At 46.4% G+C, this 72,089-nt stretch overlaps 1 protein-coding gene, 1 long non-coding RNA gene and 1 pseudogene across 3 annotated transcripts; all 3 read left to right on the plus strand.

Annotated features, from left to right (window-relative positions):
* Nucleotides 1-10,892: 10,892 nt before the first annotated feature.
* On the plus strand, nucleotides 10,893-14,842 carry LOC136545426 (pentatricopeptide repeat-containing protein At3g24000, mitochondrial-like). Of its 2 annotated transcripts, none has more exons than XM_066537444.1 (2): nucleotides 10,893-13,563; nucleotides 14,643-14,842. In XM_066537444.1, the coding sequence occupies exon 1, from the start codon at nucleotides 10,893-10,895 to the stop codon at nucleotides 13,290-13,292; it is 2,400 nt and encodes a 799-aa protein (XP_066393541.1). In that variant the 3' UTR covers nucleotides 13,293-13,563; nucleotides 14,643-14,842. The 2 variants fall into 2 exon arrangements, with proteins under 2 accessions (XP_066393541.1, XP_066393542.1); XM_066537445.1 differs by lacking the exon at nucleotides 14,643-14,842 and adding an exon at nucleotides 13,640-14,201.
* An 11,147-nt stretch (nucleotides 14,843-25,989) lies between these two features.
* Nucleotides 25,990-31,680, plus strand: LOC136541562 (ras-related protein RABE1c-like; annotated as a pseudogene).
* A 1,427-nt stretch (nucleotides 31,681-33,107) lies between these two features.
* On the plus strand, nucleotides 33,108-33,862 carry LOC136545427 (uncharacterized). Its single transcript, XR_010781023.1, has 3 exons — nucleotides 33,108-33,250; nucleotides 33,389-33,481; nucleotides 33,586-33,862. It is a non-coding gene; the product is annotated as an uncharacterized lncRNA (long non-coding RNA).
* The last annotated feature ends 38,227 nt before the right edge of the window (nucleotides 33,863-72,089 follow it).

A 72,089-nucleotide genomic window follows, 5' to 3' on the forward strand; every position in this document is an offset into this window, starting at 1 on the left:
TAATGTTGGCATTTAATTTAACAGTATTATTATCTTATCGTGCGATCCGTGTGTTTTTAGTATAAATTGTTAGTTATCCCGTAGCAATGCACGGGCACGTTACCTAAAACAGCAAGCGAGGGGCGATGGAACACATGAGCGTGAAACCAAATAAAAGGAGAAAAAAATTGTCCCTTTTGCAAATGCAAAGAGGGAAAGTAATTAAATGTAGGCAGATTTGGCAAGATTCTCAGAAATGCAAAGAGGTTCCTTTTGTCTTAATTCTCTTTCCTACCGTGTTAATTCTCTTTCTTTTTACTCGTTGTCATGTATGCTGGTGCATGTAAACATGCAATGTGTATATGGATAGCACAATAATTTTCTACTTTCTATTTTATCATGATTCCTCTATCACATGACAGGCAATATTCAATCAAGGAGAATTATGCATGTGAGAGATGTCGTGGGATCGCAGGCGTGGACAATATTTACACTTTGTTCTTTTTAATTGTAGAAGAAAAAGGGATTTTAGTGTTTCTACCCCTACTCCAAAGCTCAATGATGATTTTACCTCTTTTTTTTAACTTTATGATTTTACCCTCGTTATTTACAAACGAAGCAGCCATTTACCCCTGCTTTTAACACTGTTTGGACCCGTGGGATTAAATGACAAAAAAAAGAACCTAGATAAAATGACAGCTATGCACCTCCTCCTGAATCGCTCGAATGGACGTTGGAAGGAAAAGCGTCGGGCTCGAGCACTTCCCCATCCGTCGGACTCCGGAATCGGTTTCGGCCGCTCTCGGCGGCGAGGTGTGCCCCCCCCCCCCCCCCCCCCCCGCCCTTCCCCTCCCCCCGGTTCGCGCCCCAGCTCGCGGCGGGGTGCCCCAGGGGCGCGCTCTCGGTCCGAGCGGGCAAGCGGCCAGCGGCGGCTCGTCCCCGCCGTGGCTCCTCCGGCTGGCGGTGCCGGCCACCCTCCCCGGCGGCGGCACCCCCACCCTGCCCCTGCCTCCCCACCTCCCGTAGCAGCAGGACAAGGCGGCGCGGGTACTGCTCTTGACAGGTTTCTATTTTGAATTAATTGGTCTGTTCGTTGTTGATTTCTGGACTGATAAGCCCGACTGCTGCTGGTTTGATACGAGAGAAAAACACCGTTGGCTGGCTGATAGGCTGAAACCAACAAGCGAACATGCTGAATTTGTGTAGAGAAGAGGCTGTTTGAATGAATTAGGACTAACAACTAGTCCTATTAGCTTCTATGAGTAAAATCGTGAACTAACAACTAGTCCATGATTAGTGGACTAAGGACTAAGAATTAGGGGGTGTTTGGTTCCATGGACTAAATTTTAGTCCATGTCACATCGGACGTTTGGATGCTATTTAGGAGAACTAAATATGAGTTAATTATAAAACTAATTACATAGATGGAGACTAATTTACGAGACGAATTTATTAAGCCTAATTAATCCGCCATTAGCACATATTTACTGTAGCACCACATTGCCAAATCATGGACTAATTAGGCTTAAAAATTCGTCTCGCAAATTAGCCACAATCTGTGCAATTAGTTATTTTTTCGTCTATATTTAATACTTCATGCATGTGTCCAAACATCCGATGGGACAGGGACTAAAATTTTCCTGTAGAACCAAACACCCCCTTAGTCTTTGTCTGTTTAGGTACTTTAGGACTAAAAATTAGTCAACTGCTAATTATATGCATTCAAACAGGGCCGAAGTGCCGCCGCAGCTGGCACCGGCTCCTGCTCCAGTCCGCGCTCCAACTCCCCCAGGCCTGCTGAGCCTCTCATCGTCGGGACCCATGTCGTTGCTGGATTTGTGGTTCAGGTACAGGATGAGCGGAGGAGATGGCGTGTTTTGGAGCAGACCCTTTAACAGCTAAATCTGCTTTGGAGTTTCACTTTCAGTTCAATGTTCTCATGTCATGTATTACTGTGTCTTCATTGTTGCAGGATAGGAAACACCTTTGCCATCTAACTGAAAACACCTACTACTCAGTTTTCATTTTTACGGGCAAGGAGGAGTTTCAGATGTGGAAATAGGAGTTTTAGAATAGGCTCAGGGTGATCATTGGACAGTAAACGGGGGAGGACCTGGCCTCATTCGACGTGCAAGATATGAGCCTTGGACAGCAGATCGAGTTCGTGATGTACAAAGTTCGCCTCAGGAAGGTAACTAGGCAGTACCAGCCATGCTGACAGATAGATTGATGGTGTAGCCTTGCAGGTTCTTAGTTCTTGCTTACCTAATGTAGCCTTGCAGGTTCTTAGTTCTTGCTTAGCTAATATTCTTTCTTTTTTTCAAGCTGTGATCCGATACTTCCCAGTTTATATTGACACAGACAATTGTTGATTCGTTTCCCTGTAAACATTGGCTGCTATCTGCCATATTTAGTTGACAGCTCCTACCTAAAGTTCAGGTATACTAATAAAGTCGTGCATGTATTGCATTACCTACAATGGTCTATTGCTGCTAAAAAACTTACCAGTGTCACATTCTATGATGTATGTTTATGAACTGCTATTAGTCATTACACAAATTAAATCTATTTGATGGCATATTATGCACTGCAAGGTAAATTTTTTGTTGTCGGTTAATCGGATGGAGCTTCTTGCATGCAAGTTTTAGGCAGAGGTGTTTCAGGTGTCGGAAGGAAACGGTTGCAAGTCGGTTTGGGGAGTTAGAAGGCCAAGTTGTTATGGCCTCTAGTTGTACCCCTAGAATATGAGTAGTCCGTTTTAGTTCTTTTTGCTCAGCTTGACAGTCTGTCAAACCTGGGAAGTTGTTTGCGCTGCTTGCGCATGTAATTATCTCCTCTCCTTATTAATATATACCGGCTATGTTCTGGATCTTTCAAAAAAAATTGCTGTTGAAGAATTAAATCTACCTGTGCACAGAATGTCCAAACATTGTTGAAGACCTTTGGATCTCTTAAGCACATCACATGTGAAAGTAGGGGTGAAAACACAAATATCATAATAAACACGGGGTAAAAACGCATGGGCAAAGTTGTCCTTTTGTCCAAAAGTTAACACCGCTGGAGAGACTTCAAAGACCAGGGGTAAAGTCTTCTTTCGTTTTGAAATTGCAAGGATAAAATCACAAAGTTAAAAAAAGGGTAAAATCACCAATGCGCTTCAAAACAGGGGTAGAAATGCTTAAGCCCCCCCCCCCCCCCCAAAAAAATATAATGAAGAATGGTAGGTACATACATAAATGAATGAATAAATAAATAAATAGATAGATAGATAGATAGATAGATTACATATATATCCGAGAAAGAGAAGCAATGAAGAATGATAAATAAATAGATAGATAGATTACATATATATCTGAAAAATATTCTAATCGTGTATATGCAACCAGTTCATCACAAAATTGTTGCCATGCTTTCTGAAAACTAAGCTAGCTTTGATGGTGGCCAATAAACTATCAAACACTTTGAATTAAATTGCTTCTCACTTCCTCATTTTAACCATTCCATTCATTCATGTATGGAAGGAGGAAGGAGACATAAATCTCACGTGTCTTTGATGAGAGGGCATCACTGGACTTCTAATATTGGGATTAATTCCTATACCTAATTTTAAGGGGAACTTTTTTGGAATTAAATGTTGACATGTTGAAAGGACAACATTCCTGCTAAAGAATAAAGTGAAGGAGTGGATTTCTAGCGTATGCTTGACATACTTATTGGTCTTCCAACAATTTTCCTCCAATAGCCATAATCTAATGACTTATAATATTCATAGTCATAGCAATTATGATTTTTTGGTAGTTCTACCTTAAACTAAGAGATGCCCAAAAAATTAGGAAAATGTTATATGTTATATGTTCATGGGAAAATGTACATGGTAGCTTAAAACAATATGTTCAAACTTAAGAAGAAAAATATTCTTTCTTAAAATAAAAACATGTTCAAGTCTCGTGAAGAAAATATTCTAGCTTCACTAGGAAAATGTTGTAGCTTCATAACAATCTTCATGACCAAAATGTTCCATGTTTAGGAGAATTTATTAAAAATGTGATCCAACATCACGAGAAAAATGTTCCAACACCATAGGAAATGTTTCAAAGATCAGGGAGCATGAATATTTATGTGAAATGAAACATTATAAAATTAATTAGAGCACACCTTTAAAAAGACTGATAACAAATTTTACCCCTAGGCCAGTGATAAAAAAAGGCCTCACTAGTGGATCTGCGTAAGTATAGATGATTATTAATGACAAGTTATAGTAATGGAAGTAGTTAGAAGCAAAAGAAAAATAGAAAAAAAAAAGAGCATGAACCAAGCGTCATGGAAAAAGAAAAGGGAAACCGAGAAAGAATAAACCAGTTTCATGGGCCGGGGGCTCTCCCTACCGAACCACCCGCAGCTCGCAGGCAAAAGAAGAAGAGATAAATCCGGCCCAATAGGAACTGAAGAATTGCTCTCCTGCGTTTACACCTCTTCCCTGTGTTTCTTCTCCCGTTCACCTCGGCTGCCCCAGGCTCGATTCGGCCGACGGAACACGCCCTGGGCGACCGCCGCCGCCCTACTCCAGCTGCCCAGGTCTTCTTCGTACCCTTTGCCGGCGACGAGCACCCACCAGCCACCACATCAGGTATGGCCGCATCCCTCTCTCCCGTTCCTTCTGTGCAAATTTGAGCACCCGAACCCTAATTTAAGGTAGCTTATTCGGGTCTGATCTAATCACATGTGTAAGTGTATTCCATAAACACAGCATGAAATTTTCCTCTCTCCCGTTCCTTCTGTGCACATTTGAGCACCCGAACCCTAATTTAAAGGTAGCTTATTCGGGTCTGATCTAATCACATGTGTAAGTGTATTCCATAAACACAGCATGGAATTTTTTTTATCAGGATTACAAAATCACGGATACTGGTGGACTTGGTATGTTGGTGCTTGGTTAGGATTCCAACATTTGATATCCAACTCTCCCATGGTCGGCAGTTTCCATCTGATTTCCATTTGTCCATGGTGGCAGTAGATGAACTGCGAGCTAAGTAAAGAAGATTTATTTAGTCACAAATATGTGTTGCATCTCAATCTCTGTTCCCGGATGCCCCATTATCAAACCCTGCTTGGTAGTCCCCAATCACTTTGTCTTAACATGTGCTTCCGAAAAGCATCATGCGCCCTTTCAGCAAAGTTCAAGAAGGCGCTAGGCGCTGACCCATAGCCTAGCGCCTAGGCGTTTCAAGGCGTTTTGCCAATTTAGCACACAACATATATATATATATATATATATATATATATATATATATATATATATATATATATATAGGGAGAGGCATTCAGTAGCCGGCTACAAAATAAGTTATTCTGTAGCCACCTCCATTTACTATAATTTTATATACTAATTTACCATAATGTCAATACATATTTACGATAGTTGGGTTACTATAACACATGGGGATATTTACCATAACGTTATATTAAACCACTTAGTAAGGAGTTACTATAATCTCGTAAATTAACATAGTAATTATCATAACTCAAAGTGGCTACAGAATAAGTTATTCTGTAGCCAGCTATATATATATAGCAGAAAATGCTGAATAAATTAGTTAAATAGAAGCATAGAGTAGCTGAATACAGTATATAAAAGAGAGGGCAGTAGACATACCTTAGTGGCTTACTGGCTTAGGCTCAATAATCAATAGACAGCTTGTTCCTAGTTCCTACAGCAAGGATTGGTAGCTTGTAAATACTCAATAGACAGCAAGCAGTTCATAAAAAAAATAGAAAATAGCAAGTTGACACTTATCTAAATGATTTCAGCCATCTTCCATTCATGAACAGACCATATCAGCAGCTAGTAATTACAAATTTTAAAGCACAAACAAGTGGACAGGACAGCAGTACAAGTGCACAACACAATTCATAAATAAAGGTCTTGTTCAGAGACCACATAGTTGTCACAAAAGAAGAAAAACACGGTCACACAGCAGCGGTTCATAAGTTTCAGACATACAGGAATGCATCATAAAAGATAAACCATGACATGATATAAAGGCCCCACTACCATATCATCTTTCTTCTTCAATAGGGTTCCACATAATCATCCTCATCTTCATCAAACTGTTCTTCTTCGGAGTCAAATTCTTCTCCTTCATAAAGCTGTCTCACTCTTGCACTTCTACGCAGCTCAAGTTGTTCTTCTGCTCCCAATGCATCTCCAATAACAGACCAAGGTATCCCTGTACCTTCCATCTCATCTTCCTCATCTCTATAGACAACTAATGCACAATCATCTCCATTCTCATGCAAAAAACCTTGAGCTTCAGTTGTATCATTAGACAAGAGAACATCACTGATCTTCTTTGACTTGATCTTTTCTTTCTTATTAATCGGCTTGGAGTTGAATTGAATATAGACCAAGTTGTTCAGGCGGGCTGTAGTAAGCCTATTTCTCTTCTTAGTGTGTACCTATAAATTTAAAATAAGAGCATTTTCAGGTCTACAATTTAATTGTAATGCTGTTGCAATTTTCAGGTAGACAGGTACTAACCCCTTCAAACCCGCTCCAATTTCTTTCACAACCAGAAGAGCTTGATGTCAAAGATAGGATCCTTGTAGCCATCTTCTGTAAAGCTGGTGTTTCAGTTCCATACAACCGCCACCATGATGCTGAAATAAATGAAAAACACCTCTATTAGCTAGTAGCCATTTATTGTTAGATGAAAACAGCAAACAACCATGTTGTAATCAAATTTATTGTAAATCCCTCCTTGCATCACCTTGTCACAGAGTTTGCACTTCACCTTGTCCTTCTTGTTAGCATAAAAAAGAACCCCATATTCCCATCCCACATCATCTGAATTCCTTCTCAGGAGATTCGCTCCCTCAGTGTTCGCTAGGCATACATTCAGATTCAGAGCATAGATCAGGCTCTCTAACATTCAGGCATTCAGAGTAGTCATTCAGAGCATTCAGGCATCCAGAGTATTCTGCTTCAGAGCAGGGGAGAGGAGCAGCGAGCAGGGGAGGGGACTGACCTTGGGGCTGCCGCTTAGGGAGGACCGGAGGACACCATCGGGGAGGGATGCGCCTGCGGGAGGGGTGCGCCGACGGGAAGACGAGACCGGTGGGGAGAAGCTTCCAGGCGGGGAGCAGTGCGACCGGCGGGGAGGTGCTTCCAGGCGGGGAGGAGCTTAGGGACGGGCCACGGGGAGGAGCGCGGCCTGCGGATCCACCTGCCCGGCGCTGGCAGGGAGGAGCACGGCCGTTGGGAGCAGCTTCCCGGAGGGGTCGCAGGCGGAGGCGGGTGAGCGGCAGCGGCCGTCTGAGAGCGGGAGAAGCACGAAGCAGGCAGGCACGCGTCCTTCCCCCCCCCCCCCCCCCCCTTCTCCCTCTTATCCTTCCCATGCGAGGCTTCTTTTCCCGCGCCCGAAGCCAGCTGCGCGCGCGCTTCCGCGGGGGCGGAAAATTTCGCGCGCTCGCCTGAGGTGTCCGCCTCCATGCCGCCTAGAGCGCCTGCGCGCCGCCAAATCGCCGCCGAGGCGCTGCGCCCGCCTACCCCCGTAGGCCAGGCGAAGCCCGTCGCCTGCCGATTAGTCGCGCCTAGGCGCGCCTAAGGCGTCGCCTTTTTGAACTTTGCTTTTCAGGCTTCCACCATAGCACCACCTCAAACTCTCCTTCATCCATCGACTGGCTCAGCAAGGGCTGGAGATTCATCCGTAGTGCTTTCTTTTGCTAGCAACCAAGCCTTAACTAATTGGATTGGTGTAACTTTGGTTTAATTTCTCCTGGGTATTTACTGTGAGCAATGGAGTCCTTTTCATGATCTTCTGTCTAACTAGTGCAAAAAATGTGTCACTTATTGGAAGGAATATTCTTTTTAGTCATGGATTCATTTACAGTCAATCCACTAATGAAATTCATCCGTTTGATTTGGTCATCACCTCCGTGTTTTGTTTTTGTTTGATATCCCGATGGGGTTTATCACTGTTATTTTACTTATGTAATCCAAAATGTTTATGGGTCGGATGCCCTTGCAGAGCTAACATGATGCTGTCTGTCCATGATAAGTTTCAGTATCTGTAATCCAACTCCAGTGTTTCTTCATCATTCTGTAGTTGTAGAAAGTGATGAACCTCCTGGATATTCTCTCAACAAATAGTATAAGCAGACTTACAGCTGTAATTTGTCTGCACAGTTCTTTAAGAGATATTTCTTGCTATATTGACCTTATTACCTACAACTCACTTCACCTTGGTCATTTGTTGATTGGATTACTTACCCATTAGTCTGGTAGACCTGCTACCCGCCAATCCTCCATGCAGCTTGTTCTATCAGATAACTCCATAATATTTACTTAGATCGGCCACTTTGCTTAAATATCCAACTATGTATTTCTTTCCACGTGAGATGATATGCTTATTAATGATACGCAGCTCTCCTGCGTGTTTGAGAAAGAAAAAAAAGATGATATGATTATTAAGCTTTAGAAATTTTATCAGTGTTTAGATGTTAATATGTTAAACTAGGAAAGGATTAAGCTGCTAATTTATCACAGCATTGCCACATGCCAAGCAATATTAGTTGTCTTGATTTTTTCCCCTTGAATACGCAGGAGAGCTGTGTTAAGTTGTCTTTAAATAAACAGTTCAACTGGTGCCACAGGGTACAACATCTATTCCTAAAAAGTTAGTTCATAGTTGCATGAACTTTATCTGCTTGGCCATCAGATTTACTCAGCTTAGTTTCATGTACCACCTCACATTTTATTGGGCTTTGTCAAATTTGCATTGAATTGTCTATCAGATTAGCAACTATGGTTTAATTTGTTCTGCTCTAGTGCTTTTCCAGTTGACCCAGTCTGGCAGAAGATTCCTCGTCTTTGCATCTTGCAGTTGTATTAACCCATGAATAGAAAATGGCAGTCTGACGGCTTATGTTTTAATTGGGTCTCTAATGACATGAAGCCTTATTAGGAGATCTAGTGAAATTAGTGCTTGCAGATATAGTTTTGTGTTTCATTGAAGATAAACTTAGCTTAAAAGTTTGGATGGGCTAAGTTGCTAGTTTCCTTGGAGACACTATAACTGTCACCATGATAGCTTGAACAGCTTGCCATTTTGGACAGCAATATCATTTTAGTGACACTTTGGACAACCAATATGGTGTTCATTGCTTATGATCCCAACCATTTTCAGCTGTGTTCTGCTTTCTAGTAGTCATTTATGTTTTGCATTGGAATCATATTTCTGGGTTTACATAAGTGTTTTAATCTTGGTACCAGGTTTTGTTGCGATGGGGTTATTCAGGGGCAGCTTCACTCTTTTGGTGGGAATGGGATGTGGTATCTATGTAGCTCAGAACTACAACGTTCCGAACATCAAGAAGCTATTCAACACATATGTTTTTCTGGCAAAGCACATTGAGGAAACCTACCGTAAGCCGAAGAAAGACGATGATTGATCCTTTTACATTTGTTTTCCCTGTTATGCCCCAGGAAAGCAAGTACAGCTAATGTTATACGGAAATGTTCTTTTTTGAAATGGTGAAGGCAATATTGGTTATGGACAAGTTTTGAACTCTGGTGGATAATGTTGGTTAGTTGGAATTCAGTTGCTGTAATAGTTTTTGGTCGTGTTAGACCATGAGCTTCCAGAGCATCCCTTTTGCTTGTGTTCCTCTGCCTGGGAAATGCACCTTGTAGTTGAAGTGCGGTGATGGATAATCTAGCATCATATCAGTGTGTTTGTCAAGTTAACATAGGATGAGATGATATGTTTAGTTGAATCTAGATGTGTCTTGGTTTGTTTAAATTGTGGTGTTCCTGGATTTACTACGATGGATGATGACATTTGTATTTGCAACCGAGATAGAGGGGATGTGCCTTTTCCCACCCATCATTTAGGCTAACAAAGAAAAAAAGGCCAAACTTGACAGACCGTTCTGAAATATAGTCGAGTTTTGACGCGCATCCTTCTGAACGCATGCCATTTCATGTGCTTGTTTGTTGCTATCTGTTGTATTATCATCTACAAGCTCAAATAGATGCACGATCAAATATTTCATGGAAAATTTAATAAAATTATTTATATCCGTCGGTGCATTTTCTATAGACTTGGCTACAATTAGAAGAGTTTAACTTAGAATAATAATAATAACAGGGTGGACATTAATTTTTCTAAACACATTCCTCAAAGTTCTTTGCGAAAAAAAATTGATAGCTACAAAATGAAGTGTTGGAGTGCTAAGACACTTTGTTGACATTTTACATTCATCTTATTAATACCTTTTTTTAGCCAAAAAATAGTGATTACATAGGAGCACATATCAAAGAGGCAAAGAGCTTCTCCAATTTTACACATGAACAAAGAACAGATGCAAGTTTTGTTTTGTTTGTTTGTTTGCACATAAACCCTTTAATAGAACTCACTTTATCCTCCACTGGCTGAACACCGGTATATTTAGTTGCCGGCCACTCTTTATATCAACGAGGCAAAGAGCTCCCTTCAATTTTGCACATACCAAAGAGCCCCTTCACTTTTGCACATGAACAAAGACTCATGACCAGCGAGTCAACATGGACCTGTTTGGTTGCTGGCCACAGTTTGCCACGTCTAAGACTAGGTGTTTGCCAATCATCCATATTTGTGGCTTGACGTATTATGTGCTAAAATTAGGTTGTTTGGTTCATTGCTAAGGTGCGGCAAAATTTATGTGGCTAGTTTTGGATGCCTACCACAAATATTTGATAAAAAGTTATAGCATTACTGTATAGAGTTTAAATCAGATTAAATTAACAGCTAAGAAATAGTAGCCCAAATGCAAATTGCAAATTTGTTGATCTCCTTTAAAAGGAAAACTCAAAACAAATTAGCCCAAATGCCTACCACAAATATTATGTGCTAAAATTAGCTCCTAAACGCGTAATGAAATGCCCTACGAGTCTACGACCAGACCCTCCGCGCGTCCAGCCGCCCGCTGCTCTCCCAGACGGCCAGACTAACCAGACGGTAGCTACCGCTCCCGTCGCCGTCCTCCCGGCCTCTGCACTCGCGCTCCCGGTCGTGCGTGAGCTGGGGAGGTGCAAATGCGACTGCCACCCTACCTTTTGGACGGCCAGGAGAACGAAGACTAACCAGACGGAAGCGCGTTCTCTGATGGCCCAGGCGGCTAGGAAAGCTGCCGCCGCCGCACTGCTCTCGCCGCCGCAGACTTTCTTCATGTTTCCTTCCTCCGCCGGGCTCCTCCGGGAGACCTGTGCAGCTAAAAAGGCCTTGTCTGAGACACATCGACAGCGCGTGCGCGGTCGTGTCCCGTCCTCCTGGGTAAAAGCCCGTGGCTTACACAACGCGCGCAGGGTGTTCGACAGAACGCCTACGCGGAGCTTGCCGGCGTGGACATCGATCATCTCCGGCTGCGCGCGTGAAGGCAGGCACGCTGACGGCATGCGCGCGTTCACGGAGATGCTGGACGGATGCGGTGCGACCGCGCCGAACGCCTTCGTGCTCGCAGGCGTCCTCCGGTGTTGCGTGGGGCTCGGTGACGTTGAGTCCGGCAGGCGCATCCACGGGTGGATTCTGCGGAGCGGCGTGTGTCCGGACGTGGTGCTCTGCAATGCAGTCCTCGACATGTACGCCAAGTGCGGCGACCATGGGCGCGCCAGGAGGGCGTTCGGGGCGATGGCCCAGAAGGACACCACATCCTGGAACATTGTGATCAGGGCGTGTCTGCAGGACGGCGACGTTGTGGGGGCGATGCGGCTGTTCGATGAATCGTCGTTGAGGGACGTTTCGAGCTGGAACACGATCATCAGCGGGCTTATGCGGCATGGGCGCGCCACTGAGGCGTTGGATCGCCTGCAGCAAATGGTGAGAGCTGGAGTTGTGTTTAGTAACTACACTTACTCCATGGCGTTTGCCTTGGCTGGCTTGCTTTCATTGCGGGACCTAGGCCGGCAGCTCCATGGTCGCGTGATGGTGGCTGTATTGGAGGAGGATGCGTTTGTCGGCTGCTCTCTCATGGACATGTACTGCAAGTGTGGAGAAATGGAGGCTGCTCTGTCAATCTTTGATCGCTGGTCAGAGTTTACAGAGGACATACAATTTGCGTGGAGCACGATGGTCGCTGGGTATATCCAGAATGGCAGGGAGGAGGAAGCTCTTGAGTTCTTCCGCAGGATGCTGCGTGAAGGAGTTCCTGCTGGGCAGTTCATCCTCACTAGTGTAGCTGCTGCGTGTGCAAATGCAGGGATGGTTGAGCAAGGCAGGCAAGTGCATGGATTTGTTGAGAAGCTGGGTCACAGATTCGATGCACCATTAGCGTCTGCCATCGTTGACATGTATTCAAAGTGTGGTAGCCTTGAAGATGCTTGCAGGATATTCGAAAGTGCTCAGGACAAGAATGTTGCTCTCTGGACTACAATGCTGTGCTCCTATGCAACACACGGGCAAGGAAGAATGGCATTAGAGATCTTCAGCAGAATGAAGGCTGAAAAGATCACGCCAAATGAGATAACCCTTGTCACTGTTCTATCTGCTTGTAGCCATAGTGGTTTGGTCAGCGAGGGATACCACTACTTCAACCTTATGCAGGAAGAGTATGGAATTGTTCCAAGCACTGAGCACTACAATTGCATGGTTGATCTTTATGGACGAGCTGGGCTACTCGGCAAAGCAAAGAATTTCATTGAGGAAAACAAGATCAGCCATGAAGCTATTGTTTGGAAGACTTTGCTGTCAGCTTGTCGACTTCACAAGCACATTGAGTATGCAAAATTGGCTTCTGAAAAGTTGGTTCAACTAGAACAATATGATGCTGGATCATATGTTCTGATGTCAAACATGTATGCCACCAACAGCAAATGGCTTGACACTTTCAAGCTCAGAAGTTCAATGAGGGAAAGGAGAGTCAGAAAGCAGCCAGGTCAATCATGGATCCATCTGAAAAATACCGTGCATAGATTTGTTGCACTAGACGTGTCTCACCCGAGATCGGCTGAAATTTATGCTTACTTGGAGAAACTGATGGAGAGGCTGAAGGAAATGGGGTACACAGGTAGAACTGATCTTGTTGTACACGATATTGAGGAGGAACAGAGAGAAACATCTCTGAAGTTCCACAGCGAGAAACTTGCTATTGCATTTGGGATCATCAGCACCCCTGTTGGGACGCCACTTCGGATCTTCAAGAATCTGCGTGTTTGTGAGGACTGCCACGAGGCAATCAAGTTTATAACCCGAGCCACAAATCGGGAGATTGTTGTTCGAGACTTGTATCGGTTCCATCATTTCAAGGATGGCCAATGTTCTTGTGAGGATTTCTGGTGAAAGGTTTTGCTTTGATATTGGTTGACAAAGTGTAGGCTGTACTATATCTGCACATGGAGATAGCAACTGACTAATAGAGTAAGGTATCTGGTTGACAAATAGCATAAGCGCACAGCGTGGGAAGGAGATAATGTGCTAAAAAATAACAGCAGCAAAAGAAATTGAAGGGAAAAGAAAACATTGATTGCTCAGTTTTCATGCCAGACATAGTTCAGGGACGGTTAGCGTTTCAATCAACCATTGGTGGCACGTGCTTGAGCACTACTCACCTGTAAGTGTAGAAGCTTGTAGAGCTTGGATTTGTGAATTTCCTTGCGCTTATTTTATTTTTGGGTTCTTACTTTTAGGGTACTTTTGTAGAGCCAACTTTATACTGATCCTTGTTATGGTGGTAGAAAGTATCTGTATCAAAGTCACAGCATGGAAATTTATGAGGATTACATAATCACGGATACTTGTGGACTTGGCATGAAGGTGCTTGTTTAGGATTCCAACACATGAAATCCAACTCCACCATGGTTGGCAGTTTGCATCTGATTTCCATTTGTCCATGGTGGCAGCAGATGAACTGTGAGTTAAGTAATGAAAATTTGGTCACAAAATTGTGCTGCCTCGCAATCCCAATTCCTGGCTGCCCCATTATCAAGCTTTGCTTGGTACACTGCCCAATCACTTAATCTTTGCGTGTGCTGCCGAAAGACATCCTGCGACCTTCCAGGCTTCCACCAGAGCACCACCCCAAACTCTCCTTCATCCATCGACTGGCTCAGCAAGGGCTGGAGATTCATCCATGGTGCTTTCTTTTGTTGGCAACCGGGTCCTTAACTAATTGGTTTGGTTTTTCACTTTGGTTTAATTTTTCCTGGTGTATTTACTGTGAGCGATAGGTTTTCAAAAAAAAAATTTACTGTGAGCAATGAAGTCGAAATCTATCCTTTTATGCTCTTCTCTCTCAGTGGTGTCAAAAAAAAAATATGTATGTATAGCTCAAATGCATGTATAGCTCAAATGCTTACCATCAATCGACTACAATTCACTTCACCCTGGTTGTTTGTTGATTGGAGTACTTATATCCATTAATCTGGTAGACTGGAGACCCTCCAATCCACCATACAATCTGTATGTATAGCTCAAATGCTTACCATCAATCGACTAATGAAGTCCATCCATTTGATTTTGTCACCACCTCCATGTTTTGTTTTCCTTTGATATCCTGATGGGTTTCATCAGTGTTAAACAGCATTGTTGTCATCCAAAGTGTGTTATGGGTTTATTGGATGCCTTATGTTTGCAGAGTTAACATGATGCTGTCTGCCTGTGGCAACTGACAAGTTTCTGTATCCTTAACAGTGATGGTGAGAAATTATTGCCCCCCCTGGACGGCTTGGAACTGGCGGAAAGGCATGTGGCGCTGGATCCGGAGTTGCCATGACACTCTCGAAACAGTTGCCGAATGCTGGGAACACCCTAACCTGCCGAAACGCTCACCGGCAGCGACCACATTTTTGGCTTAAGAAGAATTGATTAGTTCCTCCGACACTAATGCCCTCCGTCCAAAAAGAAAACGCACTTCTAGATTTGCTACAAGTTAAATCTTTTTAAGTTTAACGAAAATTTGTAAAAAAGATACTAATGGACAATTGTCTGTTGGACATCCAAAGTGATGGTCCTTTGCTGGCAGACACCAATTTTGGAGTATTTTGCCAGAAGACACTCTGGTTCGGTGAAATTAGGCCACTGGACACCACGGACCGGTTGTGGCCGGTTGAGGAGAGAGAACAGCGGTGAAATGACATTCTTGCCCCTGCCGCTTTCTTCTTCCTCTCTCCCTTTCTTTTTTTTTGTTTGCTGTGGCCGCGCCGCTGAGGATGCGGTCCACGAGGATGGCGACCGAGCAGGGCGCGCTCTGGAGCATGCGGACGTTGGCTCCACCCGCACGCGCACACCGCCACGCACCGTCCCCACTTTCTCTCTCTAAGAGCGGACCCCGCTCGTCATCTTCTTCCTTCTTCCTCCTGGAGCAGACGAGCCGGGGCAGGGGCTAGACAGGGCCGGCGAGCAGCTGCGCCATGGCAGGGGCAGAGGTGGCGGCGGAGCTATCGCGCTCGCCCGTCTGTCCCGAGCAGAGGCCGGGCAAAACCTCCTAAATTATAGGACCCACATGCACTTGTCATTGTCCAACGACCTTTGACAACTATGCATATGTTCATGGTAACTTAAGAAGTCTGTCGGGTGTCCTTGGGGAAACCCTGAATCATCCACGATTTCCGAGCAGGATCACATTACAGAGTCATTGCAGTATTACAATAGTTTATTCAAATAGATACACCAGAGTAAAAACAACGGAAGTCTTACAATAACTTAGTTTATAAAACAGTAGTTTCAAACCTCACAACTAAGTTCGATGATTATTACAAAACAAAATAGTGGAGTGGCATTATAATATAATACAAAACACACAATAAAATTGCCCTGCCCAAGGGCTACACATTTACTTCTCATCAGTCAGATCGAACAATAGTCATGCAGCACGATCCAAAACAGATCTACTCATGAGGCTCACCTGCAACAAGGGTCAACGAACCCTGAGTACAAAAGTACTCAACAAGACTTAACCGAAATAAGAACTGATAAACTCAGGAATGCAGGCTCAGGGATTCAAGGTATGGCTTTAACAATAACCAAAGTTCTTTTGCGTAAAAACTCTTCAACAAAATTCTTTATTTCGACATGTAAAACTTCATAAAATCATATACAAAGGTGACACGATTCGTATTGAGATCAGGAAACTTCGTACACAACACTTTCTCAAACCAGCCTCAAGTTTCAGTTATTATCTACGATGATGAATAGAGAAATGAGTCTCCATAACCGAGGAGCAACGATGATTCGAACCGATTAAAAACCCAGCTGGGAATTCCAGACCACACGACATATGTAGGTCCCCAATCTACATACATCAGCCTACCCTCAGATCCTCTAAAACAAGAACGGGTCCGCGCCACCCGAGAATACAGTACTCCACCAATCCAGCCCATTGCCATGTGGGTACACGTTATTCCCGTCCATCTCTCCACTCTCAGTGCGCGAGTAGCCATTCTTGTAATAGAATAACCAAGTTAAGGCTTACCGGAGTATGTGGTTAGTACTACTAAAGTCTCACCTCATGTGGTTCAATAACGGTATGGGCCTTAATCGACACAGGCGGAGAGAACCCGCTCACAAGACCTTCATGTCTTGTGGCTCACACACACTAAGTCCGCCCGATCTAAATTTCTTATTCCTCATTCTCATATCACATGATAACATAAGTAACCAAAGTTCCATTTAAAACTTACAGATGACAGGTAATCACCCGACTTTCATCGTTCTAAGCATAGCTAAGCAAAACTAGGCATATACGAATTAAAACTGGTAACAAGGTAGATATGGAAAACAAGATTGGTAATGCATCAATTAGGTTCTCACTTAACTCCTAATCACTTAATGCAGTAAAGAAAAGCAAAAGGGAAATCAATTTGTAAAACACAAGATAGGTTTAAATGCATCCGGGGCTTGCCTTCGTTGACGGAAAAGTCTGGTTCCGGAGTCGCAACACAATTATCCAACCCGACCTCAACAGATGGATTAACCTCCTCAACCGCTTAATTAACTACCACGTGCTCACCTTTGTTCACTACACGTAGTAACAATGCCATGTTTAACATGATACAAGAATAAAATATGATGCTCGATGATGGATGCAAAATTAACAACTTGAATACAACTTTCCTTCGTGGTACAGTTGCAAGTCAAACTAACTAAATCTTTTCGTAACACCTAATTCAATTGCCAAGGATCATTATCAACTAATGACCCAAGGACATCACTCAATTAAAAATTCAAACAAAATCTAAATCACTAAAGGTTACTATTTGCTTTTATAAATTAATTAATTAATTAAGAATTATGAAATAAATCAACTTATTCCAATTGACCTCAAAATTTTTGTAAATGTTCATCTCATGATAACTAAGTGGCAAAACAATTTTCATAATTTTTGGATAAAGAATTAAGCCTAGAAAAATCATGAAAACTCATTTATTAATTAATTGAGCAATTTTTATCACATCAAAAAGTACTTGAAAAAACAATATTTCGTATTTTTATTAAATAATATACATCACAGAGAGGTCACACAAAAATTTCATAATTTTTGGAGCTATAAATAAATCTACACAAAAATAACAAAAACATACACTATTCATTTATTTCTGAAAATAGAAAAACTCCATTTTGAACGCTGAGTCACTGACAGGGTGACCCCGCATGTCATCTTCAACCTCCGGCTTTGACTCCGGCGACACGCGCGCTGACCGGCGATAACTCGCCGACGACGAGACCAACGGCGAAGACAAAGGCACCACGGTGATCACCACAATAAGCGCAACGATTTGGGGCACCAGTTCGACTAATTACGGCAAGGTTCAAGCTTCATGTCGGCCATGGCGGCCACGACTGCACGGCTGCGCTACGTCGGCGACAGGAGACCGATAGCGTTTAAATAAACAGCACAAGAAGGATCAGTAGCTCACCCCGAACGTGATGGAGCAAAGAACGAGGTCGGAGAAGCTATGGATACGTTGGTCGACGTTCACAATGATCCCTGGCGGCGTAAGCGACGGTGATGGCGATTTTCCGGTGACTGTGATGAACAAAACGAGCAATCAACCGATCATAGAGCATCACGGGAACAAGGCAGGAGCTGGAGCTACGCTGAGCAGAAGCAAAAGCTCACCGAAGAGCTCTGGCCACGATGACACGCTCACGACGGTGAGGTTGTCTGGCAGCGAGGAAGAAAGGCGTGGACAGCGGGTTCTCGGTGGAGGCAAGCGTCAAGGATGGTTCGGCTGAGTGCACAAGGAACCAGCAGAGCTGTGGCAAGCGTTACCGAGGATTGGAAGGTGCTATGGCAACGGCAAAAGCTCAACGGAGTATGGCGGTGGCGGCAGGAGAAAACAGAGGAGGAAGAAAAACGACGACGATAGTGTCTCGGCTTTTAAAGGATGGCCAGGAAGCCAGAGGAAGCCACGATGGAGCCTTTTCCCATGCCAGCGCGATGCCACAGACGGCCACGACCACGGCCAGGAAGCAAGCCGAAGGTCGCCGGCGGTGTAGCAAGAGCAGGTGAGCACTATTCAACATAATTACAGAATTGTCCACTCGTTTTCAAAGCCAAATTACTCCCAAATTTGTGTAACAACTCAAAAATCTCCAAAAATAAAAGTTGCTCAAAATTCAAAGTTCTACAACTTTGCTTTTATACCCACCCCCTAATTCGGTCTACTTTTTGAAATGCAATTTGAATTCAAAATGGGACATTTAAAGAATTTCGCCTTTTCAAATTACTTCAATTTTTACTAAACAACTTTGAAAACTCCAAAAACAAACTTTGTATAACTCAACAAGCTCTACATTTTTTATTTAAGGATCAACCCCAAAATATGCTTAGATTTTGAAATGAGTTTTCAGGGTAGGATTTAAATACTGAAAATCAGGGTTTTCTTGAAAATTTAAATCCAAACCAAATTTTGAACTCAATTCAAACCATACAAGGCAACACTCATAACATAAATGTAAACTTGTTTTAGTGAATGCATTTTAAAGTTTGCAATATGACCAAATGCCTTGCAATGCATATGATGACATGTCCTGTTTTTAGTATTTAAACACACAGGGTGTTACAGCGAGCTGGGAGCAGGGAGGGAGGAAGGCCCCACCGAATCTGGCACGTGTGGAGGAGCTCGTCGTAGATCTAGTTGTGGAGGAGCTTGTCCTAGGTCCGCGCGACTAAGGAGCCCGTCGGTCTAGTGCTGCTCGTCGCCGTCGTAGGAGCTCATCGAGGTTGTGTCCGCATGACCCTACGATTGGAGGTAGAGGTCCGAGCATAGGGAAGTGCGGCGGCCGGCCTACTCGGCTTGTCACCGTGGCGGTGGAGGGGGATCCTACTCAGCGGTGGAGGGCCTAGGTGGGTCAGCGAGTAGCCGTGCGCGTGGAATTGGCAGAAGCTTCTCTCCGGGCGAAGCTCGCGCGCGACGGTGTTGGGCAAAAGCGAGGGAGGAGATGGTGGTGGAGAAGGTGAGGCTCGGGGTGATGTGTGAGTGTCGGTACATGTGCGTCGACGAGGGGTTGTGCAGGGTGCGGGGCGGTGTCCGCACGCGGGTGGAGCCAACGTCCGCGTGCTCCAGAGCGCGCTCTGCTCGGTCGCCATCCTCGTGTACTGCATCTTTGGCGGCGCGGCGCAGGAAATAGAAAAAAAAGAGAAAGGGAGAGAGGAAGAAGAAAGCAGCAAGGGACAAGAATGCCATTTCACCATTATTCTCTCTCCTCAAACGGCTGCAACCGGTCCACAGGTGTCCTGTGGCCTAATTTCACTGAACCAGAGTGTCTTCTGATAAAATGCTCCAAAGTGGGTGTCCGCCAGCAAAGGAACCATCACTTTGGATGTCCAACAGACAATTATCCCTAAATCTAATGACAATATTTTTGATATCATAATTATTTATAAATCTTTATGAAGAGAACTAGTTAAACTAAAACTTGTTTGACTTGGCAGTAGCTAGCAAGTGTATTCCTTTGTTAGATCGGGACAATAGTGGCCGAACGTCCGGGCCGAGGCCCACTTTCAGTACGCCCACGCTACAGTTTTCCGCTGCTCGCACCAGCAATCCACGCCTACGTTTGCAAAAAAAAAGATCAGCATGCCCCTGCATGCGCCTAGGTTTCATGTGCCCATACGGAGCTTGCGCCAGACCGATTGCGTCCCCTCCGCTTCTCACACGCATTATAACATGTGCAACATCTGATCTACTTTTGGAACATACATATGCAACACTTGCAACATACGTTTGAAGACAAATGAAACACTTAAACATGCTTCTGGAACACTTGCAAAAAACATGAAAAACACTTGAAAATCATTGTAAACAGACACAATATCCAGATAAAACACTTGCAGCATATATGTGAAACGTATGTAATATCCAGATAAACACACTTGCAACAATACGTCCAAAAATACAGATGAAACATTGGGAATAGACCTTTGCAACATACGTGTACAACCATTACAACATTCTGAATCTACTTTTGTAACATTCATCTGAAATAATTGCAACATACCTCTAAAACATCCAAAACACTTGAAACATATGCTTGCAACATGCGTTTTCAGCGCAACATCTCCTTGTTGCTTGCGAAATAGAGGCTTGCCGGCGTGTGGAGTTCACCGAAGGCAGCCGCGTCGTCGCCACCATTAACCAAATGGACTCCGCCTACTATGAGGTCGACAGGGGCGCCTTCGTGGCCGCTGGTATCATGGGCTTGACACGCAGCCCCCCTCCCCCGTGCAACCCCTAGACCCGGCGCCATAATCCCCACCACCATAAGATCTCTTGCCGCGTAGTGGATCTGGTCGAAGGAGCAGCGATGCAGAGTGGGCGCAGAGGCGTGTGGCACGCTATGCGGGCGAGCGGCCACTCCGCCGGGGGGCTACGCTGTACAACTGGGGCACCGCTAAGCTGGCCGTACGCAGCGCGTGAAGGTGGTTGTGTGTAGGGTCGAGATGGCGACTAGAGGGGGGTGGATAGTCCTTTCTAAAACTTAATCGTGCTGGCTAACCGAAATAAATGCGGAATTAAAACAATTGATCTAGCCAAGACTACACCTCTCTATCGAAGTTTACAAGCACCTTATAAAGATCCTAATTATCCAACAAAGGTGTCGGGCTAGCTAGAGCTCACCTAACCAATTCTAGGAGCAAGGTCATACAAACCTATGCAACTAGTATTTTACACACTGGAGAGCTCCTACACAATTCTAGTAAGCAAAAGCATAAAGCTTCTAAGCTCATTAGCAATGCTCAATAACAAGGCAACCAATGCCAAATTAGAGAGCGCAAATACTTAGCTACACAAACTAAGCAATATGACTAACAAGATTACACAAACCAAATTAGCCATGCAAGGAAGCTACTTCTATGCTACACAAACAAGAAGGTAACTACTGAGCTACACAAGCTAATTAACTATAAGAGCAACCACACAAGCACAATATATATGAAAGTAATTACAAGCTTGTGTAAGGAGATTGCAAACCAACGGGAAGAACAATGTTGACACGGTGAATTTTCTCCCGAGGTTCACGTGCTTGCCAACACGCTACGTCCCCATTATGTCGACCGCTCACTTGGTGGTTCGGCGGCTAATTGGCATCATCCACCAAGCCCACACAGTCGGGCACCGTAAGAACCTACCCCTGAAAGTGAGGGTAGCTCAATGACACGCTCAACTAGAGTTGCTCTTCACGGCTCCCACGGGGCGAGCACAATGCCCCTCACAAAGCTCTTCTCCGGAGCACCGCACAAGCTTCTTGTGGGCTTCGACGGAGACCACCACCTAAACTATCTAGGAGGTGTCAACCTCCAAGAGTAACAAGCACCACCGGCTTGCAAGACAACCACCTAGTGCCACTCGATGCAACATCACGATGCAATCGCACTAGAATCACTTACTCACTTAATCAGATGAACACTATCAAGCTAGAGTGAGTTAGAGGGCTCCCAAGCACTACCACATAAGCCACCAAGGCTCTAGTATGCTCAGCTCTACCAAGCTTGCGGTCAAAGGCCGAACCAATACTTCTATTTATAGCCCCATGAGCTAAAATAGCCGTTACCCCTTCACTGGGCATTTTTCGGGACCACCGGACATGCGCGGTTCGTATCGATCGGACGCACCCTGCCAGCGTCTGGTCAACAGATGGCTACCACGTCATCCCTGACTTCAAATGCTGAGTGCTCAATCTCAACGGTTAAGTTGCGATCGGATACACCACGAGGATGACCGGACGCTGCTACGCCTGAGTCTGGTCATTTCTAGAGAGCTCTCTGAGCCTCTGATTTGCGATCGGACGTGTCCGGTGATGCACGACCGGACATAGACCAGCGTCTGATCAGCTCTATGTCCATGCGCCAACTCTAGCGTCGCCTACATCACCATACGTCACCCTGACCGGATGCGTCCGCTCCTACATGACCGGACATAGACCAGCCAGAGTCCGGGCATTTGGAGAGAGCTCCCCGAGCCTCTGTTTTGTGACCAGATGCGTTAGGTTAGTCGCGATCGGACGCAGCACCTGAGTCCGGTCCTTCATCCGCCTGCCACATGTCACTGCTGCTCCTCGTGCTAAGACATCAGCGTACGTCACAATCGATCGAACGTAGCCTCAGCGCGTTCGGTCACTTCTTCGCGTCAGCGTCTAGTCACATGACTGAGACCTCGTGCTCAACTGCTGCCACTGACCGGACGTGTTGGTTCTACTGAGGCCAACGTCCGGTTACTCACAGTGACCTTCTTTCGCCTCTGTTTCTTCACTGAGTTGATCCGTTTTAACTCCAACTCCTTCTTTGTAAATGTGCTAACACCACCAAGTGTACACCACCATGTGTATATGTGTTCGCTTTTCACAAATATTTTCCAAAGGATTAGCCACTCAACTTGTTACGCCACTCGATCCTAGCAACGATGCAAAGTTAGATCACTTGAGTGGCACTAGATGACCGATATACAAACAAGTTTACCCCTCTTGATAGTACGTCCATCTATCTTAAACCTGGCCTATCAATTTCTCTACACATCTATGACCGGTGAAATGAAATGTCATAGGTTATACCTTTGCCTTGCGCATTTCATTCCATCTCCTCCAATGTCGATGCAACACATGCACCAACACGATCAACAATGACATGATCCACTTCATATCATCACGTGATCATATTAGTTCATCGATCTTGACTTCACTTGCTTTTCACCGTTGCCTTTGTCCTATCAGCGCCAAGTCTTGCTCAAGCTTCATCGTCACGCAGTCCATCGCTACAAAGCCTTCAACTTGCCCTTCACACTTGCAACCGGTTCATCAAGCCAAGTCATGTCTTGATTTTCTCCACCTTGATCACATGACTCAATGTCATGTCTCATATGTAATGAGCTCCTTCATCATCATACAGTGTTCACCTAAACGGATTAAACGGTCCGTTTAAACGGCCAGTAAACAGAAATTAAATGGTTGACCGTTTAAACGGTAAAAAAACAGAAAAATGGCCTAAACGGCCTAAATGGAACGGAGATAAACAGCATTAAACGAGCTAAACAGCTGTTTAAACGGCCGTTTAGGCGAACACGAGGTAAATCTAGTTCAGTTTTGTATGGATAAATTTATATACTTAAGTTTATTATATTTATAAATATGTACACTTGATATGTTACATGCATAAATATCTATATTTGGTACTTTTCACATGCATAAATATATATACGTACCAAAATAATTGATTTTTACTCAGGATAAATATGTATAAATGCTAGAATACTTGATTTTTTACATGCACATATATAATTATATGTATTTTTTAAGTACAAAACCGTTTAGACCTGTTTAACTTCGTTTAAACATCGTGTAAACAGTCCTAAACGCTAAACGAAGGGCGATCCGTGTAAAGATCGTTTACCTATTTAGAAAAACTGGTCCCGTTCGGCTTACCCTAGAAACTGGTTTGTTCGGCTTATTTTTTTCAGCCAGGAACTAATATTTTTCTCTCACAACTAATTCAATCCAGAACAGTGTTTTTCATCCAGTTTCAGCCAAGTTTCAGCCAGCCGAACAGGGCCATTGTCATCACATGTGTGAGCTTTGCAACATCTTCGAGCCATTATCACCTTCATGGCATATGTTGCTCATACATATGTACCTATAGACTAATCACCTGTGTATCTTATATAAACATAATTAATCCACCTAGGTTATCACTCAATTATCACATAAGGATCTTTCACCGTGTTTTGAGCCACGTTGGGAGAGAGGGAGATAAAGAAAGGGGAGGCTGGGCGGAGAAATGGATGGCGCGGAGCCAGCGGTGTCGACCGACGTGGGTGGGAGCGGCATTGCCTGCAGCAGCCATGGGTACGAGGCGGAGTATGCGTCGATGGTTTTATTTTTTCGATGCCGGCGAGCCACGCGAGCGGTGCCGCGCAATGTATGCGAGTGGCACGAAACCTTGTGGAGTATACTTGGCCATCGGGCCGGCCCAGCTCGGCACGACCCGGGCACGGGCTAGGCATGGCCCGGAGGATGTCGGGCCAGCACGGCACGCCGTGCCTCCCGTGCCATGCCGCTGCGGGCCTCGTGCCTTGCCATCAGCCCAAGCACGGGCCTGTGGGCTGTTTTTCGTGCCGGGTCGGCCCGAGAAGCACGGCCCATTCAGCGTGCCGGGCCAGCCCAGGGCCCACGACGAATTGCGAGCAGCCCGAGAGAGGGGAAAGGGGAGGAAGCGTGAGTGAACAGCCGGAGATCGTGGCGTCGGGGCGGAGCTCGTGGCCGGATCTGGCGTCGGGGCGGAGCTCGTGGCCAGATCTGGCGTCGGGGCGGAGCTCGTGGCCGGATCTGGCGTTGGGGCGGAGCTCATGGCCGGATCTGGCGTCGGGGCGGAGCTTGGGGCCAGCGCGCTCGTTCCCAAGGCGGGACTGCAGGAGGCGATGGCGGCGCCCGATGGCCAAGTATTGACAGCTCGAGGCGACTTTCGGTCGCCCCACCACGTCGTTGTTGCTTCTTCACCTCCTCTAGTGGCCGTCGACGCCCCTCCATTTCTTTGCCAGCACCGTCCATCTTCTCCTCCACCGGTGCATAAGCGGAGGTGGGGCGGGTGAGATCTGGCCGCTGATTCCACCGCGCACCCGAGATCTGGCCGCGGATTCCACCGCGCGTTAGAGATCTGGCTGTGGACTCCACCGCACGCCCGAGATCCAGCCGTGGACTCCATTGTCACGGGGCGACTGCGACGGCGATGACCGACGGGCACACCCCGGTGGCCACACCGGATTCGATGGGAAACGCCAGAAGATAGGTGGGGTGCGGGTGCGGTCGCGCGACGGCGTGGGGGAGAGGAGGGGCGTGGGGGTGAGGAGGGGATGGGCACGACGGCGTGGGGGAGAGGAGGGGCGTGGCCGCGTGGGGGAGAGGAGGGGAGGGGCATGACGACGTGGGGAAGAGGAGGGGCGTGGCCGCATGGGGGAGAGGAGGGGAGGGGCGTGACGGCGTGGGGGAGAGGAGGGGCGTGTGCGTGGCCACGCGGGTGCGAGGACGGGGGAGTTAGGGTTAGGGCGATGGGCCTTTTAGCAGGCCATGGCTTGCATCGGGCCGCTGCCGGGCCGACCGACTCAGGGCGGGCCGTGCCGTGCCAGCCCACGGGCCTGAGCAGCGGCCCAGGCATGGCCTGCTGCCTTGGGCCGGGCCAGCCCGAGCCCACATGTCACCGGGCCGTGCCGTGCTCGTGTCGGGCTAAAAAAGCGGGCTTCATGCCGTGTCGTCGTGCCATCGGGCTGCATGGCCAAGTGAGAATTGTTGAGTGATTCATAAGTTCAACTGTTAAAGCACGTGCGCAAAGAGATAGTCCAGTAAAGCACGCATCCGCTCGTGTGCAGATGAATCACAACTTTGGTTGGTGGAAGTGGAACGCTGTCACCCCCACGTGTCCGTGACACGGTCCGCTCAAAGTCCACGGTGGACCACTTCCACCCGTCCCGTCCCCACCACCTTCCTTCTCTACTTCTCTCCTCTCTCCTCTCTCTCTTCCACCGCACCCGATCTCGTACCTCACTTCGCCGCCCCGCTTCGACGGCGCGCTCCTCCGACCCGCCTCGTGTTCCGCCCGGCCGGATCCGACGGTCGCTCGCTGCTGCAGCGGGCGCTTGCTGTGCATCGCGTCGGTTCGTCCGGAGGGAGGGAGGCGGAGCCTTCACTGGGTCTCGGAGATGGCGGCGCCGCCGGCGAGGGCCCGGGCCGACTACGACTACCTCGTTCAAGCTGCTCCTCATTGGCGATAGCGGTGAGTGCAGTTCATCCTTCACGCCTCCTCCCCCCACCTCTCGCTCTCCGTCCGGATCGATTGGTTGCGGACTTGCGGTGAGATCTGAGTTCCAAATCGAAGTTCTGGTTCCTCTGGATCGGTTGTGCGGTACGGTGGCTGCTGTGCGCTGTGATTGGGCGGGGGGAGGGATCTAGAGGGAGGGATTGTGTGGGGGTACCGCCCAAAAGCCGCCGCTGTTTCGTCGATGACGTGTCACGGTTTTATATAGGAATGGAATGGTGTTGGTGCTCCGCTGAAGACTCACTCGCTCTCGGGTTATGGGCTGATGGCTGCTTTGCTAGTTGGTGCTTGAGGGCTACATTTACAACCACACAGACAAGTTAACAGAATTCCATTTGGAGACTACGATGTGAAGATAACTTAAACTTACGGACGCTAATTACACAATAAACAGCCTTTGCTGTCTTATCCAACTATTACATTGAAATGGTGATCATCGGTGCTCACAGAAAAAGCAAATTCATGGATTTTATGTTAATATATCCCTACTACAACAGGAATAGGATGGGCAAAGGAGTGAAAACTCAGTTGCAGGTGACTGCTGCTAGTTCTTGAATTGGTGTCAAACATCCCAGGTCATAGTTTATCCCGTCATGAGTTCCTTGATCAGTTCTGAATTGTACATTTTTAGCATATGTTCCACTAGTATCTGGTGATGGCCATGTTAACTTGACTGAAACCTCTGTGGGAAAGTTTGGAGTTTTTCTTAATCATAGTCCAGATAAATTATTATTTTATAAAAGTCGATTATTATCTTCTGCAGTTCTTCCTGTGATACAAGACACCAAAATAATACTTTGGCATATTTGTTGTACAAATGGGTAGGGGTGTAAATGGTATGGATATTTCCTGACTGACTGTCTGATCGAAGGGCTACAGGTACCGTTCCGTATTCGTATGCTCAAAGTCAGTTATATATGATGTCAATATCCATTCATATCTTATCCTATACAACTGACACTGTCCATATCCGAATCCGATAAAAAAGACCATCTGTATGTGACTATTCGTATCCGTATGTATCCATCCGTATCTGATCCATTTACATCCCTATAAATGGGTTTGGTCACTCTTTTGGTTTGTCAGCTACTCTGAATTGAAATGTGGCTTCTTGCTAGGCTTGTTATGTTTTTTTGTTTGCATCAAACTCATGTAATTTCGTTGCTGTCAAGTAATGAAATTCGGTTATGCAACAACAACAACAACAACAACAACAACAACAACATAGCCTTTCAGTCCCAAGCAAGTTGGGGTAGGCTAGAGTTGAAACCCACCAAGAGCCCCAAGTCACGGTTCAGGCACTAAATTTGGTTATGCCATTGTGCAAAAAAGCTACTCTCAATTGAATAAGAGATGTTTCTTGTTATTAGTAGTCATAACATATCGATTAGTTCCTGCCAGCAATACTTAAGGTTTTCATTTTAAATTGCCCAGTCCATCTGTTGCTATGAAAATTTCTGTGTCATGCTTTCAGTAAAGTGTAAAACTGTAAAGTGCTATCACATTAAATTCACTTAGGAGTAGTTTTTTAAAAGCTGTTATTACTTTTGATTGTATTTATTGCCTATCCAGCATAATTGTTGGGATTTTTCTGATGAGTTGTGGTGATGATATAAGTTTGGTGTTCAGCCTTTTTAGTATTGTTAGCAAGTGTGGCTAGGCAGTAAAAACAACTTATCTGAGGAAGTCCCGGAGTGACATATTCACATCACTGCAGGCCAAATGGCATCATGCTACAGGGAGCATGTGCATGGCGAAAAGAGTGGTCTGATGTTGGGGACATGTTTACATTATAATATCAATGTATACTGTTAAATCTGAACTGGGTTTAATCACCAAGAAAAAACTACTCTTAATATTACTTATCAAAAACTCGAGAAATTAATATATTTTTGAGTCATCCTTTCTTACATGCTACCATCTCTGTGTGTCTCATCAATAGTATCTTTGCTACCTTAGTCGTGGACATGTTTTAGCAATGCCATACATTTTTGGTGCCACTGTAATATTCTTACACTGTAACTGGGTTGTAGCTCCCCCTTTGCAGCCATTTTTTTTTGAGTTAGGCATGTTTGAGAGCTATCTAAAGTAGAAAAAAAGCAGGTCAAATAAGTAGTGGCCTATTCTAGCGCAAGGCAGCAGTGAGCACAATCGCTCATACAGTCGTACTCAATTCTTCATCTGGCTATTACTGAAAATGAGAAGGCCAACCCTCAAGAATTTGATATTTAGGCATGCTAGAAGGGTAAACTGAGTAGTGATATGGTATGATGTACCTAATTTACATCATCTTTTTTTTAACTTCTAAGTACTAATTTAAAACCAATATGACTTTCTATTCTTTAGTACTAATTTTTCGTTTTCTCCTTGATCATAATTTTTAATTTATTCCCAAGAAAAACAGTAGATGCATTTTCGAGTGTAGGGATTCTGTAGATAAAATGAGCATAAGCATTGGCCAAAGCTTGTTCCCATGCTGGTTCACACGTGTGCATAATACGTACCACTGTGTGTGAGTACGCTTGTGGATCTGACCTTGTATTAGAAAAGTAGGTCATTACTTTATTTGCTTATTTTAGTAGATTTCATTTTTTCCGTTGGACTTTGGCAATTACAACATTCTTTTGGATTTTGGCCTCCCCTCAGTTGAAGGCTCACGCACCGCCACTCCATTCATATATTATAGTTGCATCCTGTTCTTAATCAACTACTTTTCTGGACAACTTACCCCACTTGTTACAGATAAACATCACTTGTAAAACCAGTAACATAATAATGAATAGAAAGAGGAGCCTACCAACAGTTCTTGCCTACTTGCTAATAATTATGTTCCCTCTTCCTTGCAATATTTATGCATATCTGTTGCTTATCATGATAATATCTTCTGATATTGTTGACTGCTATTGTTGTCAGAATATTTCTAATGATTTTGTGGTTTGTTCATTGATTCATGTTTACTATTATGTTTGTTGAAAAAAAATGCAACAACACTTTGTATATTCCTGGTCTTCTTTATGCAAATAACCCAATCGACTTTATTTAACAATCATCGTGTAGGTGTTGGGAAAAGTTGTCTCCTTTTACGGTTCTCAGATGGCTCCTTCACCACTAGCTTTATCACCACCATTGGGTAAGCGCTGCTAATGTATAAAAATAGTTGGTTTTGAGTTGATCATTATTTTCAAATGAATGCTGCTATTAGAGTATTTCTAAAATGGTTTATATTTTATCTTAAAAAAGGATTGACTTCAAAATAAGAACAGTTGAGCTTGATGGTAAGCGCATAAAGTTACAGATATGGGATACTGCTGGTCAAGAACGTTTTCGAACTATTACTACTGGTATGCAATATACTTGTTTTCTGTCAGTTAAAGCAATGTTGGTCCTTAAACTTTTCATGGGTTAATTATTCTGTATCTGCTAATAATTTTGACTATGCAGCCTACTACAGGGGTGCAATGGGAATTTTGCTTGTCTATGATGTTACTGACGAGTCATCTTTCAATAGTATGTGCGCAGTGCATTTCAACTAAAGTCAATCCTTTAATATAGGCCTTCTGAACTTGGTGTTAATATTGACAGATATAAGAAACTGGATTAGGAACATTGAGCAACATGCTTCCGACAATGTGAATAAAATTTTGGTAGGCAACAAAGCTGACATGGATGAAAGCAAACGGGTATGTCCTTTTTTTCCTCTTTACCGTCTCACATTTTCTGTTCATGTAATGTTACATTCCTATTCAAGATTTTTGTGTAGTTTGATGTTCAGTTTAAAACTTTAAACTGGGAAAGTGGATCAGTTATGAGGTGGAAAACTTCAGGATATGTTTAACACGGCGCACCTCAAATGGCCATCGTCTAGTCTGTCCAGTGTTTGAAAAAACATCATAGCTTTGGTGCATTGCCTAGGCCATAAGCATGCAGTTAAACGTGGGGCGAGCTGATGGACCTATAGATGGTGAAGAAAACAAGAGGAGACTAGGTTAGGATAGCAGAATGGTTACTGTGGTGTGATTTCATCTATGCTTACAACATGGTGTCCATGTCACTTGATTTTGCTTGCCCTCTGCTCCATTTTCCCTCTGCTAGATTTCATCTAGGGGTCATGTACGCAAGCGGAGTAGAGGCGGTGTGCCATTGAGGAGAAGTAGATGGACGGTGTGTGCAGGCGGTGTGCCATTGAGGAGAAGTAGATGGACGGTGTGTGCAGGCGGAGCAGAGGTGGTGTGCCATGGAGCAGGGGAGCAGATGAGGGGTGGTGCGCATGCAAAGCATAGGGTAGGTGAATGAAATGAGATTTGGGGAGATATAAGAGGTGATGCTGCTTCATGAGAACAAAGGCAGCAGCTGGGAATCGGTGGTGGTAGTGGTAGGGGATTGATGGGAGGTATGGTGCTTAAATGGGCTAGTGGGCTGTGTAGACATTCCTCTTCCTTTCCCATTTAGCTTTAGTTTGGATGGAGCCCTGGGAAATATGCCTGGGCCAGGCAGCACCTCCAGGCACTGGGAATCGGTGGTGGTAGTGGTAGGGGATTGATGGGAGGTATGGTGCTTAAATGGGCTAGTGGGGTCAGATCGACATGCCTGGGCGGCAGCCCCCAGGCCAGGGTCCAATCCAAACAGCCTGTTATTCTCTCATATTTATGCAGATTGCAGCTACATCTCCTGTCTAGCGCCTAGTGTTCTTTGGAACCTTAAGTTTATTCATAATCCTTATTTTTTAAGTGGCCTTTATTGTCTGAATACAGGCTGTACCGACTTCAAAAGGACAGGCTCTTGCTGATGAGTATGGCATCAAGTTTTTTGAAACGGTCGGTTCAGTTTTTACTTTTTATTTCATGCTGTGTTCTCTTTACATCTGTTCTAACTGAATGGAACGACCTGCTTGATATGTGGTTCCCTGAAAGGCTAAAACTGTAGACGCCTGTCTCGTGATTGTTGTTTCTGCAGAGTGCGAAGACCAACCTGAATGTGGAGCAGGTTTTCTTCTCCATAGCAAGAGATATCAAGCAAAGGCTTGCTGAATCTGATTCAAAGCCAGAGGTGCAACTTCAATCTTGTTCTTCCTTTTGAAGCTGCTTAAAAAAAACTAATGGCTTGCTACTTCAGCAATGTTGCTTAATAATTAAGGAATTCTATGGTTTCAGGATCGCACGATCAGTATTAACAGACCTGAGGGTGGTGAGGCTTCAGCGTCACAAAAATCAGCTTGCTGTGGATAGTGAGGGGGTTACATTGTCACAAGGAAAAGGAAGATAAATAGTGTGATACCATGCTTGTAATTTACCCTTCTACCTTTTTATTTGGCTGTCATCGTTCTCTTCTAACTTTTAAGTGCAATTACTTGGATTCAGATTTCTCTGTGTTGTATTGTGAACAATTTTAGTTGTACCCCTGGTAGAAATGCAAGTGCTCATAAGTCAATGCACCTTGTGTTAATGGAAATGCTTGCAGAATCGTTGCAAAGTTTAGGGGCGGACGTACCAGAACGTGTTAATTTTGCCACTCTTCCTATATCTGGATTTCGGACTCAGTATATTTGGTAGTTTCGGATTGTAATCTGATATTGCCATATGTACCTAACGCCCTCTGTGAGGCTTGATATAATCTATACGGGAGTGCTAGTGCCTGGACGGACGCGCTTGTCAAGACGCCTCTGCTTGTACCTTTTTTGCGTGCCCTGGTGGGGCATATGCCTGCCTGAACGTCGGCTGTGCCTCTTTACCCCACATGGAGATTGCTCACTCTCCTACTTCCCTCGCTCGGAAACCTATTGCGGAAGGTGGGTGTCGGGTATCGATATCAGGGATATCTAAAGCAAAGGAGTTAGCGCTCACGCTGACTCTCCCGAATGGCTCGAAAAGTATTAAAAGGTCTCACCTAACCCCGAGGTTGCAGTCTTCGTCTCGCTCGACGGGGACCCATACCGCCGCCAACCACTCCAGGTCCAAGCGTATGGGCCTATGTCAAAACTCCGACGCCAGGAAAGAGGCTGACACGCCTCGATGTAACCCGTGGCCATGACGAGCCATACCTGGGGATTCACATCAAAAATAGTGTCGGGCATGCCGGTGTTGTTCTCCCTAACCCTCGTACGGACGCTGACAGGCGCGTCAGTTCACCACGATGCCCGCGGGACGGAGTGGAACGCCATGATCGGCAGATGACGCCTGCGCATGGCGCTAGTGACGAATAGGACCGCGATGTGGAGCCATCCCTGTTGACGTCTATAGGATCGGCAGGACCCGCATGAAGGAGAAGGACCTAGTGACCCTGAAAGCTTTCTTCTCTCTCGTTCTTCTCCTTTTCCTCCGCTGTAACCCACGCTTTCCCTTCACCTATAAAAGAGGAAGCATGGCGCCCCATAGGGGGATCGAGATCTCGACACGAAATCAAAAGCAGAGGTGGTGTGCCATGGAGCAGGGGAGCAGATGAGGGGTGGTGCGCATGCAAAGCATAGGGTAGGTGAATGAAATGAGATTTGGGGAGATATAAGAGGTGATGCTGCTTCATGAGAACAAAGGCAGCAGCTGGGAATCGGTGGTGGTAGTGGTAGGGGATTGATGGGAGGTATGGTGCTTAAATGGGCTAGTGGGCTGTGTAGACATTCCTCTTCCTTTCCCATTTAGCTTTAGTTTGGATGGAGCCCTGGGAAATATGCCTGGGCCAGGCAGCACCTCCAGGCACTGGGAATCGGTGGTGGTAGTGGTAGGGGATTGATGGGAGGTATGGTGCTTAAATGGGCTAGTGGGGTCAGATCGACATGCCTGGGCGGCAGCCCCCAGGCCAGGGTCCAATCCAAACAGCCTGTTATTCTCTCATATTTATGCAGATTGCAGCTACATCTCCTGTCTAGCGCCTAGTGTTCTTTGGAACCTTAAGTTTATTCATAATCCTTATTTTTTAAGTGGCCTTTATTGTCTGAATACAGGCTGTACCGACTTCAAAAGGACAGGCTCTTGCTGATGAGTATGGCATCAAGTTTTTTGAAACGGTCGGTTCAGTTTTTACTTTTTATTTCTGCTGTGTTCTCTTTACATCTGTTCTAACTGAATGGAACGACCTGCTTGATATGTGGTTCCCTGAAAGGCTAAAACTGTAGACGCCTGTCTCGTGATTGTTGTTTCTGCAGAGTGCGAAGACCAACCTGAATGTGGAGCAGGTTTTCTTCTCCATAGCAAGAGATATCAAGCAAAGGCTTGCTGAATCTGATTCAAAGCCAGAGGTGCAACTTCAATCTTGTTCTTCCTTTTGAAGCTGCTTAAAAAAAACTAATGGCTTGCTACTTCAGCAATGTTGCTTAATAATTAAGGAATTCTATGGTTTCAGGATCGCACGATCAGTATTAACAGACCTGAGGGTGGTGAGGCTTCAGCGTCACAAAAATCAGCTTGCTGTGGATAGTGAGGGGGTTACATTGTCACAAGGAAAAGGAAGATAAATAGTGTGATACCATGCTTGTAATTTACCCTTCTACCTTTTTATTTGGCTGTCATCGTTCTCTTCTAACTTTTAAGTGCAATTACTTGGATTCAGATTTCTCTGTGTTGTATTGTGAACAATTTTAGTTGTACCCCTGGTAGAAATGCAAGTGCTCATAAGTCAATGCACCTTGTGTTAATGGAAATGCTTGCAGAATCGTTGCAAAGTTTAGGGGCGGACGTACCAGAACGTGTTAATTTTGCCACTCTTCCTATATCTGGATTTCGGACTCAGTATATTTGGTAGTTTCGGATTGTAATCTGATATTGCCATATGTACCTAACGCCCTCTGTGAGGCTTGATATAATCTATACGGGAGTGCTAGTGCCTGGACGGACGCGCTTGTCAAGACGCCTCTGCTTGTACCTTTTTTGCGTGCCCTGGTGGGGCATATGCCTGCCTGAACGTCGGCTGTGCCTCTTTACCCCACATGGAGATTGCTCACTCTCCTACTTCCCTCGCTCGGAAACCTATTGCGGAAGGTGGGTGTCGGGTATCGATATCAGGGATATCTAAAGCAAAGGAGTTAGCGCTCACGCTGACTCTCCCGAATGGCTCGAAAAGTATTAAAAGGTCTCACCTAACCCCGAGGTTGCAGTCTTCGTCTCGCTCGACGGGGACCCATACCGCCGCCAACCACTCCAGGTCCAAGCGTATGGGCCTATGTCAAAACTCCGACGCCAGGAAAGAGGCTGACACGCCTCGATGTAACCCGTGGCCATGACGAGCCATACCTGGGGATTCACATCAAAAATAGTGTCGGGCATGCCGGTGTTGTTCTCCCTAACCCTCGTACGGACGCTGACAGGCGCGTCAGTTCACCACGATGCCCGCGGGACGGAGTGGAACGCCATGATCGGCAGATGACGCCTGCGCATGGCGCTAGTGACGAATAGGACCGCGATGTGGAGCCATCCCTGTTGACGTCTATAGGATCGGCAGGACCCGCATGAAGGAGAAGGACCTAGTGACCCTGAAAGCTTTCTTCTCTCTCGTTCTTCTCCTTTTCCTCCGCTGTAACCCACGCTTTCCCTTCACCTATAAAAGAGGAAGCATGGCGCCCCATAGGGGGATCGAGATCTCGACACGAAATCAAAACACAAGCGCAAGACACGAGCACACGACTAAGCGGCAAGCGAGCTCTCAACACCCGTTTACTCCTTCCACCAGAGACTTGGGATCGTCTCCCTCTCTCGCCTGTTTGTAACCCCTACTGCAAACCCAGTGCCGGTAACACGAGCAGCACCGAACTGGACGTAGGGACATTTCGCCCAAACCAGTATAAATCCCTGTGTCCTCCGAGCACACCATTTGAGCCAGATGCGCAAATACAAATTTACTCGTCGGTGATTCAAAAACACCGATAGTTGGTGTGCCAGGTAGGGGCTTTTTGCGCGTCTCGACGTCCACATCAAGCCTCGGATGGCTAGTCACGGCGTCAGCTAGGTCCCAGGCGCGCACGTGGGCTTCAGGAACCTGGACTTCATCATTATGATGGAGGGAGAGTTGGCACAGGTTCCCGCCGCCGTCCAACCTCTCCACTCCGCCGGCCTCGACGCGATCGTCGAGGCGCTTGAGGAGCTGTAGCTGTACGCACCTGAGGCCCGCGCCCCCGGGTGCGACCAGCTCCTCGACTTCGATTACGGGAGGTTAGAGCGCCAACTCGGCGCCTTCCTGGGACCCTGACCGTCCCGGGAGGACTTAGGCCGCCTCACCTTCTTGTTCGCCAACATCATGACACAGCTTGCCAAAGGAGAGCCGCTCTCCTCGAAATACCTCATCTAAAGTGCCCCAACAGCGCTCCCGTTTGGTCTGCGTAATGCCACAGAGACCATTGGCCACCTTGTGGTGCAATGCACGCCCCCATCCCCTACGAACGACGAGTTCATGGGGATGACCGAATATGTCACAGAATCTTTCCACGACCTTCTCGTAGGAGAATCGGAGTCACCCTCTCACTCTGACTCCAGTAGGGGAGCCATCACCCCTCGCGAGAGTGTTTCATGGTAGGTACCCCTGAGGGATATATCGAAAGCATCCACGAGGGAGGGGCTAACCCAACAGACGACCTCGATGACAAGGTCGAGGGGGATGCAGGGGCCCCACCTCGCTTGTGGGTAGAGCAGCTGAGGGCGCGACACCAAGAGCTCGAGGAAGCACGACTCTAGCTCGAGCAGGAACACACGGACCTTGAGTGAGAGATCGAGCGCCATGGAGACGGTGGGCGTGCGCGTGCCATGGCCCGCGACATGAACTGGAGGATCATCGAGGACGACGAAGCCCTCCCACACTTCACCTGGGCAACCCAGAACATCGCTGCCGCGGCGGCCTTACTTTGGGGGCTTCTGAAGCCCGCGACACCCGAGTATCATCGGGCCCATCACGAGATTCGCACGCTACTTGAGCATGCGGCGACGCAACAGGCCGAGAGCTCGCTGTCCCAATGACGCGAGCTCGACGCCAGCCAGCGTGCGCCCTCAGAGCAACCTGACTAGGACGTGTTGGTCCACCAGGCACAGCGAGGCGATAGGCCGCACGTCGTGATCCCGGTGCATGAGCGTCTCGGCCTCCACCATGACACGCATGACAGCCTAGATGCCCGCAGGCGTGCCCACGGCAACGAAAGGGAGGAGGCTAGCCATGGCTACCACCCTCATCATGGCAGACACTACGACAGCGGTGAGGACCGAAGCCTGAGCCCTGACTTGTCGGGACCTCAGGCCTTTGGCCGACACATCCTCTTCCCACCGCGGTATCGACCGCCGACCAACAACCCAAAATACTCTAGGGAAACAAACCCCAGATTGTGGCTCTAGGATTATCGGCTTGCTTGCCAAGCCAGTGGAGTGGATAGTGACAATTTTATTATCCGTAACCTTCCATTGTTTCTGGCTGATTCGGCGTGAACATGGTTGGAACACCTTCTGCCCAATCAAATCCAAAGTTGGACGGACCTAAAAGAGATCTTCGTGGGAAACTTCTAGGGCATATACGCGTATCCTGGGAACCCATGGGATCTCAAAACTACCAATAGAAGTCCGGGGAAACTCTTCGTGGGTACATCCGGCGCTTCTCCCGGCAGTGCAACGAGCTGCCCAATGTCGCCGACGCCGATGTCATTGGAGCTTTTCTGTTCAGGACCACCTGTGAGTCCCTAGTTCATAAGCTAGGATGTAAAGGCTCGTGAACCACCAAGGAGCTCCTCAACATCGCCACCAGCCATGCCTCGGGCGAGGAGGCGATCGGGGTGATTTTTTACTGCCCCAAGGGCAAGGCAAAGTGGGACGAGGACATCGACGAAGGCGCCTCCAACCACCCCAACAAGAAGAAGAACAAGCAGCGGTGCGAGGGCAAGCTCGTGGCCACTGCCGACCACAAGGGGGTCACAAGCATGCCGAATGTACCCCGGACCACTTCAAGAAGCTGCTCGATGGGCCATGCCCAAACCATGCTTTCCCCATCAAGCACCTATAAAAGGACTACATCCTCATGAAGCGGTTCTTGTCCGGAGGCTCCAACAAGGGGGAGCATAGGAAGGAGCCCAAGCTGGCCGCAGACGACGTTGAGGGGAAGGACGGTAGATTTTTGGTGCTGGATGGCTGCTTCATGATCTTTGGAGGGTCGGCGGCCTATGACTCTAGGCGCTGCCAGAAGCTTGCATGCCGCAAGGTCTATACGGCCGAGCCGGTAGCGCCTTCCTTCCTCCGATGGTCGGAGTCCGCCATAACCTTTGATTGGACCGACCACCCAGAAAGCATCCCACAGCCAGGAAGATATCCGCTTGTGGTTGACCCGATCATTGGCACAAAGTGGCTCACCAAGGTGCTAATGGATGGAGGTAGCGGCCTCAACATCATGTACGCTGAAATGCTCGATGCCATGGGCATCAACCGATCGCGCATCTGGCCGACCGGGGCACCTTTCCACGGCATCATGCCTAGAAAGCAGGCCATGCCACTTGGGTAGATCGATCTGCCCATCACCTTTTGGAATCTGACCAATTATAGGATGGAGACCCTTACTTTTGAGGTGGTCGAGTTCCACAGGACCTACCACGACATCCTAGGACATGCATGTTACGCGAAGTTCATGGCCATCCCTAACTACACCTATCTGAAGTTGAAGATGTCGGGTCCATGCGGGGTCATCACCATTGGCACCTCCTTCTAGCGCGCCTACAAGTGCAGGGTTGAGTGCTGTGAACACGCCATGGCAATTGTCGCCTCCAAAGAGCTTGCGGCCATCAGGGAGGAGGTCATCGAAGAAGTGCCCGACCCCAAATGGTCAAGCCTGTAGAGGGCGCCAAGGAGGTCCTCATAGACCCCAGCGGCTCTGAGGGCAAAGTGGTGCGCATCGGCACCACGCTTTCCTCCGAATAGGAAAGCATGCTCGCTAACTTCCTCCGCACCAATAGAGACATCTTTGTGTGGAGACCCTCAGACATGCCAGGCATTCTGAAAGAAGTCACCAATCATGCCTTGAAGATTAGGCCAGGCTCCAAGCCGATGAAGTAGCGCCTGCATCGCTTCGATGAGGAGAAACGTAAGGACATCGGCGATTAGATTGCGAAGCTTTTGGCATCTAGGTTCATCAAGGAAGTATACCACCCTGAGTGGTTAGCCAATACTGTTCTTATATGAAAAGAGTGGCAAATGGAGAATGTGTGTTGACTACTTGGGTCTCAACAAAGCATGCCCAAAGGATCCGTTTCCTTTGCCATGCACACTATTCACCTAAACGGCTGTTTAGCCCGTTTACACACCGTTTAAATGCCACACAGTGGTACACTGTTTCTGTTTAATCGGTTGTTTTGACCGTTTAAACGACCGTTTTCCCATTTATACACCCGTTTTGCCCGAATAATGGGCTAAACGGTAGGTGATCGACTGTTTACCGTTTAGCGTTTAGGATAACACTGGCCATGCATAGACCAAGTAGTCGACTCAACCTCGGGATGCAAAACCCTTTGCTTCCTTGATGTGTACTCCGGGTACCATCAAATCGCGATGAAAGAGTCCGACCAGCTCGCGACATCTTTCATCACCCCATTTGGATCATTCTGCTACGTTACAATGCCGTTCGGCCTAAAGAACGCGGGGGCTACGTACCAATGTTGCATGCTCAAGTGTTTCGTGGATCTCATCAGGCAGACCATTGAGGCCTACATGGATGACATCATGGTCAAGTCCTTCGTGAAACTCTGACCAAACAACATCAAACTCAACCCCGAGAAGTGCATTTTTGGGTCCCGAGGGGTTTGCTACTAGGTTTTATCGTCTCCGAGCATGGCATTGAAGCCAAACCGGAGAAGATTTTGGCCATCATGAGGATGGGCCCAATTCAGAACATAAAGGGAGTACAACGAGTTACGGGGTGCCCCATCGCACTTAGCCATTTAATCTCGTGCCTCGATTAACGAGGTCTCCCCCTCTATCGGCTTCTGAAGAAAGCCGATCATTTTGAATGGACGCCTGAGGCCCAGGAGGCACTTGACAAGGTCAAGTAGCTCCTGACAATGGCTTCGATCCTGGTCCCCCCGACCAATGGGGAACCGCTTCTGCTCTACATTACGGCCACCACGCAAGTGGTCAGCGTCGCCCTAGTGGTAGAGCGAGAAGAAGAGGGACACGCCCTCAAAATGCAGCGTCCCGTGTACTTCATTAGTGAGGTCTTGTCTGATTCCAAGACTTGCTACCCCCAAATCTAGAAACTCCTGTACGCCATCCTTATCGCCAGAGGAAGTTGCGTCACTACATCAAGTCACATTCAGTGACAGTCGTGATGTCCTTCCCTCTCAGCAAGGTCGTCCAAAACCAGGATGCCATAGGAAGAATCGTGAAGTGGGCACTCAAGCTGATGGGTCAAGGCATTTCATATGCCCCTTGGACGATCATCAAGTCCCAAGTGCTGGCTGATTTCATTGCAGAGTGGACTGAGATCCAAATGCCACCAGCAGTCATGGACCAAGAGTACTAGACGATATACTTTGATGGATCGCTGATGAAGAAAGGCGCCAGCACAGGGCTGGTCTTTGTTTCGCCCCTTAGGGTACACATGAGGTACATGGTTTGCATCTATTTCCCCTCCTCCAATAATGTGGCCGAGTATGAGGCACTCATCAATGGCCTACGCATCGCCATTAAGTTGGGTATCCGATGGCTTGACGTCCGGGGTGACTCCCAGTTGGTCATCGACCAAGTCATGAAGGAATCAAGCTGCCACAATGCCAAAATGACTACATATTGCCAAAGAAGTCCTCTAGCTAGAGGACAAGTTTGACGGTCTCGAGCTCAATCACATCTCGAGGCATCTCAACAAGGCAGCCGACACGCTGGCAAAAACGGCGTCCGACAGAGAGCCGGTGCCGATAGGTGTCATCGCCAGCAATCAGTACAAGCCCTTAGTCCGCTATGAGGAGCCAAAATAGACTAGTGATGGGCTGCCTGCCCTAGGCTCGGGTGCTAACCTAGCTGGCGGCTCCATCTGACCCCGAAGTCATGGAGCTCGATGAGGATCCAGTGATAGAGCCTGACCCTCTGGCTGATTGGAGGACGCCTTACCTTAACTACCTCCTCTGTGAGGCTCTACCGATGGACAAAATGGAGGCTCGACGGCTCGCACGTCGCGCCAAGTCCTTTATCATTATTCAGGGCGAGCTCTTCAGGTGAAGCCACATCGGAATCCTACAGTGCTGCATCCCCATCAGACAAGGGAAGCAGTTGCTGAGTGACATCCATGGTGGGGTCTGCGGGCACCATGTCATACCTAGGACCCTAGTCAAAAACACTGAACAAGTTGTGCGCACCTACGAAGGGTGTCAATACTATGCTTGGCAGACCCACCTGCCGGCCCAAGCACTCCAAATGATCCCCATCACGTTGCCATTCGCGGTCTGGGGGCTCGATCTGGTCGGACCTCTCAAGAGGGCGCCCAGGGCCTATATGCACTTTCTTGTCGCCGTAGACAAGTTTACAAAGTGAATAGAGGCTCGACCGATCTCCGCAATCAAGTCCGAGCAAGCCGTGCTGTTCTTCCTTAACATCGTCCATTGCTTTGGAGTCTCGAACTCCATTATCATGGAGGACGGCACACAGTTCACTGAGAAGAAGTTCCTCTAATTCTATGATGAATACCACATCCGTGTCGATTGGGCCGCTGTGGTGCACCCCCACGCAAACAGGCAGGTCAAGCACGCGAACGGCATGGTCCTACAAGGCCTCAAGCCTAGAATCTTCAACCGGTTGAACAAGTTTGGCAGACGATGGGTCGCGGAGCTTCCCATAGTGCTCTGGAGTCTAAGGATGACCCTAGCCAGGCCACCGGCTACACACCATTCTTCATGGTCTATGGTTCCAAGGCTATCGTCCCAACTGACCTTGAGTATGGAGTGCCGAGGGTTAGGGCATATGATGAACAGGGAGCCAAGGCGTCCCTTAACGATGCCATGGACTAGCTAGATGAAGCACGTGACTTTGCCCTTGTCTGCTCGGCCAAGTACCAGCAAGCGTTGTGCTAGTACCCCAGCCATCGAGTGTGGGGTTGGGCCTTCAATGTTGGGGACCTAGTGCTCCGCCTCGTCCAGAACAACAAGAACTACCACAAGCTCTCTTCGCGGTGGGAGGGACCGTACGTCATTGTGGAGGTGCTCCGACCAGGCACCTATAGGCTCAAGACCATCGATGACAAAGTCTTCATCAACACCTAGAACATCGAACAGCTACGTCGCTTTTACCCTTAATTTACGCACGCTCTTTTTTATCAGTTTCGCTATCGACTCCTTGATCTTTAGTGACACCCGACCCGAGCAATGTTAAGGGGCTCAGGACCATCGACGATGAAATCTTCATCAACACTTGGAACATTGAACAACTATGTCACTTTTACCCTTAATCTACACATGCTTTCTCTTATCAATTTCGCTATCAACTCCTTGATCTGTAGTGACATCTGACCCCAGCAACGGTAGGGGGTCAGGCCTCACTCGGGGGCTGATAAGAGCATTTCTATCCAGTAGACATTCTCTATGCTTGACCCTTTCTCATGTTAAGACCTAGAAGTAAGGGATGCGAAAACAAACACTAAGTAAAACTGGTCAGACTGCAAGAAACCTACGCCCCAGCGGCTACGGTGTTTTTGCTCACCAGTGTGATTAGAGTTTTTTGCCCGCACCCTGAGCTTTTTAGCCTTAACTACAGAAAGAGTTGGAACGCATTAAAGAGTATATCTACATGGCAAACATTCTTTGTGCCTGACCCATTCTCATGTTAAGATCTTAGAAGCAAGGGTTGCAGAAATGAACGCTGAGTAAAACTGGTCGGATTGCAAGAAACCTATGCCCCAGCGGCTACGGTGTTTTTGCTCACCAGCGTTATCAGAGTTTTTCCCGCACCCTGAGCTTTACATCCTTAATGACGAAAAGGGTCAGAACGTATTAACCTTTTTATAAAAAAGGGGAGAAGAGCTAAAAATATGTTTGGCCATAATGAAATTTAAGAGCTTGTCCACTTATTACAAGTTCACCGCCTGGCTTATCTACCTAACTAATTTCTTAGGGGTATGATCTCATCCTCTATCTTCGTAGGTAAGTCCTGCGCCAGAGGGGCCACCTCCTTCTCAATGTCATCTAGCTCGGTGCAAGAACCATCACAGGTAAGGTGGGATATAGAGCTAAAAATGCTCCTACGGCCCATTCAGGCCTATGAGTTTGAAGGCTGGCCCTCCGACAGGTTCACAGCCGTTCCGGGTGCCCTTAGAGTGAGGGGTGGAAAGGGATGGGCCCACTCACAGCCAGTACCTGAGCACACAAGCGCTGTAGGCATCTCAGCCCATGTTCAAGTCTTGGTCGGTTCCCAATCCATGGGTTTTCTCGAAGAAAGGCAATGAGCCCTTGGTACCGGTCGAACGGACCAGAGAACTATATGGATTGGCCCCTGAAAATCTGGAGTCGGTCACCAACTAACCCATGATGGACCCCCATGAATGGGAAGCTAGGGCCCCACTCAAACTAGCCCATTAGCAGCTCATCGAGCACCATGTTTCGTCCATCGAGGAAAAACGTGGCATGACTCAACCCCTCTGTTTTATCGAAAAAATGCTTGAGGGATGACGATCACAAAGACGAGCTGACCCCTCGATCGGACCCCTACAACGTGCGGGGGCTCGAGGGAAGTTGGACCCACAAGGATACCGAATGCGCAGTTGTAGGACGATGGCTCGGATCCTAGGGAGGGGTACGCACAAAAACTAAGAAAAACACTTCTAAAACAAAAAAATGCTTTCTCTTACCAGTTTCACTATTGTCTCCTCAATCTTTAAGGAAACCTGACCCCGGCAATGGAAAGGGGTTGGGCCTCACTCGAGGGCTGATAAGGGTATATATATCCTTTCTAAAACAGTTGCTGTGCCCAACCCGTTCTCACGTTAAAAACCTAGAGACAAGGTTTGCGAAAAGGAACACTGAGTAAAGCTGGTTGGACTGCAATAAACCTACGCCCCAGTGGCTACAACACTCTTGCTTACCAGCGTGATTAGAGTTTTTTGCCCACACCTCGAGCTCTACAGTCTTAACAATAGGAAGAGTCAGAACACATTAACCCTTTTTTACACATAAAAAGGGAGAAAGAACACATTTGTTCAACCGAAACAAAAGAACAAACTTGTTTAAACGAAACAAAAGGGATGGAACTTGTCCGCTTATTACAAATGCGCCAACTGACCTACCTGATTAAACTAACCCCTTGGAGGGATGATGTCATCTTCTATCTTGGCAAAAAGGTCATGCGCTAGGAGGGCCACCTCCTTCTCGATGTCGTCTAGCTTGGCGTCGATATAGACGGGCATGAAGGCTTGACTCATCATCGCCAAATTGATGTTCTCATAATGAGAACGAGCGATCGTGAATGATCGGTGAACGCCAAAGTGAACGCACCCCTTGCCATATCACATGCTCAGTCCGTGATCTGGGTGGCGCTATCCACGAGTGAGCATGTCTCCTGCTCTAGGGCCAGCTCGAGCTCATCGCAGACCAGCTAAACAGCGACGTGCAGGTTGCCATGCCCATCGCTCTCCTTCTGGAGGGTGTCCTTCACCTCGCTAAGCTCCTTCTCTAGGCCACGTCTCTTCACCACCTCCGCCCTGAGTTTGTCGTTGATACCTACCCAAGTCATGTACCGACCGTGTCAAAAGGCTTACCATGGATTCTAGGAAGAAAGACAACAAGGGAAACCAGAGACTTACCATTCACATATGCCCAAAGCTTGCGCACCTCATCGTGCTGCCGGGTCACCTCAGCCTCTAGGCGCTGGATCTCTTCTTGGCACTGATCAACCTCCATGGTGAGCCCAGCGGACACGCCCTTGGCTGCAACCTTTAGGTCCCTCTCCCTTTGAAGCTCATCCCTGAGGTGGTCCATCCGCTGCTAAGCGTTATCATGCTCCTAGCGAGCTAGGTCAATCCCCATGTGGAGCTCTTCTATGACCCAAAGCAAATTGTCCTGCTCCTTCTGTAGCTGCTCAGCCTCTATGGCGTCCGTGCGCACCCTCTAGATCAGGGCCGCGAGCTTCTCCTTGGCCTCGTGGGCGTCATTACGAGCATCATTCTCCCTAACTCGGAGGTCAGCCACCTCTTGGGTAGCAGGGGCAAGCTCAGCCACCTCTTGATAGGTGGCAGTGAGCTATGCGGCCATCCCTTCACTCTGCCACGTCTCTTTAGCAAGGAACTAGGACTTCTCTCGACTGTGGGCCATAAGGATCTATGAAGAAGACAAGACCTAGAGGCACGGAAAGAGAACATGAGGGTCAAAAGCACGGTCATATCATACCTGGCCAACTAGAGCGACAATATCACGTATTGAGCTCAGCATGGTGGTAGGTGCGCAAACCATGTCCCCAACCTCCATGTGGATGCTCCCTCATTCCCTCTCTCTCTGCTGCTTCATTGAGGGCAGCCTCCTAGACCAAAGACCAGGATGTCCTTGCACCGACCTCAAGCGGCGCCGACCTCTCTTGTGGTAGCAGCTCCTCTAGAGCGGCTCCTCTAGCGATAGAGAGGGCGGGTGATGCGGAGAAGGAGGCTTGCCCTATTGCCACATTCGCGAAGGATGTCTCAGGTGCGCCCCCTTCCGTCCGCCCCACCGTGGCCATAGCCACCTGCACGGATGACGGCTCTAGCCATGCAACCTCCGCCTACGACGTCGAGGACACGACCTTGAAAGTGCAATCAAGCCCTAATTGTGGAGTTTGGTGATAATGACCACACAATTAGAGAACTAATGAGATTTTTTGAAATGACAAGTAGGGAATTTATATTCGAGGATGCTACATGAAATGGAGGAGCCCCCAATTACAAATATAGATGGCTTCAAACTCAAAAGAGGTTTAAGATTCTTTTATATCTTGAATTTGAGTATAGGAAAAGCTGTACTATAAAGGGGGACACAATGCTTAAGCTAATATGTGCTACTAAGTGCTCAAACAACCATAAGTATGCTTAGATTCACAACCAAGATAGTCTACACTTCACTATTACCCTTGCTATCTTGCATGGTGCGAGCTTCGACTCGCCCGACCCCAAGGTCATGGGCTTCAGCTCGCCTGATCCTTTGGTCACGGGCTCTGGCTCGCCTGACCCTTTGGTCGCAGGCTCCGTCTCGCCCAACCCCAAGGTCATGGGCTCTGGCTCACCTGACCCTTTGGTCATGAACTTGTCTCGTCCAACCTCTTGGTTGCAGTGTCCATTGAGGCCTAGGGGTATATATACCTTTTCCTTACCTCGCCAATGGCTATCTAGGATTTAAAGTGACCGTTGGGAGCTAGGGGTATATATACCTTCCCCTTACTCCCCAAGGACAATGAACCCTGCTCTCTGCTTCCTCACTTCAGCATGCCCAAAACAGAGCAGGAGCTCTCTCTCTCACTCACTACATTGGTGACCTACAACCCCCAAGCAAATCCATTGATTTCTCCATCAATCCTTAAGGAAAAAAGGGTCCACAACTTGATTAGAGAGCAACTCCATTGATTCCCAAACTCTAAAGAGCACTTGGTTCACGTTTTAGCCTGCGGTTGTGTTTGTTACTCTTGGAGCTTGGCTCCTAGCCAGCTAGAGCATCACTTGTGGAGCTTGCCAACTTGTGTGGTAGCCCCAGGAGGTTTTTAACCATCTCTTGAAGCTAGTAAACTCACCCTTCATCTCAAGAGTTAAGTCTCTTGACTTGAGAATGAGGTAGGGTTGCAAATCCCTAAGCCTTAGTGGTATACCTCAACAACATGAACATAGGAAAGCCTTGGTATGAGCTGAACCATGGGATAAATCTTTGTGTCATCTTGTGCTTATGTTGCTACACTTGTGTTCTTGTTGTTGTTGAAGTGATTTCTAGGATTGAGGCCGATTTACTTGTGTGTGGTGTTCCCACCGTTTTTAGTTGTTAATCTATGATCTACTACCCTGCAGGAAGCTAAGAAATTTACACGTCTAAATTTCGTTGGGTAGATTTTGAACTGTGAACTAATCTCTCCTGCAGGTGCGGCAGTGCTGTGCTCACAGAGAGGCAGTGCCATGGGTGAATTTGACTTCGGTTTGAGATGAATTTTTATAGGCCTATTCATCCCCTCTAGGCGTACCAGAGATCCTACAAGTGGTATCAAAGCCAGGTTACCTCGTGTGCACTTCACCGCGTGAGGTATGGAGCCCGGGGGAGGATTTGGTATTGTGAAGCCCATCAACATCGATCCAGAGGACATTGGGCTACATGACACCAAAAGCAGTGAGCTTAGCGCCTCTACATCGAGCAAATCCATGCTCCCGCAACTAGAGGCAACTGATGCCAAAAAAGCTCAAAATGAAGAAGAAAGAAGAAGAAAAAGAGCAGCTAGAAAAGAGAAAAGAGAAGCAAGAGAGGAGAAGAAGGAGCAACAGCGGTTAGAAGAGAAGAAAGCAAGAAAAGAAGAAAGAAGACTCAAGGGAGAAGCTAGAAGAAAAAGAAGAGAAGCAAGAGGGAAGAAGGAATAAAAAGCAAAGGCCTCTAATGCTTTTTCAAGTGAACTATCTAGCAGCTCTGAAGATGGTGATGATGATGAGTCCTACTGAGTGCATAGCAAGAAGGACAAGAAAGGAAAGGGCAAGAAGAATGATGACAACAAATATACCGCCGCATCCTTTAACTACTCTTCTATGTCTATGACTAACCATGATCACAAGTCTTTCATCAATGTGCCCACGGGCAAGTTACCTCATTTCGATGGGTCTAACTTTGCCAAGTGGAAGCACTTGATGATAGCCTATCTTATAGGTCTTCATCCCAGCATTTAGGAGGTTGTTTGCAATGGATTTGAGCCACCGGTTGATCCCAAGAATCCAACACTAGAAGAGATGAGAATCATTCACCTAAATGGTCAAGCCACAAGTGTGTTGCTTAGTGCCTTGGATGGTGATGAGTACAATAGAGTGATTGGAGTTGATGTTGCTAAGCAAATATGGGACACTTTGCACCTAGCACATGAAGGGGTTGACAAAGTGAGAAAGGCAAGAATTACTTGTTGATCTCAAAGCTCCACCGGTTTGTAATCTTGGATGGAGAGGGGCCACAAGAGATGGTTGATAGGTTGACGACAATGGTGGGCAAGATTAGAGGCTATGGTTGTGATGAGCTAGATGATCATAAAGTTGTCAAGATTATGTTGGAAGCTTATTCACCTAGAAATGAGACCGTAGTCACTCTAATTAGAGACAAGAAGAAGTTTGATTACTTCACACCAAATGATGTACTTGGAAGGATCTTGACCTTTGATATGCAAAGAGAAGAAGCAAATGAGAGGAAGAAGCTTGAAGAATTGCAAGCAAAGCTAGAAGGCATCAAGATCAACAAGGATGTAGCTCTCAAGGACAACAAATCAAGCAAGCAAGGCTCTACTAGCAAGTCCAAGACCAACAAGCAAGCTTCAACTAGCAAGCCCAAAGCAAGCAAGCAAGTTCAAGAAAGAGTAGAGACCACCTCATCCTCTAGTGAGAGTGAACATGATGATGACCAATACGAGAAAGTGGATGATGTTGCTCTCTTTACGATGAGGTATCACAAGGAGATAAAGAAGCAAGGCTACAAGGTAGTGAAGAGAAGCTTCCCAAACAAACAAAAAAAGGACATGCTACAATTGTGAAAGCACCGATCACTTCATTGCAAAGTGTCCATATGAGATCAAGGACAACAAATACAAGAAGGACAAGAAAGAGGAGAAGGACGACCATAGAAAGAGCAAGAAGTACATGGGAGAGGCTCACATTGGGCAAGAATGGGACTCAACTAAAGAAAGCTCAAGTGAAGAAGATGAGAAAGTTGCAACCATTGCTATTCATGAGCCATCTTCTTCACCAAGACTCTCCACCAACATGTCCGATGATGACTACTACTCCCCTCACATTTGTCTTATGGCAAAGGGTGAGAAGGTAAAATCTAAATCCAAGGCCAAAGCTCCTCCACCCCCACCTCCTAGTGATATCTCTAGTAGTGATATTAGTGATAGCTCTAGTGACGGCGAATCTAGTGATGAAGAAATAAACATGAAACTAAAAATTTGGCTGGAAAGACCAAATTATTCATCACTAAGCTAATGGAGGACTTAGAGAGTGTCCAAGACGAGCTAGAATCTAGAGAGGAAACTCTTATCTAACAAGAGGATATCTACATTGCTAGCAAGGAAGCTCTTGCATTAGAGAGAAGTGAGGTGGAATCCTTACGCAAGGCCCTGGCCAAAGAACAAGGGGACCATGCTATCACAAAGAAAGAAAATATTGCTCTCAAGAAAAAGTATTATGACTTAGATGAAAAGCACAAAGAGCTTGAGCTGCAATATAACATTCTTTGGGATAGCAACTCACATCCCTCTAAGGAAAAGGATGCCTCTACTATCTCCACTAGTCAAGGTTGTGGAAAATGTTATAATATTGATTTGAATGCTTATTCTACTAACCTTGCTAACATGGAGGTAATGAGAAAAGAAATTGCTAGACTCAATGAGATCATTGGCAAGGGCTGCTTGAGTGGTAAGGCAAGTAAGTGACAAGAAGGCAAATGATTCAAAAGTGGCTAAATTCAAGCAAGGGAGACACCCCTCAATCAAGCATGGGCTTGGGCACACTGCAGGAGCCAAGACAAATGGAAGAAAGATCATAAATGGCTATGAGTGTGTCAAGTTTGAGAGGAAGGAAAGAGTTGGTACAGATTAGCCTGCACAGACAGCGGCAGTGCCACAGTCCAGAGCGGTAGTGCCACAGTGAAGGCCAACTGTGCCACTCCCCGCAAAAATGGGAAGGCTACTAATTCTGCTCCTGATCAAACTAAGCCCAGGAAGGTGTCCCAGCAGAAACAGGTTCAGCAGAAGCCAAAGGAATCAGTGTGGGGCACTATGAACAAATATGCATACCAACCAAAGTTTCAACCACCTCAATAAAGCTTGACTTCATGTTTTGTTTTAAGTAACAACAATAGTGGAAAAGTGGTTGCCAAATATGTTGGAAAGGAAGCCAACACTTATAGGAATACTTCTATTTGGGTTTCATAAATTTCTTGTGACTAACATGCAAGGCCCTAAGTCAAATTGGGGACCTAAATCAAGCAAGTAAATCTGTGTTGCAGGCAAGTTGGGTGCTTGATAGTGGATGTACAAATCATATGACCGGAGAAAGGAGTATGTTCCCATCATATACCCCGAAGATAGACTCAAATGAAAATATTCTCTCTGGAGACAACTCTAAGGGGGATGTGATTGGTCTCAGTAAAGTTTCTATAACCCTTGAGCATTCAATTACAAATGTTTTACATGTTGATTCGTTAGGTTACAATTTGTTGTCCGTCTCTCAATTATGCGAGATGGGCTTCAATTGTCTCTTTATGGATAAGGGTGTGGAAGTCTTTAGAAGGGATGATTCCTCTATTATCTTTATGGGTCATTTAAAGAACAAGCTTTACCTAGTTTATTTCAACAAAAGTAAAGCTAATCTTGATACTTGTTTAGTGGCAAAATCTAGCATGAGGTGGCTTTGGCATCGCCGACTAGCCCATGTTGGGATGAGGAACTTGGCCAAACTTCAAAAGGATGAACACATCCTTGGGCTAACAAATGTTCACTTTGAGAAAGATAAGATATGTAGCTCTTGTCAAGCCGGAAAGCAAGTTGGCGTACCTCACCCACCAAAGAGCATCATGACCACGCCGCAACCATTGGAGCTCATACACATGGATCTCTTTGGACCGGTCACCTACCTAAGTATTGGGGGTAACAAATATGGTCTTGTTATTGTTGATGATTATTTCTGTTTCACTTGGGTATTTTTCTTGTTTGACAAGTGTCAAGTTAGAGACAAAGTGAAGACTTTTGTTAGAAGAGCTCAAAAGGAGTTCGGTCTTCCCATCAAGAAAATGTGAAGCAACAATGGGACCAAATTCAAGAACACCCAAGTTGAGTAGTTTCTTGATGAAGAGGGCATCAAGCATGAGTTCTCAACTCCATACACCCCTCAACAAAATGGTATAGTAGAGAGGAAGAATCATACACTAATTGACATGGCAAGAACAATGCTAGATGAGTACAAGACAATGGACCTCTTTTGGTGCGAAGCCATCAACACCACTCCCCATGCCATCAATCGTCTCTACCTACACAAGAAGTTGAAGAAAACTTCATATGAGCTTCTAACTGGTAACAAACCAAAGGTGTCCTACTTTAGAGTGTTTGGGTGCAAGTGTTTCATACTTAATAAGAAATCCAAAACCTCTAAGTTTGCACCTAAAGTTGATGAATGTTTTCTTCTTGGTTATGGATCAAATGAGCATGCCTATCATGTTTTCAACAAAACCTCCAGGAGAGTTGAAATAGCGGTAGATGTGACATTTGATGAATCTAATGGCTCTCAAGTGGAGCAAGTTGATTCAAGTGTTGTAGTAAAGGAGGATCCACCATGTGAAGCAATCAAGCAATTGGCTATTGGTGATATAAGACCACAAGAAGACGAAGTCACTGAAGTGGAGGTTCCTCAAGCTGTTGATGAACAAAGTTCTGTTTACATACCTGATGTTGAGGGGGGAGCCAACCCCTACTGCAAATCAACAGAGCGGCAGTGCTACACTCCCTCTGATAGCAGCAGCAAGTTCAACTCCGATTCAAGGATAGAACCTACAACCCATATTCGAGCAAGAAGATAATGAAGATCCAGAAGATGGACAAGAGGCCATTGATCATCCAAGGCTAAGGCAAACAATACAGCGTGATCATCCCATTGACAACATCCTTGGGAGTCTTCGAAAGGGGGTAACAACTCGTTCACATTTAGCAAACTTTTGTCAATATTACTCATTTGTTTCCTCTTTGGAGCCTCTTAAGGTAGAACAAGCACTTGGAGACCCATATTAGGTGATGGCCATGCAAGAAGAGCTCAATAATTTCGAAAGAAACCAATTGTGGACCTTGGTGGAGAGACCCAACACCAATATCATTGGCACCAAGTGGGTCTTCCACAACAAGCAAGATGAGAATGGCGTGGTGACAAGAAACAAGGCAAGATTGGTTGCTCAAGGTTTCACTCAAGTAGAGGGCTTGGACTTTGAGGAAACATATGCACCAGTGGCAATACTTGAAGCAATCCGAATGCTTCTAGCCTATGCCACTCATCACAATTTCAAGCTATATCAAATGGGTGTGAAGAGTGCATTCCTCAATGACCCCATTCAAGAACTTGTCTATGTTGAGCAACCACCGGGTTTTGAAGATCCCAAGTTCCCCAATCACGTCTACAAACTCCAAAAGGCACTCTATGGGATTAAGCAAGCACCAAGAGCATGGTATGAATGCCTTAAGGAATTCTTGCTTAAACAAGGCTTTGAAATAGGTAAAGCCGACCCTACCCTTTTCACTCACAAAGTTGGTAAAGATATATTTGTGTGCCAAATATATGTTGATGACATAATATTTGGTAGTACTAATCATACTTTTTGTGAGGAATTTAGTAGGATCATGATGAAGAGATTTGAGATGTCCATGATGGGTGAGTTGAGTTCTTCCTCGGATTTTAAATCAAGTAAGTGAAGGATGGAACTTTTATTAGTCAAACAATGTACACCCATGATATGCTAAAGAAGTTTGACATGGTAAATGCCAAGCCTATCAAAACTCCCATGCCAACCAATGGACATCTTGATCTCAACATTGAAGGGAAAGCCATGGATACCAAGGTATATCATTCCATGATTGGCTCTCTACTTTATTTGTGCGCATCTAGGCCCGATATTATGCTTAGTATGTGCATGTGTACTAGATTTCAAGCTAACCTGAAAGAGTGTCACTTGGTGGCCGTTAAGAGAATCTTGAGATATTTAGTACACACTCCTAACCTTGGTTTGTGGTATCCTAAGGGCTCTAAGTTTGATATACTTGGGTATTCGGATTCCGATTATGCCAGTTGCAAAGTAGATCAAAAAAGCACTTCAGGGACATGTCAATTCCTTGGACGATCCCTAGTGTCTTGGAGTTCTAAAAAGCAAAATTGTGTAGCCCTTTCCACCGCCGAGGCCGAGTATGTTGCGGCCGGTGCATGTTGTGCCCAACTACTTTGGATGAGGCAAACTCTTCGTGATTTCGGATGTCATTTTACCAAAATCCCATTATTATGTGACAATGAGAGTGCCATTAAGCTTGCTAACAATCCCGTAAGCCACTCTAAAACTAAGCACATAGACATCCGTCATCATTTCTTGAGAGACCATCAAACCAAAGGAGATATCAAAATTCACCATGTGAGCACCGAAAAGCAACTAGCCAATATCTTCACAAAGCCCCTAGACGAGCCAAGGTTTTGTGCTTTGTGTAGTGAGCTAAATATACTTGATTCTTGTAACGTGGTTTGAATTTTAGCATTCCTCTATTTGATAAACTAGTATCTAGGCAAAAGAGTTGAAAATTTTCATATTGTGCATGAAAATGATTTATAAAAGGCAACTTATGTATCATGATCATGGTCTATATTGATTATTTGTTTTTGGTCATGGTATATAGGTGATATGTGTCCATATCTTATACAGAGAGAGTCATATAGATTATAGCTAACTCCCACTATTTTGGGGAGTGCGGCAGTGCCGGGCTAGGCATGCAGTAGTGCCGCACTTTGAATCTCAATTGAGATTTGGCCCAAATGGTTTTACTGTAGGGCCCATTTATTCCTCCTCTTATCCTCAGGTCCATAGTAACTTCGTTCTCTCTCTCTTGCCCTCGACATCGACACTTGCGCCTCTCTCTCCTCTCACGCCCACACCATCGCCGTCGCTTGGCCATGCGTTGCTAATCTCTGGCAGTGCCACGGCAGCTGCCAGCCCTCCCTCAACATCACTGATGGCTGCTATTGCCCCTGTCTCAAGTAGTTTCTTTCCTCTCCTCTCCATTCCTTGGTTGAGAAGATGGAGCACGGAGATAATGACCAAAAGAGGAAAAGGAAGATGAATGAGCAAAGAGACAAGGATCCACCTCGCCGTGGTCGAGGGAGGTCAACAGCAGCAGACAATAGTGCAGCTCCAAGGGGACTTGGTGATAGGGGAGGTGCGTGCAATACATTGAAAATGAGGAGAGGATGGAGATGATAGGTCATACCACTAATGACATTCCTAACACCCCACAACATCTCTCTGAGTTTGATGGCAGATACATTTGAGATTTTGAGGGTGAGATCATCATGAGACCTCCAGATGATTCCCACCAGCATGCAGTTGTCAACTATTCCAAGAGTTTGAAGCTGGTGGAAGAGGCAAGGGGATCAATCCCTATGCAATGCGCAAGGATTTGGGCATTGATTATAGATTCTGGAATGAGTTTCATTCCAACTTTTATGCCACTGCCATTCTTGCATCCAAGAAAACCAAGATCATTAAGAAGCAGTATATTGATTGGGATGAGATGTAGGAGAAGGAGCCTAAGTTTGACAAGGTAATCAAAATTTGTGATAGGTTCTAGCTTTCAGACATCATGGGTTTCTAGTAAAACTAGAATGAGGAGGTCCTTGCATAGTTTCATGCCACATACTTCTATGACCAGACCTCTAATGAGATTCATTGGATGACTAATGGTCGGCACTATTGAGTCAACTTTGTCACTTTCAGCTGGATTCTTGGCTTTGGGGAGGAGCACAGAGGTTACACTTACATTCATGATGAGCTTTGAACTAAGATCCATGACATCAGTTACATGTGGAGAGATAGAAGGATTGCAGATGGCAAGAGGTCTACAACTTCTATTACATCCTCAACAACCTCATTAGGAACACCATCAACCCAAAGTATGGAGCAGCCTCAAATATTAACGGCTATGTGACAAATGTGTTGGCTAGATTTGCTCCAGGTGGGGACAGGTTCAATGTCCCAAGATTCATGTGGACTGAGTTAAGATTTGTAGTGGAGGTTGGGAGGAGGGGTCTACCCTATGCCCCTTATCTCATGTTCATGATTGAGAGGGTCAATGGATTTTATTTTCCAAAGGATGGGATGCACACCATCTACAAAATTGAGAAGACCCAGCCAGTTGCAGCTACTCAGGGAGCGAGGAGCTCTCATGCTCATGTTGATATCTCTGAGTCTTCCCACTCTAAGTCTCGCAGAGGAGGCAAGATGAAGAAGTTTGGTAAGTGGTTGAAGGCAATCTTCAGCAAGTGCACCTATGCAGCTGATAGAATGTATGAGACACAGCTTGAGCAGTGTTAGCAGCGTGGATAGGACCTTCCACCACTTCCTCCTATTCCACCTCCTCCATAGTATGACCTTTCGAGTCTCTCCGACATAGATTCAGATGATGAGGATGAGGAGCAGCAGGGATGAGCAGCAAATTGGGATGAGACCCTGAAGGGATACCATCAGAGATAGGAGCTGAGGCATTCCACTCGCTACACCACCACTACTCACCATTAGGCCCATGCACGTATTGACTCCGATGCCGATGATTGTGATGGTGGTGCCGGGACTGCTGTAGGAGGTGATGATATTGATTGGATGGACATCCAGGGAGATGACGAGTAGGTGTTGATCTTTCTTCTTTTCTTCTCTTTTTGGTGCTTTATGCCAAAGGGGGAGAAAATTAGAGGGGTCAACAACTTTTTGCAGCAGCTGCGCTTCATGTCCTATTCGATGAGTGTTAGTCTTCGCTAGGTGGAAAGTTTAAGAGTCGCTCAAAACTCTAAATTGTGAAATAATGCTACTATTTGACTCTTTGTGAATCGAATATGGACATGTATTGTTTTGTGGATTAGAAGTCATCTTATTGTGCGAGGTTGCATATCTTTTTTGTCTGAGCTAGTTGTGTGGTGCTTGACTCTATCTTGCTCGTACAGTTAGGTGTGGCATTGCCACACAACAGCAAGTACATGTGTGCATAAATTGTCATTTGCATCATGTTTTACAAATCTGACACAGTATGCAGCACCCCACAGGAGCATGAATATAGGGGGAGCACCATTACTTTCACTAAAATGTGAATCTTGGCTTCTTACACCAATTTGAGAATTCAATTCTCTATTCACATACTTAGGGGGAGGCTCTACACCCATGGCTCAAAAATCTCAGTATGTATTTCATATCTTTTATAAGCTCTAATTGGGTTGTCATCAATCACCAAAAATAGGGAGATTGAAAGTGCAATCAATCCCTAATTGTGGGTTTTGGTGATAATGACCACACAATTAGAGAACTAATGAGATTTATCAAGATGGCAAGTATGGAATTTATATTCGAGGATGCTACATGAAACGGAGGAGCCCCCAATTACAAATATAGATGGCTTCAAACTCAAAAGAGGTTTAAGATTATTTTATATCTTGAATTTGAGTATAGGAAAAGACGTACTATAAAGGGGGACACAATGCTTAAGCTAATATGTGCTACCAAGTGCTCAAACACGACAAGCATCCTCAGATTCACAGCCAAGATAGTCTACACTTCACTATTACCCTTGCTATCTTGCGTGGTGCGAGCTCCGACTTGCCCAACCCCTTGGGCGCGGGCTCTGGCTTGCCCGACCCTTTGGTTGCGGGCTCTGTCTCACCCGACCCCAAGGTCGGGGCTCTGACTCACCCGACCCTTTGGTTGCGGGCTCCGTCTCATCTGACCCCAAGGTCACAGGCTCTGGCTCGCCCGACCCTTTGGTCGTGGGCTCCATCTCGCCCAACCCCAAGGTCATAGGCTCTGGCTCGCCTGACCCATTGGTCATGGCCTCGTCTCGCCCGACCTCTTGGTTGTGGTGTCCTTTGGGGGCTGGGGGGTATATATACCTTTTCCTTACCTCACCAATGGCTATCTACGATTTAATGTGACCGTTGGGGGCTAGGGGGTATATATACCTTCCCCTTCCTCCCCAATGGCAATGAACCCTGCTCTTTGCTTCCTTACTTCAGCACACCCAAAACAGAGCAGGAGCTCTCTCTCTCACTACATTGTCGACCTACAGCCCCCAAGTAAATCTATTGATTTCCCCATCAATCCTTGAGGAAAAAAGGGTCCACAACTTGATTAGAGAGCAACTCCATTGATTCCCAAACTCTAAAGAGCACTTGGTTCACGTTTTAGCCAGCGGTTATGTTTGTTACTCTTAGATCCTGGCTCCTAGCCGGCTAGAGCATTGTCCATGGAGCTTGCCAACTTGTGTGGCAGCCCTGGGAGGTTTGAACCATCTCTTGAAGCTAATAAACTCACCCCTCATCTCAAGAGTTAAGTCTCTTGACTTGAGAACGAGGTAGGTTTGCAAATCCCTAAGCCTTAGTGGTATACCTCAACAACGTGGACATAGGCAAGCCTTGGTGGTGAGCTGAACCACGGGATAAATCCTTGTGTCATCTTGTGCTTGTGTTGCTACACTTGTGTTCTTGTTGTTGTTGAGGTGATTTCTAGGATTGAGGCCGATCTACTTGTGTGTGGTTTTCCCACCATTTTCAGCTATCAATCGGTGATTTACTACCCTGCAGGAAGCTAAGAAATTTACCTAATCTAAATTTTGTTGGGTAGATTTTGAACTATGAGCTAATCTCTTCTGTAGGTGTGGCAGTGTCATGCTCACGGAGCAGCAATGCCTCGGGTGAATTTGACTTTGGTTTGAGTTGAATTTTTATAGGCCTATTCACCCCCTCTAGGCGTACCAGAGATCCTACAGTCTAGCCGAGCCGCGCTCGCCATAGGCACCTCGGACGCACCCTCCTCCGCCTGCTCTCCCATCGATACAGCCATCGGCTATGCCTCCTCGGTCAATGGCATGGCTGCCCTGATGCCACTCACGCTCACCACCAGCGCGGTGCCAGCCAGCTCTTGGCGCATTTGCCGGAGGAGGATTTTTTTCGGAGCGAGCCATAGGAGAGTCCCACGTCCTCCGACGCTGCAAGGGACATGGCGGTCAGTTTGTGGCAAAAATTCGTTAGGACAAAAGGATGAGAAAACTCTTGACTCACCTTGATGCCATCATACGAAGACATTTTGGGGCTGGCTTGCCTGACCCCGGCTGCTCCTCGTCGACATGTTGCCACTTTGAGCCCTCCCTCGGCTCGGAGGGCTCGAACGAATCAGAATGGCCACCTCCCGCCGACTCTGGAGGCACCGTCAAGGGCTTGGACGGAGCGCGGTGACCTATTTCCGCTGGCTCTAGGGCCACCGTCTAAGGCCCAGACAAGGTAAGGTGGCTTGATTCCACCGGTTCCAAGGTCGTCGTCGAAGGTCCAGGCAGGGCTGGGCGGTTTGATTCCGCTGGCTCTGGGGGTGCGTCCTCCCCCTCCTACCCTATGGCATGCCATGGGAAGGGCCCCACTTGCAGCGAAGGTGGGTCCTCGGCATCAGTGGCTAATTCATCCCATAGGATGGGTGACCTAGAGCCGTCAACCTCCTCCTCCTCCTCTAATACTTCCTCCTCTTCTTCCGATGAACCTTGACACCACTTCCCTCACTGCAACTTCACTCGCTGTTTCTTCTCCTCGTCATCCTTCTTCTTCTTCCTTTGTTCATCTACGACATGGTTCACTGCCCTCACGGCCACATGCTCTGGCAGCAGTGTGACAGAGTCCCAGAAGGCTAACCCCGTCGGTTGCTCAATGAAGCCAATGTCTGGTCGCATCATAGGATGCCTAGGATCAGGAACATGGTGTCGGCCTTCCCCATGGCCTCCTTGATGCACTGCATGACCTCACTATCGCAAAGCAACCCCTAGGCGAGCATCGTCTAGACAAGCTACGCATCGGGCGTCATCCCGTACAGCGAGAGGACGCACGCCATCAGCGGTGCCACCCTCCTCACGTGATACCCCCTGATGACGCCAGCCCCATGGAGGCCATGGGTCTTTAGGAATGCGATGGCCTCGTGGAGGTCACGCATCCTCTTCTTCTCCTTGTCGGATGGCCGCATGGCCATGATGGTAGTACCTCTTTGATCCGACATCTAGACAAGATCGACAATGGAGCAGCAGGGTTGTTCTTTAGGTAGAACCAATATGAGTGCCACCCCTTGTTGGATCTAGAGAGCTAGTAGGGCATGTACTCGGCCTCCCACTGCCCCTGGAGGTGGATGCCCATGCATCCCATCAGCACCGGGGTCTCCTGGCCTTTCTGCTTATTCTTGATCAAGGAGATGGAGAAGAAATATCTCTAGAGCTTGAAGTGGGGATTGATCCCTAGGTACCCCTCACACATCATGATGAAGGCCACGATGTGCTAGATCCTATTGGGGTTGAAGTGCTATAGCTTGATCTGATAGTGGTGTAGCAGACCTTGGAAGAACGGGTAGGGAGGAACTGTGAGTCTGCGCTCATGGAAGAGCACGGGCGGCACCAGCGCATCCTCACGGCTGGACACGAGCCACTCCACCGCATTAGTCCTCCTGTGGAGAAGACCATGCTTGATGAGGCCCTCCATGTGCGCATGGGTAACATTAGAGCGGTACCATGAATCCATGGAGGATGGAGGCGGCTGTGGAGAAACAAAGGCGGCGGTGGAGAAGCGGAAGCTAAAGATCTAGGGCTCCGGTAGCATATTAGCAAGCTGTTTACACCAAAATTTGGAAGAAGAGCTATAGGGACTCAAAAGCCACCAAGATCGTGTCATCAAGGAATCAGTTGCATGCAGATCAGAACCAGCTGATTCGGATGCATAAAACTGGAATCGGCTTTCTTTAGATAGCGCCAGCGGATAACGACAAAGGCTACGTTCAGTGCCAGGATAAAACATGTTGGACTCTACAAAAAGGGAAAGATTAGAGTCTAAGTTATCTAGAAATTAGGAATGTTTTCTTTAGAGTCAAAAATTGTGATGAGTCGTGCTTAGACAGGAGTCGTGCACAGGTTCTGGGTATAAATATCAAGCCCCGGCTATTGTAAAAAGGCATCAATCAATCCAAATACAAGTCAATTACTTTTTTCGGCTCCGGCCACCCCTTAGGAGTAGGAGTAGAGTAGATCTAGGCGAGTTCTTCAGCGAGTATGGCTGCATCGATTCGGTCGACCTCCACTGCTTGTCTATAAGTACCATCATGGTTTATACCTCTGTTCATATGGCTGCATCGATCCGGTCGACTTCCACTATGGCTCTGGTATAAGCTAGTTATCGACTCTTGTTTAATTCAAGTATGGCCTGTGTGATTCTGCCTCACACCCCACTGCTTGAATTAGATCAAGGTCAAGCTATCGGCTCTAACTTAGAATGGTAGTCTTTGGTAGATTCATTAAGTTACCAATATTGCTTATTGCTTTCATTATTCATCTAATTACAACAATATTACTCTACCTGATTGGGATTGATCTATATCGGCCTTATATCTTGTTTAGCCCATCGTTTGCTAATCTGAATTGATCTAATCTATATATTAAATGATGAGTTATGTTTTATCGGTTGTTTTATGTCAATCCTGATCGTGCGTAGCGTGCGGTTAAGGCGTGTTGCGTCTTGAGTAGATTTATTGGCTAGTGAGAACCGTTCCATGGCCCATTATCACGGCCTGTGTGATTCTGCCTCACACCCCACTGTTAGCACCGTGGAGTGGGGACCGTTATTTAATAGATCTATTCCTGATAATGCATGACTTTAGCTGTGCGCCATGCCTGAATCGGCTGTTTTAGCCGATATCGAGCGCTTTCACAAACAGTTTGCGTCACGAGACCGTTGAAGTAAAGATAGGTTGAAAGATATGTTAGCCTCATGATCTTATTATTGTATTACGGCCTGCATGATTTTGCCTCATGCCCCATTGATATTAGTAATGAGTTAGGGTCGTCGAGTCTATTGTTATTTCTACGGCCTACATGATTCTGCCTCATGCCCCACTGGTCATAGTGATAGATGAGATCTAACATGTTCATTAGATTTATCTTTATTAAACGGTTAAGTGGTGCTGAATTGTTTCTTTATATAAAAGGGGTTCGGTTACTTGTAATCATTGGCTTGGCATAAACCAATCATGATTGATATCTTATTGCCATTGATTACTATTTGCTCAAATAACGATATTTATCCTGAATGATAACCGATTCTTCTTATACAACCCCATGAGCTTTAACCGATTTATTCTCATGAATATACTAGAATCGACTATTTAGTCGATCTCCTTTCATATCGGCTCTCATAGCCACACATTCAGGACTGTCTGGCAACACCGGTAAGTTCTGCCCTTAATTACTGATAAACTTTCTCTCTTTGTCAATTGCAGGGTCAAATTAACTGGCATGTCTTGAGAGGATTGCGTAGGATCGACCATCCCTACGCTGAAGCTAGGCGGATCTGCTCCATCGAGCGGACCCTTCTGGCTTGCTGTGTGTGTCCTCGGCATGAGACAAAAATTCTATGTCGTCACACGTTTCTGGCACGCCCGGTGGGACCCCACAATCGTCATGGTGGTTCATAAAAACAATGACATCCTTATGCTGCATTATGAATATCTACCTGATGGGGATAAGGGTATCATCAGCAAAGCTACAGAAGAGTTTCAGAACAAATGTTTGTTGTCCTCCACCAAAACATATGACAACACAATTGTTTAGAAATTTCCACTACCAAGAGTTCTATTACATGGGCAGACGGACACAACTGAAGCTGAAGACAGATGTTTCTTTAAAGAAGTTGTGGACAAATCTATTTGTGATGCCGTATCAAGCCATAACGAAGCTTTCATGGACATATTTCACAACGCCATGAAAGAGACGGTTCATGGATTTCTGGTTGGTCAAGGCGGACCGGCTTATTACAACATTCCAGATTCATCGACCCAAGGGACTAACCAAGTCGGTACCAGCCATCAAGAAGCAGCACCAGCTGGTAGTGGTGATGTCTAGACAGTCCAGGGTTCATCTGAACAAACTCAAGAAATTACTGCAAATCAAACATAGTATAATCCTAGACCATCAATACAGCATGTGCAACAGCCGGCAGGGCAAAGTCAGAACCAAGTGATCAATTTTGGCACATCAGGCCACATACTGTCGTCGGCTCAAAAAATAGCACCATCAATTCAAAGGATTCGTAGGGATATAGATCCTATATCTATAATCAGAGACTTCAAGCAGCAAGCCAGCAAAGGACCCAGCAGATTCCACAAGGGTATCACTATGGCATAGATTATAATGCTCTCCACATGATGCCAAATCTAGGATATCAAGGCACACGAGATTTCAATCCATAGATGGGTTAGTAGGTACAGAGAAATCCAAATCCACAAGCTGATGAATTATTGCTGAGGGCGACTGAGATGATGAAGAATCAGTTCGGTCTGAAGCCAAAAGGGCTGACCTTTTCATACAAACACCCATATCCAGAATGGTATGATTTGGTCGCTCTTCCAACAAATTACAGGCTCCTAGAATTTGCTAAGTTCACTGGCCAAGACAGTACAAGCATGATAGAACATATTAGTCAATATCTTACACAATTGGGTGAAGCATCATTTGAGGATGCCCATTGAGTTTGTTTCTTCTCTCTGTCCTTATCAGGGCCAGCTTTCACTTGGTTTTCATCATTGCTAGTCAATTCCATTGCCAATTGGGCTGACCTAGAAAAGAAATTTCATACATATTTTTACACTGGGACTAGAGAAAAGAAGATTACCGATCTGACAACTATAAGATAGAGGACTAATGAATCAGGTATTGAATTTCTTCAGAGGTTTCGAGAAACCAGGAACTTGTGCTTCTCCTTAAACTTGGCCGATGATCAACGAGCTACTTTAGCTGTTCAAGGAATGCTGCTGATGTGGAAAGAAAAGCTACTAGGACAAGAATTTGATAACTTAGGACAATTGGCTTAGCGAGTAGCAGCGCTCAATAGCTAATTCTAGAGCATGCGTAGAGATACCCGGTTCCAAAAGAATACCACAGTAGCCAAAGCTTATGATCCATACTCAGTCGATGATGACTATGAAGATGAAGAAGAAGAGGTTGCTGCGGCTGAATGGAATTGGGGCAAGAAGACAGTGATGGTGCCCAATCCTTGGGGAAGAGGAGTCGAGGAGAGCTATGACTTTGATGTCACCAAATCAGATAAGCTCTTCGATTTCTTGCTTGAGAAGGGGCAGATCAAGTTGCCCGATGGTCATGTCATGTTGCCCCCTGATCAGTTAAAGAATAAGAAGTTCTACAAGTTTCATAACGCTACTTCTCATTCCACCAATGAATGCAGAATCTTCAGGCAGCATATATAGAGAGCTATTCAGCAGGGGAGGCTCAAATTTGATACGCCTCAGAAAATGAAAGTTGATGATAATCCTTTCCCAGGAGATCAAAACATGGTTGATGCTGGGCTATTCAAAGGTAAAACTAAGGTCCTAACATCAACCAAATCAAAAGAAGCTGGAACAGTCGATCCCAAGATGCAAATATCAGCTAACGAGTACAAAGAGATTAGAAGATGTCGTGCTGAGCAAAAGAGCCGATACGAGCAGGGAAAGACGTCAAAAGCAGAGACAACGAAGCCACGGGTCACATCTCGGATTCTATTGAATAAATGGCAGCGGCAGAAGGAAAAGGATTATTAGCATTGGTTAAAAGATCAAGCATACCAGCATCAACTGAAACAAGAGAGGTATGAAAGAGAACAGGCCAAATTACATTGGAATTATCACTTCTTCAGACATTGCTAGAATGAAGGTTTGAAATTGTCTACTAGACATGACTGTCCAGAATGCAGCAATCAATATCGGGAGTATAGGCAGTCTCAAACCAACCGCCGGTCTATCCGTGCTCAAGATGCATATCATCGTAATAACATGGATCAATGCTTAAAAAATAAAAGTGTTTATGATCGGCTTGGGAAAAGAGTCATTGATCAGGACAAGGATGATTACGAAGAGGAAGGCACTGAAAGAAGATATATGTGGCAGGAAGGCTAGTGGTGCCTAGGAGGTTTAACAAGAAGCCAGAAGAGAAGGGTGCAACGCCTAAGGAATAAAGAGACAGAACAGGCTTAGGCATCCGGTAAGACTCAAGTGTGGCGTACCAAACAAATAGCCGATAGAAAGCAACCATCGGCTAATATCCAAATGACTTTTCTGTTGCCATCAGAATTTAGAGCTCCGGCAGATCAAGAAGTTTATTCAGATTTTGATGAATTAGAGTATGAGGAGATAGTTGCCAAGTTGACAATTGTACAACAAGCAATATTTGACAAACCAGTCAAACATCGGCACTTAAAGGCGTTATATATGAAAGGTCTTGTTGATGGAAAGCTGATGAACAAGATGTTGGTGGACGGAGATGCTTCTGTCAATCTTATGCCTTAGGCTACTTTTCGTAAACTTGGCAAAGGGCCAGAAGATTTGTTGGAGACTGACATGATGCTTAAGCATTTTGGGGGTAATACGTCTAAGACCCGGGGGGCAATAAATGTCGAACTAACAATTGGAAGCAAGACTCTACTCACTACATTCTTCGTCATCGATGGGAAATGGTCTTACAGTTTGCTCCAAGGTCATGATTGGATTCATGTGAATTGCTACATACCATCAACCATGCATCAGTGTTTGATTCAATGGCATGGAGATGATGTCGAACTGGTTCGCGATGATGAGTCCGTGAGCATCGCAACAACCGATCCAGTCTTTTGGGAACTAGGAGACTTTGAATGTTTTTCTGGCAAGTCATGGGAAGGAGGCTTCATTAGGATCAGCAATGAAAGCCAACAGCCGATGCAAGCGATTGGCTCTAAGAGTTTGTTTTAGTAGAAGAATCACGGCTTCGCGTCGGCCGTTGGACTAAAGGAAAGATAAGCATTGAGTCTTGGAGATGGGTTTAGGCCGACGTATGTGAATGCTGAATCAAAGTGTAGGCGTGATTCAGAGTTAATGGATTTCTTAAAGAAGTTTTGTTTCGCTTAATAGGACGCTTGACCTAGGATAATTGATCATTTCACCTTTGATATGAAAGAGTTCTGTGGGGTATCATCCTAACATTTGATCAACACTTGATAGCCAATTCGTTCTCGGCTCTAATAACCGGTACCGGGAGGGTATCGCCTGTTGTTCAAAAAAGTGAAAATCTTTAAAGACGATAAAAGCCGATATGATATGTATCGCCTATAGAGCAAAAACAAAAAGCAAAAGCAATCATATACAAGGGCATTGCACTGAGGCACATTCATGAAAGAACAGGAGTCTTTGCTCATCAGATTACCCTAAGTACAAACTAATCAAAGACCTTGTTCACCACATCCTGAGCGGATGTAATGCCAACTGTGGCCTCCGCTGCCATGGTGAATTCTTCAAGCAGGTCCTCGTGCTCCTTGGGGCCATCGCCCATTGGGAAACCAGTCTCCATGGAGTGGAACTCATACCCAGTTTGGACTTGTGCCACGGTCAGCACCACCGCCGCACCATGGCGGACACCGTGAAGGGCGATCTCCCGAACGTGGACCGAGACATCCTGGAGACGAGTGGCGAAAGGGGAACCCCGTGCATTGATGGCATCCACGGCCGCATTCACCGCTAGTTGGAGAGACTCCAACTACACCATCAGGGTTGACAGTCATAGGAATAAAAGACTATCAAGATAAAGATAATGGAAATCGGAATGAAGCATTCCTAGAGTTTGTCTTACCCGCCACCATGGCGTCAGACTCGGCTTGCCGTGCTCGAATGGTGCCGGCCTCCTCCTTAGCCATGTGAAGGGTGGCCTGAGAAACCCCGAGGTGAATCTCCAGTTGGTCGTTCTTCCAAGTCACCTCGGAATAGCGATTCTGAGCCATCCTCCACTCATGAAGGTAGCACCGGGCGTTGTCGCCATTCTAGGAGTCGAAAGAATCCGACGATGAGGCCGGCACAGAAGATGCGGTGTTAGAAGGCCCGCCGACCCTAGGAAGAGGATGGAGACTATCATTCACAACAAACATATAGGTGAGTCAGAACTGTTCATCATCATGAATAAAAAATGTTAATCTCACCTCATGCGGCGGAGATGCTAGTTCATCGGCATATTCTCCTCCGAGATTTCCTCCGCCGCGCACTTGCCTCGGTTATCTTCGCCAGCCATGGAGGATGATTGGATCTATGAACGGGAGAAGGAAAACCACTAAGGGTTTTGGCAGGCGGAGAAGAGCGAAAGAATAGTTGCGAGGGGAGATGTGTTCGAGGCCGAAACCACCGGCTAGTATTTGAAGACCTGAAGCGAAGAGGCAGACGCCTCGAGACATGTGAAAGGCAACCACAATTAATGAAAGGTGAGACGCCACTTCACTAATGCTAATGGGAGTATGGCGTTGAGTAACTAAAGGTAGAAAATCGAAGGGTTCTTCTAATAAAAGCCGTGTTTTTAGGCTTGATTGGATTAGAAGTCTGGATCGGCTGTATCGAATTGGCTCTTTAGCCAAAAAGGGAAGCGTAATTAAGTAACGGAGAGTATGATCGATTCCACACAAGATACGCATTGACATGAGTCTAGAACATCATAGATCGCTCTCAATATTTCTAGCCAAATAACACTAGCTCCTGTGATCTGTTTGGCTTCTTTGGCTGATCTGGGGATGCTCTCGAAAACACACTTATGACGGCCAATGGCGATGAGACTCCAGAGAAAGTTGGGGATGGATTACCCTTGATAGCCAAAAGCGAGATAGCCGGTATAGTCACCTAATTGAGAAAAACCTTATCGGATCAAGCGTTGTGCGCCTGATGATATTTACATTTTGGAAACACTGAGAGGAGAAGAGGGTTCAGCAGAGCAATCAAATAGGGAATATTTAAAGGAATATTACCCTAATGTTTGGATTAACACTTGACAACCAAGCTGCTCAGCTGTTAGTTCTAATAGCCAATACCAGAAAAGTATTGCTTCTAGTGCAAAGGTAAACCCAAAAGGATAAAAGCCGGTATGATGTGTATCGCTTGCAGGAGCAAGGCAAGTACAAACAAAGTAATGGATGAAGTAAAAATCATTGAAGACGAAGGAGTTGTTCACTGATATTACTTATTACAAGCTACAGATAAAAAAACACTTTGTTTACTATATCATCGGCCTAGGAAGTCAGGGCTACATAATTGGTGGCGTCGAAGAAATCCTCACCCAGTCGCTCGTAATCCCTAGGGTATTCGGTAACTAGAGCTCCATGAGGAAGAAGCCGAAGATCATAGCTGGAGTGAACTTGTGCAGCAGCCAACACCATGGCAGCACCATGACAAATGCCGTGAAGAGCAACTTCTCTAACGTGGTTTAGGATGTCATGCAAATGAGCCACCGGAGCGGCACCCCTGGCATTGACGAATCCTACCGCATGGTCCGTAGCCAAACAAAGGCTTTCCAGCTGAGCTGGTAGATCTAAAGGATTTGAAGAAGAGGTGAGCAGGATCTCAGAGAATAAAAGTTGAAGAAGGAACATAAAATAATGGTAAACGTCTCACCAGCAATTCTAGCTTCAGCCTTGGCCATCCTCTCCCGCACCGGGTTGGCCTCAGGAGGTGATCGGCCTTGAACTATGGCTAGAGCCGACTCTGCAATAGAAAGATAGTCGGCAAGTTTCTCGCTAGTTCGGTCAATGGAAGCGATCAAGTCATCGTTATCTCTCGACCTCCTCGGGTAACAGGGGAGCTAGCAACAAATTGGTGCTGAGGATGGCCCCAAAGGCTGAGAAAAGTCGGCCCTCTGCTCTAGGACGATGGAAGCATCGCAAGTTGCACCCTCTTGGTGGTGGATGTGCTGGCATGATGATGCAGATCCATCGAAGGCCTCCTCAGTAGACCTCTTGCTGTTTTGCATGATCTCAAATCTACAGAAGAACAAAAGCTATACTAAGGATGTAGAAAGTTTGACACAAAGCGTGTTGTTGTTCGATCCATGGCCGTGGCCCGTACATATATAGCCCAGGAAGGCGAGAAGATAGATTTCACCGGGGATATGAATTTGGAATTGGAAACATAAGCAAAATGACACTCTAGGAATTCAGGGGATGGATAATGAAGAGATAACAGATTTGAACTTATTGCTTTCCCCAAATTACAAAATATCATGAAACGGATTCAAAGATTTTACGTTGACTAGAGATCAACCTATCAAAGCTTCTTTGGATTGGAGGGAGTCTGAACCCCCACAAGGCCAAAGGTCATCGTGGAGCGAATCAACATTGGCCCGATAAAAGTGTGCTTGAGAAGAGGAAAATCGCCCACCTAACATGTGCTCAGCCGATTTCTCGGTAAATCGAGAAAATATGGGGAAGAAGCCTGTGGCTTTCTCGGTGGGCGTTTAGTGGAACAAACAAGGGGAAGGTGTCCACACATTTTAGCCCTTGCAAACACTAGAATAGCTTTGCGAGCATGGAGAGAAGACTCAGGTGATATCACAAGAATTCTTCTAACCGCAATAGCTGATCCTCTTGCTCGACAAGGCGCTAGAATGAGCGACATAATCACCCTATGCACAAGAATTCTTCTAATCGCTCAAGATTTTTTATAGCAAAAGAATAGACCATGGAGGGTCCAGTGGAATCGGGAGCGCTCGAGGAGACGGACGGAAGGAAAATATGGCTAAATTGTTGAGTTGCTCTCGCCAAAGTCGAATAGGTGTTTTATAGCCGGCCCGGGAAGATGAATCCAAGTGCCCATGAAGCATTGACGCTCCTATAAAAAGTCTTGAGGCATAGGCTCATGAGTGGACACAAGCAGCGATAGACAATAGACCCCAGATCAAGGTTCTCTACCCGTGACTGTGAACCAATCTGGGATACATACATAATAATTTTGGAATAAAATTACTTTTATCCCAAAATTGGGGGGGCATGTGTTTACACCAAAATTTGGAAGAAGAGTTGCAGGGACTCGAAAGCCCCCAAGATCATGTCATCAAGGAATCAATTGCATGCAGATCGGAACCAGCTGATTCGGATGCAAAAAACTGGAATCGACTTTCTTCAGATAGCGCCAGCGGATAACGACAAAGGCTACGTTCGGCGCCAGGACGAAACATGTTGGACTCTACAAAAAGGCAAAGATTAGAGTCCAAGTTATCTTGAAATTAGGAATGTTTTCTTTAGAGTCAAAAATTATGATGAGTTGTTCTTAGACAGGAGTCATGCATAGGTCCCGGGTATAAATATCAAGCCTCGGCTATTGTAAAAAGGCATCAATCAATCCAAATACAAGTCAATTACTTTTTTTGGCTCTGGACACCCCTTAGGAGTAGGAGTAGAGTAGATCTCGGTGAGTTCTTTAGCGAGTACAACTGCATCGATCCGGTCGACCTCAACTACTTGTTTGTAAGTACCGTCATAGTTTATACCTCTATTTGTATGGCTACATCAACCCGATCGACCCCCACTGCGGCTCTGGTATAAGCTAGTTATCGACTCTTGTTTAATTCAAGTATGGCCTGTGTGATTCTGCTTCACACCCTACTGCTTGAATTAAATCAAGGTCAAGTTATCAGCTCTACCTTAGAATTGCAGTCTTTGGTAGATTCATTAAGTTACCGATATTGTTTTTTGCTTTCATTATTCATCTAATTACAGCAATATTACTCTACCCGATTGGGATTGATCTAGATCGACCTTATATCTTGTTTAGCCCATCGTTTGCTAATCTGAATTGATCTAATCTACACATTAAATGATGAGTTATGTTTTATCGGCTGTTTTATGTCAATCCTGATCGTGCGTAGCATGCGGTTAAGGCGTGTTACGTCTTGAGTAGATTTATTGGCTAGCGAGAACTGTTCCATGGCCCGTTATTATAGCCTGTGTGATTCTGCCTCACACCCCACTGTTAGCACCGTGGAGTGGGGACCATTATTTAATAGATCTATTCCTAATAATGCATGACTTTAGCTGTGCGCTATGCCTGAATCGGTTATTTTAGCCGATATCGAGCGCTTTCACGAACAGTTCGTGTCCCAAGACCGTTGAAGTAAAGATAGGTTGAAAGATATGTTAGCCCCATGATCTTATTATTGTATTACGGCCTACATGATTCTGCCTCATGCCCCACTAATATTAGTAATGAGTTAGGGTCATCGAGTCTATTGTTATTTCTACGGCCTGCATGATTCTGCCTCATGTCCCACTGGTCATAGTGATAGATGAGATCTAACATGTTCATTAGATTTATCTTTATTAAACGGTTAAGTGGTGTTGAATTGTTTCTTTATATAAAAGGGGTTCGGTTACTTGTAATCATTGGCTTGGCATAAACCAATCATCATTGATATCTTATTGCCATTGATTACTATTTGCATAAATAACGATATTTATCCTAAATGATAACCGATTCTTCTTACACAACCCCATGACCTTTAACCGATTTATTCTCATGAATATACTGGAATCGACTATTTAGTTGATCTCCTTTCATATCGGCTCTCATAGCCGCACATTCGAGACTGTCTGGCAACACCGGCAAGTTCCGCCCTTAATTACTGATAAACTTTCTCTCCTTGTCAATTGCAGGGTCAAATTGACTGGCATGTCTCGGGAGGATTACGCAGGATCGACCATCCCTGAGCTGAAGCTAGGTGGATCTGCTCCATCAAGTGGACCCTTCTGGCATGCTGCGTGTGTCCTCGTCACGGGACAAAAATTCTGTGTCGACACAAGCACTGTAGATCCGAATGGCGGTGGTGGAGAAATGGAGAAGGTAAGGCTATGGTTTTGGTGTGCAGAAACATGAAGGGGGAGGCCGCTATTTATAGGACGGAGTGGGGCAAGAAGGTGAACAGTCCGCTTAGATTCACGTGCCCGCTGCGCTGCGTCACGTCACGTCACGTCCCTTCGAAGATCATGCGCAAGCTATCTCTGGCCGCACCCTCTAAGGACATGCCAGATGATGTTTTGCCCGGTTGATGGGCCGAGAACCATCATTGGTAAGGAGGGATATAGAGCTAAAAATGCTCCTATGGCCCATTCAGGACCAGGAGTTCAAAGACTGGCCCACCGATGGGTTCACAGCTGCTCTGGGGCACCCTTAGAGTGAGGGGTGGAAATGGATGGGCCCACTAGTGGCCAATACCTAGGCGCACGAGCGCCGCGGGCATCTCGGCCAACGTTTGAGTCTTGGTGGTTCCTAGTCCATAGTTTTTCCTCGAAGAAAGGCAACGAGCCCTTGGGATTGGCCAAACGGACCCAAGAGCTATATGGATCAGTCGCCAAGAGTCTAGAGTTAGTCACAAGCTGACCCATGCTAGACCCCTATGAATGGGAAGCCAGGGCCCCACTCAGACTAGCCCGTTAACAGCTCACCGAGCACCATGTTTCATCCATCGAAGAAAAACGTGGCTCGGCTCAGCCCCTCTGTTTTATCAAAAAACGCCTAAGGGATGATGATCACAAAGATGAGCCAACCCTTGACTGGACCCCTGCTACACGTGGGGGTTCAAGGGAAGTTGGACTCGTAAGGAGACCGAACGTGCGGTCACAGTACGATGACGAACCTATCGGATCCTAGGGGACCAAAATCAAGAAAAATCTTTCCGACCTCCCGAATCCTACGGTTACATGCCCCAAGAAGACCGATCATGACAAAAGAGAATCACCGTCCTACTAGGACACGCCGCAGGCTACAAAAATAAGGTTGAGGCCCTCAGAGTCCTCCCATCCAGAAAAGCCTCCAAAGGAGTATTCTACTCCTCCACAGGATCAGGAGCTACTGTCGGGTATCGATATTAGGGATACCCAAAGCAAGGGAGTTAGCGCCCACACTGACTTCCTAGGATGGCTCAAAACGTATTAAAAGGACTCACCTGACCCTGAGGTCGCGGGCTCCACTTCGCTCGACCTTGAGGCCATAGGCTTCGTCTTGCCCGACCCTTTGGGTGTGGGCTCCGCCTCGCCCGACCCCTAGGAGGCGGGCTCCGTCTTGCCTGACCCCTTGGGTGTGGGCTCCGTCTCGCCTGACCCCAAGGACACGGTTACTGTCTCGCCCAAGGCCGTGGGCTCTGTCTCGTCTGACCTCAAGGCCACGAGCTCTGTCTCGCCCGACCCCTTGGGTGCGGGCTCTGTCTCACCCGACCCCGAGGACGTGGTTTCTGTCTCATCCGACGGGGACCCATACCGCCGCCAACCACTCTAGGTCCAAGTGTATGGGCCTGGGTCAAAAATCTAATGCCAGGAAAGAGGCTGACATGCCTCGATGTAACCCATGGCCATGACAGGCCATACCTGGGGACTCACATCAAGAATAGTGTTGGGCATGCCGGTGCTGTTCTGCCTAACCCTCGTACGGACACTGATAGGCGCGTCAGTTCACCACGATGCCCACCGGGATAGAGTGGAACACCATGACCGACAGACGATGCCTGCGCATGGCGCTAGTGATGAAATGGACCATGACATGGAGCCATCCCTGTTGACATCTATAGGATCGGTGGGACCCGCATGAAGGAGAAGAAGGACCCAGTGACCCTGGAAGCTTTCTTCTCTCTTTCGTTCTTCTCCTTTTCCTCCACTGTAACCCACACTTTCCCTTCGCCTATAAAAGGGGAAGCAGGGATTGAGATCTCGACACAAAATTAGAACACAAGTGCACGACACGAGCACATGGCTGAGCGACAAGCGAGGTTTCAGCACCCGTTCACTCCTTCCACCAGAGACTTAGGATCGTCTCCCTCTTTCGCCTGTTTGTAACCCCTACTGCAGACCCAGTGCCAGTAACACGAGCAGCAGCGAACTGGATATAGGGACGTTCTACCCAAACCAGTATAAATCCTTGTGTCCTCCGAGCACATCATCCGAGTTGGACGCGCAAATGCAAATTTACTCATCGGTGGCCCGAAAACACCGACAGAAGGTCCCAGCAGCAACACCCGATTTGCTTTTGAAACTACCAGATGAAACATTTGCAACATACGCACGAAGGCAGATGCAACACTTGAAACACATATCTGAAAGACTTGAAAAAAACATCTAAAAAC

The sequence above is a fragment of the Miscanthus floridulus genome, chromosome 3 (assembly GCF_019320115.1).
Source record: "Miscanthus floridulus cultivar M001 chromosome 3, ASM1932011v1, whole genome shotgun sequence".
Lineage (NCBI taxonomy): Eukaryota > Viridiplantae > Streptophyta > Magnoliopsida > Poales > Poaceae > Miscanthus > Miscanthus floridulus.

Excerpts from the sequence above, each read along its gene's own strand:
- LOC136545426 (XM_066537444.1), top strand. The coding sequence starts at position 10,893 with ATGAAATGCCCTACGAGTCTACGACCAGACCCTCCGCGCGTCCAGCCG.